General features: G+C 41.3%; 2 protein-coding genes across 2 annotated transcripts; one reads left to right on the plus strand and one right to left on the minus strand.

Moving 5' to 3' along the window:
* The first annotated feature begins 15,993 nt into the window (after nucleotides 1-15,993).
* LOC110893133 (pinin-like) lies at nucleotides 15,994-17,367 on the plus strand. The gene is made up of 3 exons (XM_022140252.1): nucleotides 15,994-16,339; nucleotides 16,412-16,752; nucleotides 16,822-17,367. Exons 1-3 carry the CDS (start codon nucleotides 15,994-15,996, stop codon nucleotides 17,365-17,367), a joined length of 1,233 nt encoding a protein of 410 aa, XP_021995944.1.
* A 28,380-nt stretch (nucleotides 17,368-45,747) lies between these two features.
* LOC110893132 lies at nucleotides 45,748-46,221 on the minus strand. The gene has a single exon (XM_022140251.1). It carries the CDS (start codon nucleotides 46,219-46,221, stop codon nucleotides 45,748-45,750), a length of 474 nt encoding a protein of 157 aa, XP_021995943.1.
* Between the last annotated feature and the right edge of the window lie 25,868 nt (nucleotides 46,222-72,089).

Here is a 72,089-nt window from a genome sequence, read left to right on the forward strand (position 1 = left end):
AGTCTCAGTCTAAGCAACGAAGGACTGAAAACTACAGGAGCCCCAGTCAGCAGTCTTCTGGAAATCAAGGGCAGGGTGGATACAAGGGGAATCACCCCAAATGTAATCGTTGTAACGTGGACCACAGCGGGCCGTGTGGTAAAGGCAACAGTCATCGGTGCAAAAAGGCTGGTCACATTGCAAAGGATTGCAGGACTCAGCATCCAGCGAATCAGAACCGGCAGCAACAGCAAGCCACACCAAATCAACGCCAGCAGCAGCAATAACAAGGTAACAACAAAGGGTGCTTTCAATGCGGTGCTGAGGGCCATTTCAAGAAGGACTGCCCTCAGCTAAATCCGAATCAGAACAACAATCAGGGGAATGGAAACTGCAACGGGGGAAACAACAATGGAAATGGGGCAAGAGGTCGTGCGTTCGTGATCGGTCAGGGTGATGCAAGGAACGATCCCAACGTTGTGATGGGTAAGTTTCTTCTGGATGATTTCTTTGTTACTGTTTTATTTGATTCGGGTGCTGATACTAGCTACGTATCCTTAAAAGTTAGTCAGATGCTTAAGCGTACTCCAACACTTTTGAACACCAAACACACGGTAGAAATAGAAAATGGTAAAAGTCTGGAAGACACACACATAGTTAAGGACTGTAACCTCGTCCTAGCTGGTCAGGCCTTCTCTATCTATCTTATTCCTATCGTTCTGGGTAGTTTTGACATCATTATTGGGATGGATTGGTTATCCCGTCAGCAAGTGAAAATTATTTGCAAGGAGAAAATCATCCGTATCCCTCATTCTGGTAAAGAACCCCTCGTGATTTGTGGCGACAAGAGTGGTGCTGTTGTAGGCATCATCTCTTTCTTAAGGCCCAGAAGTGTTTGCGAAAGGGGCACACCGCTATTCTAGCCCTCGTTTCTGATTCATCCGCGGAAGAAAAGAAGATCGAAGACATTCCTATTGTACGCGACTTTCCTGAGGTATTTCCTAAGGAGTTACCTAGTCTTCCGCCTCAACGACAAGTTGAGTTTCAAATCGAGCTAGCCCCTGGAGCAGCACCCATAGCTCGAGCACCTTATTGTCTAGCTCCATCAGAACTTGAAGAACTGTCCACGCAACTACAAGAACTCTTGGAAAAGGGTTTCATACGTCCTAGCTCTTCGCCTTGGGGAGCTCCAGTGTTGTTCGTGAAGAAGAAAGACGGTACCTTCGGAATGTGTATTGACTACCGCGAACTCAACAAGGTAACTGTGAAGAATCGTTATCCTCTTCCACGCATTGACGACTTGTTCGATCAGTTGCAAGGGTCGAGTTATTACTCTAAGATTGATTTGAGATCGGGATACCATCAGCTGAGAGTCCGAGAGGAAGACGTCTCCAAAACAGCATTCAGAACTCGTTACGGCCACTACGAGTTTCTGGTTATGCTTTTCGGATTAACAAATGCACCTGCTGTCTTCATGGACCTCATGAACCGAGTGTGCAAGCCTTACCTGGATAAGTTTGTCATAGTGTTCATCGACGAGATCCTGATCTATTCTAAGAGTCAGGAGGAAGACGAGCAACATCTGAGGCTTATTCTGGAACTTCTTCGAAAAGAGCAGTTGTATGCCAAGTTTTCGAAATGTGACTTCTGGCTTCGCGAAGTCCACTTTCTAGGCCATGTGGTAAACACAAATATATCAATAGTATGTACATTCTACGCTAAAACGAAACTAAAACTATCTATAAACGACTAAAAACGAACGCGAATAAAGATGTATTTTACAATACATCAAATATCCCCACACTTATCATTTTTTCCTCCTCGAAAAAGAATTATGCAAAACGGAATCATAGACGGGATAATCATTCGGGAACAAAAGCTTAAATTACTTATTAAAAACCGAAACTTGTGTTAGCCGCGATTGCAAGTATACGTGTCCTCTTAAACTCAAACCCGGTTCCAAGCCCTTATCATGCAATTTAAGTTCAAGTGCAGTCAATCTACCTAGGGTCTCACGCTAAGAATCGCAAGTCCACCTAATCCCCCCTCAAGCTTATAGGACAAAAGAAACAACCACTGGGTTATTTCCTAACCGTTTTATACCAAGATCAAGAGAGTTTAAAATCAAATCTTTTCTCATTTTTTTCCTTTTTTTCAATTTTTTCTTTCTTTTGAGCTTAGACGTTGCTTTACCTAACCCAGAGGCATTCCGGCTGTATAGTCGTTATCCCCAATCAAGATTACAATAGGCGTCGGTAATTTTTTTGCAATTTTGATTTCACACATCCTAGAGGTATTCCGGCTGTAGAGTCGCTATCCCCAACCAAGATTACATATTCAACGAGATATGATAAGAAACTCTAACGATCTTAACTTATAACGGCATCCCTTACACTATTATTAGCGGTTTCAATTTCCCCACTTTCCCTAGATGAGAACCCACTAGTAGACCGACAATTAGGTATATTTAAGATCAAAGGAACCTAGAACCGAATCGAGCCTACCCGCACATCCCAAACTAGACACAAGCTCATTTATATTATCTCATATGATTATTATTTGAACCCGAACTAAAACCCGACTTTTCTATCATTTTCCGCTTTTTAGTTTGCAAACTTCTTATTTCAAAAGACATTTTCTAAATTTTTCAATTTTTGTTATGAAAATTTTTAATTTTTTTTTGTATTTTTCGACTTTTTATGACTAAAATAAGCAAACTAACGACGAAGACCCAAGTGTACCATCCCCACACTTAAATTTTGCATTGTCCCTAATGCAAGGATGAAAACACGACTCCTAACACCTAAAAACCAAAGAAATAACGACGAAAAATAAAAATATACAAAGTATACAAGTGGAACGACTTAGCTGAATATATGTGAGACTGTTAATGTGCCAGTCGATACCACATATGCCCTCCAATCCAAACGCGCTCAGCAAACTGTTCCTAAACTCGGACACGCGAACGGAAGCGGCAACAAACATCGACCTAACAATCAATCATAACATACCAAACAAAACAAACCAAACATAATATATATATCATCTTAGTAAGCGTTAGTTCAAAAACAACCATCCAGCAGCGTATATCAACCAACCCAAAAGCCCAACCAACCTGTTTAAGTATCATAAGTACAGACCAAAATATGAGGATGAAAACAACATAAAAGAAAAATAAAAGCAAAAGATATGGTCCATTAGTACCGCGGCATCCTCGATCTCCTCAAACTACTCATCATCCGAACCCTGCTCCATGTCAGTAGGCTCCTCGTGGTTGCCAAGATGGCGGCGGCTGCAACTATAGACTCGCCATAATCACTCTCATGCTGTCTCGCATCTGCTCAAACTGCTAAGCCACAAAACCATGCAGACTATCCACCCGATCATACACTGTCTCCACTGTCGAAGGATCTGGGCGAGGCTGAGCTAGTGGATAATGCCTACCAGGTAACTCGGCCTTATGTAGTGGCCTCTGATAATGGGTCGGGATACCTGCCTGTAATACTGCAGCCGCCTCAGTATCGGGTGGCGGCTTCGCTTGTGGGCCCTGCTTAATCGGCTCCCACTCAACCGGCTCTGTCATTGTAACTATGCCGGACCCCTGTAACTCCTTCAACCTAATCCAGGTCGAGATCGGCCCCCAAACTCTCAGCTATCCTCGTCATATATGGGCCACAGTAAATACCAGCCCCAACACCTCCTCTCCATGACCTCTTGATAGACCATGCCAACACACTTGCCAAATTCGCTGGCCTATTCTCAATCATGCACATCATACAAAACAACTCAACATGATTCACCTTGTTCTCGATAGTACCCCCGACCCACCAATGTAGACGAAAGGCTTTTATGCAGAAACCTGTGGACTGGGTCAACAATATCAGAAGATACTAATGCTGCAGAGAATGCCACGTGAGAAATCGTGCTCAGAATCTCGCCAACTCATTCTTCAACAAACTATGATCATGCTGTTTCGCGAACATCCCACGTAAACTCCTCACGAACTCATCCGTCTCAACCTCCTCCTGCATATAGAACTGTGTCATGATCGCAAACTGTGGAATAGTCATCTCATGCACCTGCCTACCCAAGCTAAACGAAACTGCATTCGGCTGCGCATAATGGCCTTGCTTATATTGAAACATCGCATGAAACTCCAAAGTAAGCTCCTTATATTGTAATGCATCACAATCGAGTGCTAATCGGAACTTAGAACCCAAATACTGCTCAATTCTCTCCTTTTGACCCAGCCTACCTAACAACTCCCAACCAATTCGCTTGAACGGTAGCAAATTCACTTTAATCAACTCGTCCAACTTTGCATACTCGCCTGTGTCAACATCATATTGCAAAAGCGGACTATCCTTAAGACGTGTACTCCTCCCGTGAGGAATAACCTCAGCCGTAAGATATTTTATTTTCCTTTTTCCTAAGTCTGATGGTGGTGGCTGTTCACCGGTACCTCTCGGCCTCGCTTGTGGCCCTCTTTTCCTCCCCCCCCCCCCCCCCCGCAGCCGCGGATGATCCTTCAGCTGAAATCCTACAAAACAGTTTCAATAAAGCGCAAACACAGGTGAAACATTAGTAATCACAACTATTTTTTTTTGTTTTTTTGGGTTTTTTAACTTTTTTTTATTTTTTTGAATTTTTTAACAATTTTCTGTTTTTAATTTTTTATTTATTATTTATTTTATGATTTTTATGTTTTTTTAATAAAAATATATAATACATATGTTGATGCACAATGTCTAAAGCCTGCGTCTTTGTAATACTAGTTTAATGTATAGGGTCCAGATAGGTCATTTTGTGATAGTATAGGGGGTTAAAGTGTAAATTTATGACTTTAATGTTGTAGGTCCGCTTTTGTGGCATGTGTCCACAAAAGCGAACCAGCTTAGTAGTCTGGACCGCTCTTGTAACGTCTTCGGGAACTCAACGTCGAACTGCTGTCCGTACGACAAGCGTTATCAAGTGAAGAAAAAGTATTTTAAGTGTGAATCTTCTGTTTCTACTCCTTTCTGTTGCGTTTTTCTTTGTATCATGCTGAAAATGTGTTTCCGCCACATTTTCAGTAAGCACTAGCTCTGTGTGACTCACTCGAGAGGTCAAAACTGATCCTACAATTGGTATCAGAGCCAGTTGCGAGTTAGTTTGCTAGATACGAAGCGTTTTTCACGGATTTTTGTAGATTTGGACTGTTTGAACGGTGGAAATGGACTGAAACTTGGACAACAGGTGTAAAACATACTAATAACAAACCCTTGAAAGATTCGGATCAAAATACGGCCTAAAAGTGACCCAAAAACCCTCGTGAAGTTGGATCGCGCTTACGTCATGCTTGTGGTTCGCTTTTCTGGACCGCTCCAACGTACATTTTAAGCTGTTTCTGGTCCGCTCATTTGTCATCTGTGGTTCGCTCGATAGTCAACTTTCTGGTCCGCTCCAGTGTCATTTGCGGTTCGCTCGATAGTCAGCTGTCTGGTCCGCTTTTAGTGCAACATTCTGGTTCGCTCGAAGTGCTAATCTCTGGTTCGCCCTTAGGGAAATTTCTGGTTCGCTCTTAGTTACAGTTGTGGTTCGCTCATTCAGACTGTTTGAAAAATTTTTCCGTTACGACTGAAAATGGAAAGCCAAGATTTTTACAACATGTTTGCGGGTAGTGGAGGAGTTACTCAGAGTCCTGCTAGCATCATTCAGAATGTGAATCTGGAAAACGAGCTTGGAACGATGCAGAAACCTCCTAAGTTGATGAGTTTGGATGAATATTCAGGATGGTCCGGGAGATTCAAAAACTGGGTGCAGGCAAACCATCTAGAGTTTTGGATAAAAATCGAAAGAAAGTATGTTCCTCCGGTAGACGGGTTGAATATGTTGAAGACCATTACAAGTCTTACAGAGGCAGAACAGGTTGAGTTCAAAGCAGAAAAGAAGATGGTTAGCATTCTGCAGCAAGCGATAAAAGAGGATATTTTAGTTCTGCTACAGCATGATGATAGTGCACAGTCGATATGGCAAGCTTTGGAACAGAAATTCAAAGGCAGTCCGTCGATGATCAAGAGTAAGAAAGCACTGATAAAGAAAGAATTTGATATATTCACGGGAATTAAAGGTGAATCGACAAAGCAGCTTATCGAGAGGTATTGTCACTTGGTGGTAGAGATGAGAAGGCTGAATATCGAAAAGACGAATGAGGAGTGGATAGACAAATTGTGTGATGCACTTCCCTATGAGGAATGGGGAACGTACCTGATGATGTTGAAAAATAGTTCAGATTTCGTGAACTATAGTTTGAGCGTGTTTATAGAGAAAATTGAAGCTCATGAGTTGGAGTTGGTAAAAATCAAGAAGATGAATTCAGCGAATATGCCACAGGATGTGTCTTTGTACTACAAGAACAGTCCGGCAGCTTCTAATGTTCAGAGTCCGAAGATTCAAACCGGGTTTAGTGCAGACAACACTTCATCTGCTGCTCCAAATGCCTATCAGTCGAGTCAGTCGACTCCATTTGCCAACTACGAGCCAAATGTTAAAGTCTCAGAGTAGAAATCTCCTCAAAGTTCTATAGGGTCAAATCAACAGACATTTGTGTCCGGTGTGCAGTGTAATATTGCAGTTAACATCAAGAATGGGAATGAAATCACCGAGAATGCAGCCAAGCAGCACATCGCGTTACTTGCACCAGTTTTGGAAGCTTATGAAGGTTTGGTCGCAGGTAGGATCGGTAATCCCGATATGACTAAAGAGGATTACGATCAGATCGATCCGGAAGAACTGGAACTGATAGATATAAAGTGGTGCATGGCGAGTCTGGTTAGAAGAGCACAACGCTTTATGGAAATCACGGGGAGAAGTAGTCTGTCAGGTCCTGATCAGAAATTAGGGTTTGATAAGTCAAAGGTGACTTGTTTTAAGTGCAAAGAACGAGGTCATTTCAAGCGCGAGTGTCCGAATCGTGAAGTGCAGAATCATCAGAACCTGTTCACCAATGATTATTACAGACAGGCTGCATATCACCGCCCAAATCAACAATCTGCTGTTCAGAGACCTCAGATTGAAAACAAACCAGAGAAGGCACTTATCGTAAACCAAGATGATGAAAAAGTTGCGTCTGGGTTTAGTTGGGACAAGTATGTTCCAGGAAAGGATGATCGAGCAATGATGGCTGAGGTAGTTGAAATTACCGAGATAGTTGCAGAGTCGAAGGTTAGCGATGAAGTGGTTACTGAGAATGTCAGTGAAGTAGTTTCTGAGAGTGTAGTTGAGTCTGATTCTGAGGTGGTTCAGGAAGTAGTTACCAAAATGGTTGATTCTATTACTGAAATTGTGATCGAAGAGGTTATGGAAGTTGCTGATCAGGTGGTTCCAGAGGTTGTCAAAGAGGTTTCTACAGATAGTTCTGCAAAAGCTGAGGAATCTGTGACTGAAGTTCTCAACTTTCAATCACGGCAGGAGGAATTTGTTTATACAATGAAATCTATTTTGCCTCCTAACGTCTTTGATTCTTTTGCAGATTATTTTGAAGAGCCAAGAACTAGAACGTGTCCGAGATTTGAAGCTGAGAAAGAAGCAGTTGAGGAGATGATCGACGTTTCCAAAGTGATGACTGAAGAAGCTCTAAAGGAGATTGCAGATAAAGCATTGATGAGCAAGTTGAAAGAGGTAGACACAGATTTCCAGGAGTCAGTTGATAAGATGTCAGGTCTAGGAGAGGAAACTGGAGTCATAGAGGTCAACGTGGTCAAGTCGTCTGAGTCGGAGTCAGATCTTGTTGGTAAAATTGTTTGTGAGGATGAGATTATAGTTGAAAAAGTTTCAATCCCCGATACACCGTGTCTAAGTTGTTCACAACCATGCACGGGGTGTCTTGAAAAAGACACCAAGTATCAGGAATTAAAACAACATGCAGATTTGGTGAAGTTTGACTTAGAGCAAGTAAAAGAGGCTTATGACACATTGTCTAGGTCAATAAAAATGATCCAAAAAGAGAGTCTTGAAAATGATAAAGCAACAAAGTTGGCACAATCAACTTTATTTGATAAACAAAGAGAAGTCAACTTTCATTTAGATACGATCGCATCTTTGAGAAAAGAGCTTGAGTTGACTAAAATTGAAAATGATAGAATTGATCAGAAATTGATGAGTTATGTGGCATCATCGTATGTGTTAGAACAAATAGTGCCACAACAGCCACATGCTTCACCTGTCTACAACAGTGTTCCATCCCTAATGTGGAATCATTATACATAGAAATATCCAGATGGGGTGGAAGCTGCATCAAAAACATCAAAATAAAAACACTTGAGAATGATTTACCTGATAACATTGATATCACTTTCACTGCGTCTGACACTGACAACGAATCCCAGGTAATCAAAAATGTTATTGATCAGGTGTTGGACGATGATAGTGAGAAATCTGAGAAGGCAAAATCAGTGGAGTCCGATAGTGATTCTGAGGAGGACGGAAACTTTTTAGATCGTTATTTGACAAAAACGGATAAAAGTGCGGATGATGATTCAATTATGGTGGCTTACACTATGGTTGGATCTGACAAACTTTACTCCAACACTGAGTTTCCGCTTCAGAATGTTAAACTTGAGAATGTTCAGAAAGTGTTTAAGCTGATTGAGCTGAGCGTAAATGAGTTAAAGAAAAATGATTTCTTTTCAAAACTGAATAAGTCAGTTGGTTCGTCACGTCCTACTAGTCCAGAAAAGGTAGAGGGGGTGGGTAAAAACCAAAACAAGAAAAATCAGTTAAAGAATAAAGGTATTGGTTTTGAGAAGAAAATGACTAAGCAGGTGGTCAAGCCAACAGATAGGATTGATGATGTGTTTGTCGCTGGTCCTAGCACTGAAATTGAAAAAAATTATATCTTTAGTCAAAAGGCCGTGGACGACTTCAATGCAGCGCAAAAGCCAAAAGTGGAAACTATCACAACCACTTTTGTAGACTATGATAAACATGTGTGTTATCGCTGCAATGAAGTTGGCCACATGGCGAAGCAGTGTAAGAAAGTGATTGAAAAACCGGTTGTGAAAAAAGATGTTAAAAATCAAGTGGTTGAGAAGCCAAAGGTTGAAAAACCTAAGGTTCAAAACAAAAATGTTTCAAAACAAATCATTCAAAAACCTCGACCAAAATCACCGGTTGTTGCAAAAGATAAACAAGTGTTGGTTTCGCCAATTCGAATTCTTAAACGGGGTGAAAATTTGAAGTCGAAGGATAAGCCAAAATCGACTTTCGAGATTGGCGAGTCTTCTAAGTCTCCTAAGACTTCGAAATTTTACCCTAAAGTTAAAACTTTTGAAAATCAGTCATGGGTCACGAAATCTAAACCATCTGGTGAGATCAAAAAGATGGAAAGTGTGTTGAAAAATGAGTCACAGTTTGTAAAAGATGATGTTGCTGTGTTTGAGTCTGAAATTGATCAGTTTTTGTCGGAATTTCCCAAACTTCATAACAAAGTGAAACAAGATAAAAAGGAAATTGAGTCAAATGTCACATTTAACTTTCCAAAAAAAAGTGAGAAATGTAATGTAGTTTTTGGTACAGTGTCAGAAGCTAAAAAGTCATGGGCATCATTGTTTAACTGATGTGTTTGTGTGCTGTTTGCAGGAGCTGCCCAAGTCTGTGCTATCCAGGTGGATAATGGACAGCGGAGCGTCGAGGCATATGACGGGATCCTTAGCTCTATTATATGATGTCAAATCAATTAATGGAAGCTACGTTGGATTTGCTGGTAACCAAGGTGGAAGGATTGTTGGTCAGGGAAAGCTCACAAACGGCATCATATCTTTTGACAAAGTGAATTATATTGTTGAATTGACAAACAATTTGTTAAGTATTTCACAAATTTTCGACAAAGATTTTAGCGTACATTTTACAAAAACAGAATGTTTGGTTTTAAAGCCAGGGTTTAAAGTCCCTGATGAGTTAGTGCTGTTGCGTGCTCCTAGGGTTAATGATCTTTACATTTTAGACATGAGCACTACAACACCAACAACTCCTCAAAAACAATGTTTTGTAACAAAGTCCAAAGCAACTGAGAAAGAGTCAATTATGTGGCACAGAAAAATGGGTCATATACACGTTCGTAAAATGAATTTTCTTGTGCACAACGATTTAGTAGAAGGTGTGAATGTTAAGAATTTTCATTTACCTGACGATTGTGTTGCTTGTAAGAAAGGTAAACAGGTACGGAAGTCTCATCCGCTAAAGATGATCAACACTATCCGGTTACCTCTCGAGAGATTGCATATGGATCTCTTTGGGCCGGTTAACGTCAAAAGCATCAGTGGAGATTCTTACTGTTTGGTGGTTACGGATGATTACACAAGGTTTTCATGGGTTGTTTGTTTGGAAAAGAAGGATGAAACATTCGATGCTTTGATGGTTTTATTAAAAAATATGGAAACAGTGTACAAGCTGCCGATCAGAAGAATTCGGAGTGACAACGGAACGGAGTTCAAGAATAACAAAATGTACGAGTTCTGTAACGAGAAGGGGATACTACATGAATTCAGTGCGCCGTACACACCGCAGCAAAACGGTGTGGCTGAACGAAAGAATAGAACCCTGATCGAGACCGCACGTACTATGTTGGCAGATTCAAAGCTTCTGATTTTCTTCTGGAGTGAAGCAGTGTCAGCAGCTTGCTATACACTGAATAGAGTTCTGACAGTGAAGAAATATAAAAAGACTTGTTTCGAGCTGCTGCATCGCTATAAGCCAAATCTTGAGTTCTTGGAACCTTTTGGCTCTCCGTGTACTTTCATAGATGCTGATGGTAAATTCAGAGAAAAAGCGAATGAAGGATTTTTCGTAGGTTACGCCAGCCCGTTAAAAAGGGTATTTGTACCGTGTCTGGGGAAAGTGATTCAGGTCCATCATGTGGATTGTCAGAAGCGCACGCCGTCGCAACAACTTCCCGGACAAAGATTCCTATTTGACTACGACAAACTCTGGGAATCGTTTCATCTGCCGTCCGAGCCGAGTGAGGAGGAACTTGCTCTCATGTACTTGTATCAGCAAAGTCAGTTGCAAGAGCCGGAATCTAGACCGCTAGATGTTCCTACGCCCATCGTGGGTACTCACGATGATGAAGCTGGACCGAGTGGAACAGTTCATATACCGCCGGAGGTAACAGAGGAACCAGCTCCATCATTTGACGTTTCTGACGACTCAGAGGAGGAACCCGCTCCTACCTTTGACGAAGAACCAAATGAGACATCAGAGGAGGCTGTTGATCAAATCGTTGATCTTGACATATCAAATCTGGAATCGGAAGTTGTGGTGCCTGATATTGTGATGCCACGGACACTGTCTTACCATCCTTCAGAACAAATTATCGGCGATTTACAGAGTGGTGTCAAAACAAGACATCAGATAGACCAAGCTTTTACATGTTTTTATTCAGATATTGCTGATATGAAGAAAGAAGTCTCATTCAAATGTTTTATTTCGCAGATAGAGCCCAGGACTTACAAAGAAGCGTTGACCGAAGACAGCTGGGTCAATGCAATGCAGGAAGAGCTGCAACAATTTGAGAAACTGGGTGTCTGGAGACTGGTCGATCTGCCAAAGAATCAGAAGTTGATAAAGACAAAATGGGTGTTTAAATGTAAACGTGACGATAGAGGAGTCGTGGTGAGGAACAAAGCACGTCTAGTGGTTCAAGGCTTCAGCCAACAGGAGGGTATAGACTATGAAGAGGTTTACGCGCCGGTCGCAAGGCTTGAAGCTATTCGTATCTTTCTTGCCTTTGCATCCTGGAAAGATTTCAAAGTCTATCAACTCGATGTTAAATCCGCATTTCTGTATGGCAAGATTCGAGAAGAAGTTTACGTGGGGCAACCACCGGGGTTTGCAGATCCACTAAACAAAGATAAGGTGTACTTACTGGATAAAGCATTATACGGTCTACACCAGGCCCCGAGAGCCTGGTACGAGACTCTCTCGACCTACTTGCTGGACAACGGGTTCACAAGAGGAACAGTAGACAGCACCTTGTTCACTAAAGAAGAAGCAGGCCACTTGCTGATCGTGCAGATCTACGTTGATGATATCATTTTTGGTTCCACCAACGACGATTTGTGTAAAGAGTTTGAGAGAGTAATGAAGAAGAAATTCGAAATGAGTTCAATGGGGGAGATGAAGTTCTTCCTCGGGCTGCAGGTAGAACAAATGCCCGACGGAATCTTCATTCACCAATCAAAGTATGTAAAGGACGTGCTCGATAAGTTTGATATGACAGATTGCAGTCCTGCATCAACCCCCCTCGCACAGAACCATGGTATTTGTCCGGATGAACAGGGAGTGAAGATGGATGAAACGTTATACCGATCGATCATTGGGTCTTTAATGTATCTCACAGCTTCCCGTCCCGACATCATGTACCCGACATGTCTGTGTGCACGATATCAGTCGAATCCGAAGTAATCGCACCTGACGATCGTCAAACGCATCTTACGGAATTTGAAGGGTTGCCCAAGCATCGGCTTGTGGTACCCTCGTTCGGGTGATTTTACCTTATCCGGTTTCGCTGATTCAGATTTTGGTAGCTGTAAGCAGAACGCAAAGTCCACCACTGCTGGGTACCAGTTCTTCAGAACTCGGCTCGTTACCTGGCAGTGCAAGAAGCAAACTGCAGTCGCGCTCTCCACGTGTGAGGCTGAGTACGTCTCAGCCTCTAGCTGTTGCTCGCAGATCCTCTGGATCCAACAGCAGATGCGCGACTTCGGTCTGCAATTCTTGGATATACCGATATTTGTGGACAATGAAGCGGCCATAAATGTTACTAAAAATCCGGTTCACCATTCGAAAACAAAACACATTGAAATCCGTCACCATTTTATTCAAGATTGTCACGAAAAGAAATTAATACGGATTGAACATGTGGGCACCGATGATCAGAAAGCTGATTTTTACACAAAACCGTTTGATAAAAAGAGATTTTATTATCTTTTAAGGTTAAATGGGATGAAAAATCTGCAATCTGGGAGGGTTATCGAGTGTGAAGCCGAATTGGGCGGCGATCTGACTTGAACCGTATCAAGTTGTCAATTTTTGTTTGTACAGTTGTATTTCCTGCTTTTCATTAAAAACAAAAACACAAAAATATGTATTAGTTTTAGGGGGAGATATTCGCAGAAAAATACAAAAACATGATAAAATCATAAAAATCCAAAAACATTAAAAAATGCAAAAAGAGCTGTGTAGTATAGGGGAAATAATAGTACATCAGCTAGATGGGCACAGTACGCTAGAGATATGTAAAGTATTAAATGCATTTAAGCAGTCTCGCTAAAGATGTGCCGGTAGGTTCTTACAAAATTAGTAGATCAGTTTGGGATATAAACTAAATTTAACTTGCGTTTTCGTGGGGAACACCTCCAGGATATATAGGTAACCCCTGAAATCCTGTTTGAAAGGTCCCGTATTCTGAGATACTAGGTCTTTATGCTCGGTGATATCTGTGGTATTATCCCAGGACTTCTGCTATATGGAAATACTGACCTAGTCCCCGGATAATACTTTACGCAAAAAGCTTTGAAACATAAGCTTCACCCTCAGCATGCTGATGAAACAATAAAATTGATAGTCGCTGCTGTTGAAATGCAAAAGATCCTCTAAAGGGGACCCACCGAAAAGTCGAGCCGTCATCTCTCTGCTGAACGGAAGTTCTGACCTGAGCTCTCACGGTTTCGCATCTACCCCCAACAGATATCAGCCGTGGTATATTCACCTGTAAGACTGAATACTGGGATCCGGATACGGGAGTATATACTGAGGTGGGAACACACGTTAATGTTTAAGTCTCTAAAACATTAATCACATATCCTGAACAGATTGAAAGTTTTGCGAGAATTTAAAATGGATCAATATACCGACAATCAACGCGAATTGTTTAAATGGTTAAAATGAAATGAGCTTAACGGTGCTTGTGTTCTGTCGGCAGCTGATATGATCCCCTAACCGCTCGAAAAAACATTGTGTGTATATATTTCAGTTTGTACAGCTTTAAACCCAAAAAGATTTTCTTTTCTCATTTTAGTTTTGACAACTGATACTGGGGATTGGAAGTTCAAAGCCCGTGTGCAGATCATGTTAGTACCTGATGAGGGTTGGGTAAGCTGTGATTGCGAACAAAGATCTGGTATGATGTTTGAAAGATAAAATGTGCAAATGTTTGAAACGTCAAAAAGTTCATTAGTTTGAACTGATTTTAAAACAAAATGACAGAGTACTTCATAAAACTGATCAACCAGGGCCATTAACTTGGACTTGGTAGGTCAAACAGCTGTCCAGGGTCATTAACTTGGACTTGGTTAACTGGGTGACAGCGTGTGAAATCGAAAAAGTTGGAAAAATGATTAAAAAATGAATTTTTGAAAAATATAAAATAGGTTCGCTCTTTTGTCATCATCGGTTCGCTTATTTGTCAAAGTAACACGTTGGTCCGCTCATGAGGACATATCGAATAAGCGGTCCAGACCTTATATAAATAGAACAGGGGTCCGCTTTTTCTGTCATTTCCAAACCGCTTATTCGTCATTTTCTCTGAGGCGATTTCGAGTGATCCTCCGTGTTCTTCGTGATTTACTGCTGTTTGAGCCCTGTTTTTACTTGATCTTGTTAGGTTTCTACTGTTTACATCATGGGAAAGGTAAGTTCTCTCTCAATCTTAGATCTTTCATGTTAAAAATATGTCTGTCGGTATGATTGCATAAACGAATCGCTTTTTGAGCTTTTAACTGTTATGTTTGATTGAATAGAATAATGTAGTTGTGTCGTCTGATGATTCCGAGTATAGTATTGCATGTTAATTGTTGAGATTTGAGCGATTGATGAGTGTTGTCGGCAATGCATAGTTTCAATCTCAGATCTAGGGTGATTTAGGCATGGTTTGTAGAAATCAAAGACACCCTTAGTCTCGGAATTCTGTGTAGATTGTGTTTCTGTAATCAATTTTAGGTTTTTAGCAGTTTTTACAAGTGTTGTAGTAGGACCGCTTTTGTGGACATTCACCATTAGGACCGCTCTTATGTACACCTTGTAGAACCGCTTTTATAGTCATGTAGTTCAGGACCGCTCATAAGACATCTGTAGGACCGCTTATAAGAACCATTTTAGGACCGCTCTTATGCCATCTTTCAGGACCGCTCATGTGTACCATATCAGGTCCGCTTTTAAGGCAGTAATCTGTTGATTCGCTTATGTGGCTAGGGATGGTTCGCTTTTTGTGCATTCTTTTAAGTAGGTTCGCTTTTTAGTCACTATAGTGGTTTGCCTATAGGGTTGTGAAATTTTTGGTTCGCTTTTAATGCAGGTTCGCTTTTTAATCAGTGATAAAAATGTGAAATTTTTCTAAGTCTTGATTTCTGTTGTTGTTATGCAGGCATCACCAAACGTGTTATTTGATCCAGTACACAACAGTTGTATTGATTTAGATGTGGAGAAGTGTCCTTTATTGTCAGAATTCAGCAGCATTTTGGATTATATGAATCGTATTCCAGTGAAGAAAGCAATGATTGACCAAAGACCGTTGTATAGATCACATATTAGTCGATTCTGGATAAACGCAAAGTATGATGAGGAAAGCAAGGTGATATCATCAGTGGTGGAAGTGGATGGAAAGTTGGAGACTATTCTGGTGACTGAAGCGTTAGTTCGCGAAGTGATGAACTTTCCTGATGAGGCCAATTACCCCACAAGATTTCCGGAACGAATGGTGAAGGGTTGTATGCTACGTTTGGGATACAGAAATACTTTGAACACCGGAAATTACTTGAAGTCAAAGTTTCAAAAATCTTTCAAGTTCTTGATCCATTGTATTCTGATTTCATTAAGCCACACAAAGGGCAGTTTCGATCAGATGAGAGATTACCAAATGAACATGTTAACAGCGTTGGTGTTGAATAAGAAATACAATTTTTCGCACATAGTTTTCATTATATGGTGGAGAATCTCACGTCGGATGTTAGAACCTGGAGATATCCGCGTTTTGTACAAATGATGATTGATCGTGCATACCCTGGAATTGATAGAAACATTAAGGGTGATCTTCTTGTTCAAGCTCACATGTCTAACAACACTTTGAAGAATCTGGTCAAGTATCATCCTAATCATCCAGAGCCTGATCTAGTGATTGAAAACTTTGGATTGCTTAGAGATGCAAACTATGTGGATCCTGATCCGGAAAATCATCAGAATTGGAGAAATCAAGAGGAAATGAAAGAGGCGTTGTATGCTGTAGAATTGAAAATACTTCAGAGTTTCAAACCAACCAAGAACAAGTGGTATGTAAAGGAGTCGGGGCGTAGACGTAGATTTGCAACTCCTGTAGCTGAAGGTGAAGGTTCTTCGTCAAAACCGAAGAAGATACAAAAGAAGAAAAAGCAAACAATGTTAATTGATGAATCTGATGAAGAAATTCCTGAGATGAATGTTGAAAATGAACAAGAGACGACTGGTGCTGAAAACATTGTAATTGAGACATATTTGTTTACAACAGAAGCGTATTTTGTTGATAATGTTGTGGAAACAGGTACTTCTGATGTTCAAAAAGAAAAAGAGAAGGAGTTAGATGATGTTGAAGGTGACGATGTTGAAAAAGACACTACTAGTTCTTCTAGTTCGTCTGATTATGAAGTGATTGATGCAAAAGAACGTGAGAGACGAATGAGAGAAGAAGTAGAACAAGAGAGGTTGATTAGAAAGAGGAAGAGGGAAGAGAAAGAAGATGCACCTTATGAACCCTCTCCGGAGCATGTTTCAGTGTCATAATCTTCTCCAAAGGGTAAAAAGAAAGCTGCTAGTCGAAAAAGAACTACACCATAGATCAAAGTGTCGAAGCGCCCTCAGAAGATCAGGCAAACACACTCTACACCTCCACGTCAACCAACACCTCCACAATCTCCAATACGTCAATCTCCTCCTAGACAACCAACACCACAACAATCACCCAGACAACCTACTCCACAACGACAACCATCTCCTCTGTTTCAATCAACACCACCTCCACATCAACCATATTATTCTTTGCAAGATCTCTTTGGCACACCTCCACTCACCCAAGCACAACCTGGTTCTTCAAGTAGAGGCCTTCCGATACCGCAAGATAATCTGCTAGACGTTGATTTCGATTTTGCAAACAATTCTCAAGTATTGAAATTGGAAAAGAGAATTGATGATGTGATGGCAGAAAATAAAAAGTTGGCGGATGAATGCAAAAAGATTGCTGATAGAGAAAAGACTCTTGCTGGTAAGGTGCAGAGGTTGGAGGGTGAAAACAAAGTGTTGACACTGAAAATTGAAGTTGATCAGACAGAAATCGACGTTCTGAAAGTTCGAGTGTCTGAATTAGAAGAAGAGAAGAATCGTTGAGAGAGTGAAAATGAGTACTATAAGTTGAAGAATAAAGAGCTTATGGCTGCTAAAGCGTTGCATGAACACAAGTTCTACATGCTGAATAGAGTTGTGGAAAGCATGTTAGAAACATCAGTGGAACAAAAATATGAAGAGTTGAAGTTAGAAGACCTTCGTGCAGAACGTAAAGCAGAATTAGAAAGGCAGATGAAAGATAAGGGTAAAGGGGTGGAACGAAGTTCTGTAATGTCTATTGTACCTTCAATGGTAATAGATAATCCTAAGCCTATATCTGCAGTTCCTGGTATAGTCGAAGAAGAATCACCAACGCCTAAGTTAATTGGTGGCGAAGATGAAGAGGATGATGAAGATGATGATGAGGATGAGTTTGTTTATTCTGCGAGCAGTCAAAGTTCTAAAGGTGATGATGATGATGACGCTGCAGGAGGTTCAGGTGTTAGAGTAACTGAAGCTTCAAATGAAAAAGTCGTTGAAGATCTGCTAAACGACACAGTCAATGAAGAAAGTGGTGAAGCTGAGAGAAAGGGGGAGTCGAGTAAGACTCAGATTGTAGAACATCATGAACCTTTGTTCTTACGTTTAGATGTGTATAGGGAAATGTTAAAATATGTAAATCCCGAGATTCCAATTGATCTTGAAGCTGATTTGGAATCGTTTGATATCAATAAACAGCAAGATTATAAGTATGATTATGTTGAGGATGCTGATATCTACGATAGAGTTGAGGTTGAAGAGTGTTCGGATAATGAAGAGGTTTCTGTAGATACTTCTAAACTTCCAACGCTAACGGAGTTCTTTGCTGCTGAAAATAGAGATGAATTACGTCAGAAAGTGACTGAACTAGTGAATGATAATGTGTTTGAATGTTTGAGGAAAGAAGCTGAGCAGAAAGATCAATCTAATGCTGATAAAGAAGATCAATCGAAAGCTGAAGAAATTGATCGTTCTAAATGGTTTAAAGATTCTCATGAAAGAAAATTCAAGAGGCCGCTGAAGTTCTTCCAACGTGATAGAAATGTTTCGCTTGGAGATATTATTAGTTGGGGTTTTCTTCCACAGGTCAACGCTTATGCTATTAGAAGAGAATATGGCGTCCAGTATTTTGCACGTTTATATGATATAATGTCATTACCGTGGTGGGACGTTGATAAATTAGCAAAAGCGAGGGTCTTGGAGTACAAGGTGAGACAGAATGATACCGCGATGTCGGGCTACATCAAGTATGAACAATTGAAGTCGTTTTGAAAGTGGAAGCCTCATCGTCCAAGACGTGTTCAGAGAATTGATCCGGAAACTGGAGCTGTAGAAGTCATTTTGAATGTGAAACCTCCACGTACAATGAAGACAAGTCCGATGCCAGAAATGGAACAGGATTTTTATAAAGGCTTTATTGACTGGGTTTACAGCTGCAGAACGACTGAAGCAATAATCACATACAGAGCTGGTGGAGAGCTGAGGGATATTCATGTTTACGACCCGATGTGGTTAGTTAATTGTTCAGCGAAAGACATTGAATGTCTGTTCATTCACAAGATTCGCTACTCTCCAGCAGATAAAGAGCAAGCTCTTCAGTTCCAACGTGTTGTATCACTGTGTATTCAGAAAGGAATCAACTCTGAAAATAAGTGGAAATCCTCGTGGTGGTCTTTAGAAGAGAAGATGAGGAAGAAATCAAAGCGTGAACGTGAACGTGAGAATCAAAAGATGGAAGAAAATAGAGGAAAGTTTATGAAGGAACAAGAAAAGGAGGAAAAAGCGAGGAAGATCAAGAATGAGAAGATCAGAGTTGCTCTGAGCAGAAAGCCAAAACCAAAGGAAGAGAAATTCAAAGCTATCTGAAGACCTACATTCAAGACAAAGACTGCGGCTTCATCCAAGGGGGAGTTTGTTGATGCACAATGTCTAAAGCCTGCGTCTTTGTAATACTAGTTTAATGTATAGGGTCCAGATAGGTCATTTTGTGATAGTATAGGGGGTTAAAGTGTAAATTTATGACTTTAATGTTGTAGGTCCGCTTTTGTGGCATGTGTCCACAAAAGCGAACCAGCTTAGTAGTCTGGACCGCTCTTGTGGACATGTCACATGAGCGGACCAGGATCCCTATATATACCCCCTTAGTAGTCTTCATTTGTAACGTCTTCGGGAACTCAACGTCGAACTGCTGTCCGTACGACAAGCGTTATCAAGTGAAGAAAAAGTATTTTAAGTGTGAATCTTTTGTTTCTACTCCTTTCTGTTGCGTTTTTCTTTGTATCATGCTGAAAATGTGTTTCCGCCACATTTTCAGTAAGCATTAGCTCTGATTGACTCACTCGAGAGGTCAAAACTGATCCTACAACATACGAAAACAACGACCGTATAGCATTTCGTTCGCGGCCGTAGTTTAAAAACCAAGTGACTTTAAGCGATGTTTTGCCAATCAACGTTAAGCATAAACCGAACCTCGCCCGAATGGAGATTGAGTACGGGCGAGTGGTTAGTAATTGCAAATATGCAAGACGAAGCATAAAGACACTAAGTAAGACTCGAAAATGACTCAAACACAAAAGACGCTAAACTAGACACTATTCTGGACTCGACCTACATTAGACGTAAAATAAAAAAAATTACAAACTCTACCCCCTCCCGGCACTTTACTTGCCCTCAAGTAAACCCAAGTGCCGAGAATAAACCAAATGCAAAGCACAAGTGTGGAAGCAATGGAAAACGTGTCGAAAAGTGAGTAAAAATTATATTTTTATAGCAAAAGTGATTGACCCTTTATCCCCACACTAGACTTATACCACGCCAAACCAAACCAGCCGCAAAGTTCAAATAAATCACACCTTAACCAACCCGTGCAACCTGTTTTAAGCCAAAGCAAACCACCTATTGTAGTTCCAGTTGACTAATAAAGCGCTTTAGATGGCAAAGTTGTGGTTCAGCTTCGTTTCTATAAGCATATTATTGCAATTTAACGGCAATTCAGTTTTTTAAAACTCCGATTTTTAAGACATTAACCACCCGTCCCCACGCTTAACTTCTGTCCAGATCAACGAAAAGTAACCAACCCATACCATCCGCATAAAATAAACCCGTTTTCATACCATCCCAGCCGAAAATATCAATCAACATAACCCAACCCGAGCCATCCGCAACCTCTACTCAGCCTAAAAGAACCTACGATAGACCTGACCCTAAACCTAACCTAACTTGACACTAAACACAGGACCTGAAATAACTGAAAGACACATAACTGGACTTAATATGAGACTAAAGTTTAAGAGTTTTGCGAAGTCATACCTGATGATCGAGATAAAGAAGAAGACTAAGATGAAAATGGCACACACTTAAAAACATTCTTACAAAACTTGGTGAGTTATGGTGATTAACTGATGATACGGTCGAGTTGTGGGTGAAAAATGGAAGTATATGATGATGATTCAAAGTGTGGTGGATAAAATCGATGGCACACACTTGAAATTGGTGAAGTAATGGTGGTGGGGTGAGGTCGTCGTTAAGTATGGAAAAGGGAATTAGGTTTACTTTGTGTTGATTTGGGGAAATAAAGCTAGAATCGCCGTTAAAATTGGGGGTGGCGGCCCGCGATGAAAATAGAAGAGGATACCGTGGGGCGTGGCGCCTTAAAAATTTTTGTATGGCGGTTTGTGTTTGGCGGCACGTGATAGATGTGTAGGGGGGGCTCCGCGGGTCGCCAAAACACATTTTAAACAGAAAGTTTCTTTATTTTTACAAGTTTATGCCTTAGAAAAAATTCTTAATCTCTCCCAATTCAAGCCAAACGAATTCATAACCCCGTTTAACCATAAAAACTTACCTGAAACTCCATTTTCTCGTCGATTCCTGCTCATAGAAGGTGATGAATTCTTGCAAAACACTAAACGAGACAAAAACACAAAACAAAAACTATGAAAAACAACTATTAGTGACCCGAAAACTATGAAACAACTAACGACACCAAATATACAAACTCTACACTTGAGTTTTCACTCAAGAATCTATGCGGTGGTATTCGGAAAATCTGTTAGTACAAGATGTCTAAAGCCTATGTCTTAAGTCTAGGGTCTAAATATGTCAAGTATGTATAGTGTAGGGGCTGAAATGTAAATTTTATGTCTTAATGTAGTTATTCCGCTTGAAATGACACTTTGTCATTTCAAGCGAAATCAGATGGAAGTGATTCCGCTTGAAATGTCAAGGTGTCATTTCAAGCTCAAGCGAAATCTCAGTAGTATATATATGTGTGTTTGTGTTTCTCATTTTGGCACAGAATCACGAAATTGTAACCGAACTGCTGCCGGATTTCCAAGTGAATTTTAATGAGAAACAAGTGTTAAAAGTGATATTCTGTCTATTTCTATTCAATTCTCTCTGATTCAACATTGTTTGTTTGTTTCTACCACTCAAACAATGGTATATTGACTTTGATTGACTCTCTAGATCGTCAAATCGGTCCTACAATTGGTATTAGAGCCAGTTATGAGCCAATATACCTGAATCAGAGCATTTTTCCTACATTTTTTTAATTTCTGGACGTTTGGACGGACAAAATGGAATGAGTTTTTGATATATTGTGTAAAAGTGAGTTTTAACAAACCCTTGAAAGTATCAGCTTAAAATTCGGCCTGAAAGTGGTAAAAAATGGACTGAAACCAGATTCTACTTGAACGAGCAGGTTGTGATTCCGCTTGAAATCTCAAGCGAAATTAGGTTTTCTGTCTGAAATTTGTGATTCTGCTTGGAAAGTTGAAGCGAAATAGGAGATTCCGCTTGAATCTGTTGATTCCGCTTGAGGAGTTATCTGATTCCGCTTGTGTTGATTCCACTTGAGTGAATCATCTTGATTCCGCTTGAGATTTCCTATTCCACTTGAAACATAGTTTTGTATATAAAATTCTGATTGCGCTCGAAAAAACCTTATTCAGCTTGAAAATCATGGTTTGAGTGTGAAAGTCCATTTCATTCGTGACATTTCGTTTGAAGTTCAGTTTGTGTAGAAAGTGTTTTCAAGTAAAGTGACCAGTTTTTCAAAAGTTGAAAAGTTTTCGGAAATTTGATCTCTAAAAATGGACAACCAAGATTTTTATAACATGTTTTCCGGCAGTGGTATAACAGCAGGACAGAGCCCATCAAGTATTGTTCAGAACGTCAATATGGAAAACGAATTGGGAATGATGCAAAAACCTCCCAAGCTGATGAATCTAGATGAATATGCAGGATGGTCAGGGAGACTTAAGAATTGGGTTCAGGCTAATCATTTAGAATGCTGGATGAAGATTGAGAAGAAGTACGTTCCACCGGTAGATGGTTTGGGTTTGGAGAAGGGTATTGGAAGTCTAACAGAGACAGAACAAAATGACTTCAAAGCCGAGAAAAAGATGATTAGTATCCTCCAGCAGGCTATCAAAGAGGATATTTTGGTGTTATTGCAACATGAGGACAATGCACAATCTATGTGGCAGTCGTTAAAATTGAAATTTCAAGGTAGTGTGTCCATGATCAAGAGCAAGAAGGCTTTGATCAAGAAAGAATTTGATATTTTCACGGGCATGAAGGTGAAACTACAAAGCAACTGATCGAAAGATATTGCCATTTAGTAGTTGAGATGAAAAGATTGGAAATCACAAAGACCAATGAAGAATAGATTGATAAGTTGTCTGATGCATTGCCATATGACGAGTGGGGCACTTACCTGATGATGTTAAAGAACAATTCAGATTTTGTCAATCTGAATCTCAGCTCGTTCATAAAAAAATTGAAGCTCATGAGTTAGAGTTGCTGAAGATCAAAAAGATGAACTCAGCGAATGTTCAAGGCAGTACTCCAGCAACTACAAATCTAAGTCCGAAGATACAAACTGGTTTCAGTGCTGACACAACTTCAAGTGCTTCATCAAATACTCCACAAACAAACAAGCCTTCGCCATTTGCCAGCTACGAGCCAAACTTCAAAGCTCCAGAACAGACATCACCTCAAAGCTCGACCAGCTCAAACAATCAGGCGTATGTTTCTGGGATCCAATGCAACATTGCAGTCACCTTCAAGAATGGGAATGAGTTTACTGAGTCAGCTGCAAAACAACATATTGCATTGTTGGCTTCCGTGTTAGAGTCTTACGAGAGTTTGGTAGCGGGTAAGATCGGGAATCCGGACATGACCAAAGAGGATTACGATCAGATTGATCCGGAGGAGCTTGAGTTGATAGACATTAAGTGGGGTATGACTAGTCTTGTGAAGAGAGCACAGCGCTTTATTGAAATTACTGGTAGAAATAGTCTTTCTGGACCTGATCAGAAGCTAGGTTTTGACAAGTCTAAAGTAACCTGCTTCAAGTGCAAAGAAAGAGGCCATTTCAAAAGAGAGTGCCCGAACAGAGAAGTGAATAATCATCAAAATCTGTTCACGAATGATTATTACAGGCAGGCAATCTATCACCGGCCGAATCAACAACCTGTAGTCCAAAGACCACAAATCGAGAACAAACCAGAGAAAGCTCTCATTGTGAACCAGGATGACGAGAAAGTTGCTGAGGGATTCAGCTGGGATAAATACATCCCTGGAAGTGATGGACAGGCTATGATGGCTGAGATAGTAGAAGAGCCAGAGATTGTTGTTGAGCCGGAAGTGGTTGTTGAAGATGCTTCTGTGAATAGCATGGCTAATATTGAGGAGTTAGCTGCAGAAGTTTATTACTACCAGTCTGAGCAGGAGGTATTAGCCAGTTCTTTGAAATCTATCATGCCTCCTAAAGTGTTTGAATCTTTTGCAGGTTTCTTTGAAGAACCGACAACTGGATTATGTCCACGATATGAGGAGAAGAAAGAGTCTGTCGAAGAAATGATCGATGCGACCAAAGAAATGACCGAAGACACTTTGAAAGAAATTGCTGACAGGGCTCTCATGGCGAAACTGAAAGAGGTAGACACAGAACTTGTGAAACCCGAGTCTGTTGATACCGAGTCATTTCAAAAGGAGTCGGATCAGGAGTCAGGAATTGAGGAGGTCAAATCTGAGAAAGTGTCTGAGTCAGAGTCGAAAGATGTCAGTAAACAGGAAGTGAAAACTGCTCATGAAGCAGAGATTGTTGAGAAAGTGAATTCAATGACTGAAACCCCATGCCAAAAGTGTTTAAAACCATGCATGGAGTGTCTTGAAAAAGACGCTAAGTTTCAGGAATTGAAACAACACGCTGACATGTTAAAATTTGATCTAGGTCAAGTCAAAGAGGGATATGATACACTGGCCATATCTATTAAAATGATTCAAAAAGAAAGTGTCGAAATGATAAAGCCACGAAACTAGTAAAAGCAACACTTTTTGATAAACAAGTGGAAGTTAATTTTCATCTTGACACAATCGCATCATTAAAGAAAGAGTTAGAATTAACTAAAATTGAAAATGAGCGAATCGATAGGAAATTGATGAGCTATGTTGCATCGTCCTATGTCCTTAAGCAGATTGTTCCACAACAGCCGAATGCAACACCGGTCTTTAACAGCGTTCCACCCCCAATGTGGAATCATTATACTCAAAAGTATCCAGATGGGGTGGAAGCTGCATTGAACCTCAAGCTAAGGACAATTGAGGATGAGTTGCTAGATAGCATTGATGTTACATTCTCTCCGTCCAACACAGACAACAAGTCACAGCTCATCAAGACTGTTGTCGACCAAGTGTTAGATGAAGGGAGTGATAACTCTGAGGCTGAAATCATGAAATCTCATTCTGAGAAGTCTGTATGCGATTCTGAAAACGATGGTAACTTTTTAGACCGTTTCATACCGAAATCAGACAAAGGTGCGAATGATGATCCGATCATGGTGGTTTACACTATGATTGGAACTGACAAGCTTTACTCTGATTTTGAGTATTCGATTCAGAATGCAAAGATTGAAAACGTTGAAAAGGTTTTCAAATTGGTTGAAATTGATATTGCTGGAGTAAACAACAAAGAATTCTTTTCGAAAACGAAAAAGTCATTTGTTACGTCACGTTCTAACAACTCGGGTAAGAAAGAGTGGGAAGGGAATGGTAACAGCAAGAAAATTGGAAACAACTTTAAAAACAAAGGAATTGGTTTTTAGAAAAAGATGGATAAGAAGGTTCTTAAGCCAAAAGATAAAATGAATGATGTCTTTGTTGTTGGACCAAGTGTTGACGATGAGAAGGAATACATCTTTAGTCAGAAAGCCATTGACGATTTCAATGCGGTGAAGAAACTGAAAGATGAGTCATTCAAAACAACTTTTGTCGAGTATGACAAAAGAGTTTGCTATCGCTGCAATGAGATCGAACACATGGCAAACCAATGCAAGAAAGTTTTTGAGAAACCTGTCTTTGTAAAACCTGTTGTTCAAAAACCTCGACCTAAGTCACCAACTGACAAAAAGGGTAAAAACCAATGGTTTCACCAATTCGCATCTTGAAGAGGGGTGAATCTTTGGAATCGGAAGATAAGCTGAAATCGACCTTTGAGGTTGGCGAATCTTCAAAGACTCACAAGACTTCAAAGATTTATCCAAAAACAAAAGTTTTTGAAAATCAATCATGGGTTGTGAAATCAAAACTATCGGTCGAGGAGAAAAAGATGGAAAACATTTTGAAATGAAACAAAAGGTTTGAAAGATGATGTAGTAGAGTTTGAGTCTGAGCTTGATAAGTTTCTTGCAGAGTTTCCACCAATCAAAAAAGAAGTAAAACCAGAAGTAAAAACTGATGTTCCAAATGTCACCTTTAACTTTCCAAAGATTGATGTGCCATGTGATTTAGTGTTTGGAAGTGTTTCAACAGTTAAAAAGTCATGGGCATCATTGTTTGAATGATTTGCTATAATGTTTGCAGGGGCTGCACAGTTCAATTATTTCAAAATGTATAATGGACAGCGGGGCCTCAAGACATATGACGGGAATGTTGGCGCTACTTTACGACGTTAGATCAATCAACGGAGGTTACGTGGGATTTGCCGAAAACCAGGGTGGCAGGATTGTGGGCCAAGGAACCCTGATGAATGGATTAATTTCGTTTGAGAAAGTGAATTACATCATAGAGTTGGAAAACAACTTGCTTAGTATTTCTCAAATCTGTGATAAATTGTTTACTGTACATTTCACGAAAAACGAATATCTTGTGTTAAAACCTGGGTTTAAAATCCCTGAGGATATGGTGATGTTGCGCGCTCCACGAGAAAATCACTTGTATATTCTTGATATGAGTGTCGCAACAACAACAAATCATCAAAAACAATGTTTTGTGTCGAAAACGAAAGCAACAGAAAATGAGTCAATTATGTGGCATCGTAAGATGGGCCACATTCATGTTAGAAAAATGAATTTTCTGGTGCATAACGATTTAGTCGAAGGTGTGAATTTAAAGAATTTTCATTTGAATAATGATTGTGTAGCTTGTAAGAAAGGAAAGCAGACCCGGAAGTCACACCCACAGAAGTTGCTGAATTCGATCAGAGTACCGCTTGAGAGACTCCACATGGATCTCTTCGGGCCGGTCAATGTGAACAGCATCAGTGGTGATTTGTATTGCTTGGTAGTCACTGATGACTTTACAAGATTTTCGTGGGTAGTGTGCTTGGAAAGAAAAGATCAGACGTTTGAGTCGCTGATGGTTCTGTTCAAAAAGATGGAGACGCTGTATAAGTTGCCTATCCTAAGAATAAGAAGTGATAATGGAACGGAATTCAAAAATAACAAAATGCTTGAGTTCTGTAATGAAAAGGGGATTCTTCATGAATTCAGCACGCCATACACTCCACAACAAAACGGCGTAGCTGAAAGAAAGAATCGCACCCTAATAGAATCTGCTCGAACGATGTTAGCCGGTTCCAAGTTACCGATTTTCTTCTGGAGTGAAGCAATGGCTGCAGCGTGTTACACTTTGAACCGTGTCCTAACCGTCAAGAAGTACAAGAAAACAAGTTTTGAGTTGCTACACCGTTACAAGACAAATCTAGAGTTTCTGGAGCCGTTTGGGTCTCCATGTACTTTTATAGATGAAAATGGTAAATTCGGTGCTAAGTCTAATGATGGTTTCTTTGTAGGTTATGCGAGCCCATTGAAGAGGGTGTTTGTGCCTTGCCTGGGAAAAGTAATACAAGTTCAGCATGTGGATTGTCAGAAGCACACTGCTTCACCACAACTTCCCGGACAAAGATTCTTGTTCGACTATGAAAAACTCTGGGAGTCGTTCCAACTTCCGATCGAGCCAAGTATTGAAGAACTTGTTCTGCTATACCAACAGCAACAATCTAGTTCACAAGATCAAGTGCCAAGACCTTTGGTAGTTTCACAACCTGAGGTGGATACAAGTAATCCTACAGGTAGCACAAACGATCACGAAGCCGGTCCAAGTGGAACAGCTCACGAACCACCAGATGAACCAGCTCCAACATTTGACAACTCTGACGACTCAGAAGAGGAATCCGGTCCTACTTTTGATGAGGAACCAAATGTTACTACGACGGAAGCTGAGGATCACATCGGTGATCTAGACATAAAAAGCTTGCAATCGGAAGTTGACGTGCCTGACACCGTTATGCCTCGAACCTTGTCTTATCATCCTTCAGAGCAGATTATCGGTGACCTACAAAGTGGTGTTAAAACAAGAGATCAAATCAACAGAGCACTTACATGTTTTTACTCATCTGCTGCACATTTACAGGAAGAATTCTCACTGAAATGTTTTATCTCGCAGATTGAACCCAGAACATATAAAGAAGCTTTGACTGAAGGTAGCTGGGTGAATGCGATGCAGGAGGAGCTGCAACAATTTGAGAAGTTGGGATTGTGGAGGCTAGTAGACCTCCCTGAAAATAAAAAGTTGACTAAAACGAAGTGTGTGTTCAAGTGTAAAAGAGACGATAGAGGAGTCGTGGTTCAGAATGAAGCACGGTTAGTGGTACAATGATTCAGTCAGCAAGAAGGCATCGACTATGATGAGGTTTACGCGCCTGTTGCTAGACTTGAGGCTATTCGGATCTTCCTGGCGTTTGCGTCATGGAAAGACTTCAAAGTGTACCAGCTTGATGTAAAATCTGCATTCTTGTACGAAAAGATAAAAGAAGAAGTGTATGTGGGACAACCACCAGGTTTCACTAATCCACTGCACAAGAACAAAGTCTATCTGCTGGACAAAGCGCTATACGGACTTCACCAGGCCCCGAGAGCCTGGTACGAGACGTTTTCCCAATATCTGATGGCCAACGGGTTCACCAGAGGGACAGTCTGTCACACCCCCAAAATCCACCCGCGGAGTATCACCGCTTGGAGGCGTGACATGACCAGGATCAAGCCACCAATCATATTGAACGTATAAGTAAATCATAAAAGTTATTCATCAATACAAAAGGTGCTTTCAAAACCAAACATAATCAAGTGTAGCGGAAGCAATAATGTAAATCCCAGCGTAAGTATTAAGTTGAAATGTCATAAAAGTGTTTAATATAACATCCACGATCCGTGCCCACAACGACCGCGCCTCCCGTGCAAGCTCCATGAATACCTATGGCCCTGCAAGGCATGTAACAGAAAGTCAACAACTAGTTGAGCGAGTTCACAGTAAGTAAGTTCGTTGCATAACTATGCGTTATTAACTAAGCTATTTGTACGTTCAATTAGTAGGGGATTCCCATGCTGTGTGTTCAGTTAGTGGGGGCTTCCCATGTTGTATGTACTAGACTAAACCATGAGTGTTTTTCTTAACCCGAGAACAGGAGTACGTACGGAGTTTACGTAGGCTTTATGTATGTGCCCTTCTTTACCCGAGGACAGTGGTACACGTGGGGTTTACGTAGGTTTTACGTAAGTGTCCCTCCTAACCCGGAAGACAGCAGCATGTGTGAGTTTACGTAGGTTTTACGTAAGTGTCCCTCAAAACCTGAGGACAGTGGTAAGTACTTGTTTACGTAGGTTTTACGTAAGTGCCTTGCTTAACCCGAGGACGATGGTAGATAGTCTAGTAGCCGTGTAAGTACGAGTGATTGTTCAATCCCATTCCTTGGTAAAAGTGTGAACTCACCTTAGTTTGCTCGGCAGATACACAGAAAAGTTAATCAAGCTATTTGGTGGTCAACCACGTCCTACCATGGTTACCATACAAGTCAGGTTTGTATTCAAGTAGTGCACATATGTTTTCTACACATATTCCATCTAGTTGCATACAAGTATTAATCATGGCATGCACGTATAATCATGGCAATTCAACCACAGCACAAGTTCAACAGTATCATCACGTAAACAAACAAAAGCCCAACAGTGTGGCCCAATTACTTGGGCCCGTAACAGTGTGCAAGTCCAGTAGTGTGCACGTATATATGGCCTCGAGTCGAGACAGGCGATCTCGAGTCGAGACAGTGGTCTCGAGTTATAGCCTCAGCGTTCTTGAGTCGCAACTAAAGGTGGTCTCGAGTCATGCATGTACTAGTCGAGACTAGACGGTCTCGAGTCGCAACAGGACTCGCAACCATGGTCTCGAGTCATGCTGTTTGTGCTGTTGATGCGTGGTCTCGAGTCGAGACTGTGGGTTCTCGACTCGCAACCATTGTCGAGATCAGAAGGTGTAACAAACTTCCATATTTGCAGCTCATAATTTCCGTAACAGTTGCTAACAGTTTTGGCAGTTTCAAACCGGATTAAACAACATTCAATTCAGACTCAAACATATTCGTCCAACCCTAATCATCATCTAATCAAGAACAATTAATCAAGATCATACAAACATACAACCGGATCATCCGACTAACAAACTCAAAGACTAACACGTAAAAGTCTGAATCATAACATCAATTATTCGGATCAATCATGACAACAATACTACTAAACACTCATGCATATCTAAAACCCTAGTTTCAATCGGGTTTAACATTTCTAACAGTTTGCAAGTTCTCATTTTACCAAGCAGGATATAAACTAATATTATAACCATATGCATGTTCCTGTTTTTCATAACTTCATCAATCACCCTACTAGCATGGAATCCTAAATGTCATGTAATAACATACATCAATGATCAAACAACCAAACCATAACAAGACACTAACCGAAAGTAAGTGTCGGGGTGAGTTGGAGTGATGAACTGCGATCCGAAGAAGATCCGAAGTAGGTTCTTGCCGTCGGTTCCGAGAGGGAGAGTAGAGAGGTTAGGGTTTTGTGTGTGTTTTCTTGAAATATGAGAAACTAATCCCTAAGGTGGGATATTTTTTCATGCAAAATGGAAGTGGGCCGAACCCTTTACACGGGTTGTCTCTTTGATTCGAAAACATGAAGTATGGGCCGAGAGGAGTGTGAAATAAAAGCCCAAAGGCTTGTGTGTTTACATTATCTATATACATACATTTCACACAATCACATAATACCACCATAATAATATTTCATTTAGAATCACATATCACAAAATCACATACCGCTCAAACAAGTTACATCGGAGCACACGAAAGGTTCTAAATTACGAGTTGTCACATTATCCCCAAGTTGAAAGAAATTTCGTCCTGAAATTTGGTACGTACTCACTGAGGAAGCTAGTTAAGTTGCATGGTTTTCCTGGTTGTCCTGGGGTGTCACATCCTCCCCCCGTTGGTTTGGAATTTCGTCCCGAAATTCCGCAGTAGCTTCAGCCTCAGTAGTGGTTGTACTGTTTCCGAACAATTGGGGATACTTTTGTTTCATCTGATCTTCGTGTTCCCAGGTGAACTCTGGGCCACGACGGGAGTTCCAACGAACTCGAATAAGAGGTATCCTAGTGTGCTTGAGGACCTTGACATCCCGGTCCGTGATTTCGACTGGTTCCTCGACGAATCGCAACTGTTCGTCGATAGTGAGCTCCTTCAGAGGAACTATGAGGGTCTCATCTGACAGACACTTCTTCAGATTCGATACGTGGAAAACGTTGTGAACTGCACCGAGTTCTGCTGGTAGGTCTAGTTTGTAGGCTACTTTGCCTATTCTTTCTATGATTTCGAACGGTCCTACATACCGCAGATTGAGCTTGCCTCGTTTGCCAAAACGAACTACACCCTTCCAGGGTGAGACTTTGAGTAGCACTCGATCGCCAACTTGGAACTCGAGTGGTTTCCTACGCTTATCAGCGTAACTTTTCTGACAGTCACGAGCCACCGCCATGCATTGCCGCATCTGTGCAATCCGTTCAGTAGCATCAACTACCATTTCTGGACCTGCGATTTGACTAACCCCCCACCTCTGCCCAACAGAGAGGTGACCAGCATTTACGTCAGTACAATGCCTCGAATGGAGCGTCTTGAATGCTGGTGTGGTAACTGTTGTTATACGAGAATTCCACTAAAGGGAGATGTTTTTCCCAGCTGTTGCCGAAGTCGATAACACATGCCCGAAGCATGTCTTCTAGAGTCTGGATCGTGCGCTCCGACTGCCCATCCGTCTGAGGGTGATAGGCTGTGCTCATGTCTAATCGTGAGCCAAAAGATTTGTGCATCGCTTGCCACAGTTCTGAAGTGAATCGTGCATCACGATCCGAAATGATAGAGGTGGGCACCCCGTGCCTCGAGACCACTTCCTTCAAGTAGATGTCTGCTAAAGTGGAGAACTTGCCTATTTCTTTTATTGCCAAGAAGTGTGCAGACTTGGTGAGTCGATCCAAGATCACCCAAATAGTATCGTTCCCACGCTGGGATCTAGGCAGGCCAGTAACAAAATCCATGGAAATTTCCTCCCATTTCCACTGTGGTATCTTGGGTTGCTGAAGTAGGCCTGATGGTTTCTGGTATTCCGACTTGATTCTCGCACAAGTCAAGCATTTGCTAACGTAAGTTGCAATGTGGGTATTCATACTAGACCACCAATACATGGTTCTGAGATCGTGGTACATTTTATCCGAACCTGGATATACCGAGTAGCGAGGCTTATGTGCTTCATCCATCACCAGCTCGCGTAAGTTGCCATATAGTGGGACCTAAATGCGTCCTGTTACGTAGTAGGCGCCGTCTTCCTTCTGTTCTAACCGTTGCCTTGAGCCACGTAAAGTTTCAGCCCTGACGTTTTCTGGTTCCAATGCTTCTACCTGAGCATCTCGTATCTGTGCAGGAAGACCAGACTGAATAGTAAGCTGTAGTGCTCGCACGCGTCTAGGTAGAGTGTCTTTTCGACTGAGAGCGTCAGCCACAACGTTGGCTTCGCCTGGATGGTACTTGATGGCGCATTCGTAATCGTTAAGTATTTCAACCCATCGACGTTGACGCATGTTCAATTCCTTCTGCTTGAAGATATGCTCAAGACTCCTGTGCTCGATGTAAATAGTGCACTTGCTACTGTACAGGTAGTGTCGCCATATCTTAAGTGCAAAAACAACAGCTCTCAGCTCTAAATCGTGCGTAGTATAGTTTCGTTCATGAACCTTGAGTTGACGTGACTCATAGGCAATAACTTAATCCCGTTACATCCATACACAGCCAAGCCCCTGTATCGATGCGTCACAATAGACCACAAAATCGTTCGTGCCCTCTGGCAATGAGAGAATAGGTGCGCTGCATAGTCTATCCTTTAAGTGCTGAAAAGTTGTTTCCTGAGTATTACCCCAATGGTAAGTGACACCCTTCTGTGTCAGTAGTGTAAGTGGCTGAGCAATCTTTGAGAAATCCTTAATGAATCGTCTGTAATAACCCGCCAAACCCAAGAATTGGCGTATTTCCCTTGGTGTACGCGGTGCAGGCCAATTCCTGATCGAATCTACCTTGGATGGATCAACATGGATCCCATCCTTGTTTACCACGTGGCCTAGAAAGTGGACTTCACGAGGCCAGAAGTCGCATTTCGAAAGCTTGGCATACAACTGTTCTGTTTGAAGAAGCTTCAAAATAAGTGGTAGGTGTTGCTCGTGTTCCTCCCGACTCTTGGAATAGATCAGGGTGTCGTCGATGAATACAATCACAAACTTATCTAGGTAGGGTTTGCACACACTGTTCATAAGATCCATGAAGACTGCCGGTGTGTTTGTCAACCCGAATGGCATGACAAGAAACTCGTAGTGGCCGTAGCGAGTTCTAAATGTTGTCTTGGAGACGTCCTCATCCCGGACTCTCAGCTGATGGTAACCTAACCTCAGGTCTATCTTGGAGTAGTAGCTCGACCCTTGCAACTAGTCGAATAAGTCATCAATTCATGGAAGAGGATAGCGGTTCTTCACTGTCACCTTGTTCAATTCACGGTAGTCAATGCACATCCTGAAGGTACCGTCCTTCTTTTTCACGAATAATACTGGAGCTAGTTCAATCTGGAATTCGACCTGGCGATGAGGCGGTAGCCCAGGTAAATCCTCAGGAAGCACCTGAGGAAAATCGCGTACAACCGGGATATCCTCTAATCTCTTCTCTTTCGATGATGCGTCAGTAACAAGTGCCAAAATGGCAGTGTGGCCCTTTCACAAACACTTCTGGGCCTTCAAGAATGAGATGATGCCAACCATGGCACCACTCTTGTCGCCTTGTACTTCGAGAGGTTCTTTATCAGAACGGGGAACACGAACAACCTTCTCCTTGCACAAGATCTCTGCTTGCTGATGGGACAATCAATCCATACCAATGACGATGTCGGAACTACCCAAGGCTATGGAATTAGATCGATAGGGAAAGTCTGACCAGCGAGGATAAGATTACAACCCTGAACTATGTGTGTGGCCTCTAGACTTTTACCGTTAGCTAACTCTACGACATGTTTAGTGTTCAAAAGTGTGGGTGTACGTTTGAGCATTTGACTAACTTTCAAAGACATATAACTGGTATCCGCACCCGAATCTAATAATACAGTAACATAAAAGTCGTCGAGAGGAAACTTACCCATTATTACGTTAGGATAGTTCCTTGCGTCACCCTGACCAATCACGTACACGCGGCCCCGACGTCATTGTTTCCATTGTTTCCCCCAACGCTATCCCCATTGTCGTTCCTGTTTCCATGGTCGTGGTTCTGAGTCTGGTCCTGGTTTATTTGTGGAAAATGTCTCTTGTAGTGATCTTTAGCATCACATTGAAAACATCCACTAAAACTCTGTTATTGCTGCTGATTCTGTGGAGCTTGAGGCGGCTGTTGTTGTTCTTGGGTTACAGGACGTGAGCTTCGACAATCCTTAGCTTCATGACCTATCTTGAGACACCTCTGACAACGACCCTTGTTGCACTGACCGCTGTGGTGCCTATTGCATCTGTTGGACTTTGGATGATTTCCTTGATATCCACTCTGCCTGTGACTACCAGAAGACTGTTGACCGGGGCTCTGGTAGTCATCTGTCTTTCGCTGCTGAGCCAGAGACTGAACCGGAGTTAGTCCCTTGCTCAGGTTTCCATCCCACTTGCGTTTGTTGTCACTAGAAGCACATGTTGTAGCAGCTTTAACACGTTTCGGTAGTTTGTTTTGTTCTACAGCCTGGTCTGTGAGACGATGAGCAAGCCGAGTGACTTGCTGGATAGTTCCAAGATTAACTGCGGTCACATGGCTCTGAATTTCTGGCACCAGACCCTTGAGGTACAGCTCCTCGTATAAACCTCAATTTCAGACCCCGCCATCTGCAAGTTGAGGAACTCCACCTCTAGTTTGTGGATGTCTTCCCGACTGCAAAACTCTTCCTTAATTAGGTCCTTGAACTCGTTCCAGGGGGTGGCATTAGCAGCTGCCAGCCCTAACATTTGAACCTATGCTTCCCACCAGGTTAATGCAGCACCTTCGAGTGTTCCAGTAGCAAACTTTACTCTACGAGACTTAGGGCAATCACGCACCTCAAAGTCAGTTTCGAGCCTCTCGAACCAACGGAGGAGGCCTACAACTCTCTCAGTACCACTGAAGGTACTAGTTCGGCAATCCTTGAAATTTTTGAAGGTGCAAACAGGTGGCTGAGCGTGCTGACCTCCCGCTTGTGCGGCTGCAAGTGCCGCAGCAACTTGTTCGTTAATAAGAGCCGTCAACTGGGCTTGTGTCATGTTAATGCGTCCAGCCATGGTCTTCATAGCAAAGGTGACATACGTAAGGGAGGTTCGCAAACAGTGCGATAACAGAAGGGAGTAAGCACACATGTGTTTTCAAGCAATAGTGGTTATGTATTTCTAAGCATACCATGAGCAAAGTTCTATGTAATCTAGCAAGTAGGCAATGTAAACATGAATAGTAGTACCTAGTGTGTTGAGTCTTGCACGTGGAGCGAGGCGTCGTTGTGGATCATTGAGCACTGTACAGGTTATAGTCTGGTTTTAATAAAAACATTTTCCCCTATTAAAACCAAGTTCGCTATAACCAATGGCTCTGAGACCAATCTGTCACACCCCCAAAATCCACCCGCGGAGTATCACCGCTTGGAGGCGTGACATGACCAGGATCAAGCCACCAATCATATTAAACATATAAGTAAATCATAAAAGTTATTCATCAATACGAAAGGTGCTTTCAAAACCAAACATAATCAACTGTAGCAGAAGCAATAATGTAAATCCCAGCGTAAGTATTAAGTTGAAATGTCATAAAAGTGTTTAACATAACATCCACGATCCGTGCCCACAACGACCGTGCCTCCCGTGCAAGCTCCATGAATACCTATGGCCCTGCAAGGCATGTAACAGAAAGTCAACAACTAGTTGAGCGAGTTCACAGTAAGTAAGTTCGTTGCATAACTATGCGTTATTAACTAAGCTATTTGTACGTTCAATTAGTGGGGGATTCCCATGTGTGTGTTCAGTTAGTGGGGGCTTCCCATTTTGTATGTACTAGACTAAACCATGAGTGTTCTTCTTAACCCAAGAACAGGAGTACGTACGGAGTTTACGTAGGCTTTACGTAAGAGCCCTTCTTTACCCGAGGACAGTGGTACGCGTGGGGTTTATGTAGGTTTTACGTAAGTGTCCTTCCTAACCCGGAAGACAACAGCATGTGTGAGTTTACGTAGGTTTTACGTCAGTGTCCCTCGAAACCTGAGGACAGTGGTAAGTACTTGTTTACGTAGGTTTTATGTAAGTGCCATGCTTAACCCGAGGACGATGGTAGATAGCCTAGTAGCCGTGTAAGTAGGACTAATTGTTCAATCCCATTCCTTCAATCCCATTCCCTACCCACCGGGAATCCCATGCCTTGGTAAAAGTGTGAACTCACCTTAGTTTGCTCGGCAGATACACAGAAAAGTCAATCAAGCTATTTGGTGGTCAACCACGTCCTACCATGGTTACCATACAAGTAAGGCTTGTGTTCAAGTAGTGCACATATGTTTTCTACACATATTCCATCTAGTTGCATACAAGTATTAATCATGGCATGCACGTATAATCATGGCAGTTCAACCACAGCACAAGTTCAACAGTATCATCACGTAAACAAACAAAAGCCCAACAGTGCGGCCCAATTACTTGGGCCCGTAACAGTGTGCAAGTCCAGTAGTGTGCACGTATATATGGTCTCGAGTCGAGACTGGCGATCTCGAGTCGAGACAGTGGTCTCGAGTTATAGCCTCAACGTTCTCGAGTCGCAACTAAAGGTGGTCTCGAGTCGCAACTAAAGGTGGTCTCGAGTCATGCATGTACTAGTCGAGACTAGACGGTCTCGAGTCGCAACAGGACTCGCAACCATGGTCTCGAGTCATGCTGTTTGTGCTGTTGATGCATGGTCTCGAGTCATGCATGTACTTGTCGAGACTAGACGGTCTCGAGTCGCAACAGGACTCGCAACCATGGTCTCGAGTCATGCTGTTTGTGCTGTTGATGCATGGTCTCGAGTCGAGACTGTGGGTTCTCGACTCGCAACCATTGTCGAGATCAGAAGGTGTAACAAACTTCCATATTTGCAGCTCATAATTTCCGTAACAGTTGCTAACAGTTTTGGCAGTTTCAAACCGGATTAAACAACATTCAATTCAGAATCAAACATATTCGTCCAACCCTAATCATCATCTAATCAAGAACAATTAATCAAGATCATACGAACATACAACCGGATCATCCGACTAACAAACTCAAAGACTAACACGTAAAAGTCTGAATCATAACATCAGTTATTCGGATCAATCATGACAACAATACTACTAAACACTCATGCATATCTAAAACCCTAGTTTCAATCGGGTTTAACATTTCTAATAGTTTGCAAGTTCTCATTTTACCAAGCAGGATACAAACTAATATTATAACCATATGCATGTTCCTGTTTTTCATAACTTCATCAATCACCCTACTAGCATGGAATCCTAAATGTCATGTAATAGCATACATCAATGATCAAACAACCAAACCTTAACAAGACACTAACCGAAAGTAAGTGTCGGGGTGAGATAGAGTGATGAACTGCGATCCGAAGAAGATCCGAAGTAGGTTCTTGCCGTCGGTTCCGAGAGGGAGAGGGAGAGTAGAGAGGTTAGGGTTTTGTGTGTGTTTTCTTGAAATATGAGAAACTAATCCCTAAGGTGGGATATGTTTTCGTGCAAAATGGAAGTGGGCCGAACCCTTTACACGGATTGCCTCTTTGATTCGAAAACATGAAGTGTGGGCCGAGAGGAGTGTGAAATAAAAGCCCAAAGGCTTGTGTGTTTACATTATCTATATACATACATTTCACACAATCACATAATACCACCATAATAATATTTCATTTAGAATCACGTATCACAAAATCACATACCGCTCAAACAAGTTACATCGAAGCACACGAAAGGTTCTAAATTACGAGTTGTCACACAGTCGAAAGCACATTGTTCACAAAGGAAGTTGCAGGACATCTCCTAATCGTGCAGATCTACGTAGATGACATCATTTTTGGTTCGACAAACGACTAGTTGTGCAAAGAGTTCGAGAAGGTTATGAAGAAGAAGTTCGAAATGAGTTCGATGCGGGAGATGAAGTTCTTCCTCGGGCTGCAGGTGGAGCAGATGCCCGATGGAATCTTCATTCACCAAACTAAATATGTGAATGACGAGCTAGAAAAGTTTGATATGGCTCAGTGCAGTCAAGCAGCAACCCCCCTAGCACAGAATCATGGGATTTGTCCTGACGTGAGTGGAGTAAAGGTGGAGGAGACATTGTACCGGTCAATCATCGGATCCTTAATGTATCTCACTCCTTCCCGACCGGACATCATGTACCCAACATGTCTTTGCGCCAGATATCAGTCAAGCCCGAAGCAGTCACACCTGACAATTGTCAAAAGAATATTACGGTATTTGAAAGGCTGCCTAAGCATCGGCTTGTGGTATCCTCGATCGGGTGACTTCTCTCTAACAGGTTTTGCTGATTCTGACTTTGGAAGCTGCAAGCAGAATGCTAAGTCCACCACTGCTGGGTGTCAGTTCTTCGGAACTCGACTTGTTACCTGGCAGTGCAAGAAACAAACCTCTGTGGCGCTTTCTACTTATGAGGCTGAATACGTTTCAGCCTCCAGCTGTTGTTCTCAGATCCTTTGGATCCAACAGCAAATGCGCGACTTTGGTTTGCAATTCTTGGATACACCGATATTCGTGGACAATGAAGCAGCTATAAATATAACTAAAAATCCGGTTCACCATTCTAAAACGAAACATATAGAGATCCGTCATCACTTCATCCGTGATTGTCACGGGAAGAAGTTAATTTGGATTGAACATATACACACTGATGATCAGAAGGCTGATTTCTACACGAAACCATTTGATAAAAAGAGATTTTATTATCTTTTAAAATTGAATGGGATGAAAAATCTGCGTTCTGGGAGGTTTGAAGAATGTGAAGCCGAGGAGGGCGGCGATCTGATGTGAACTACGTCGTGTTGTCAATTTTCTGTACAGTTTGTTTTTTCTGCTTTTCGATAAAAACAAAAACACAAAAATATGTTTTTATTTTTAGGGGGAGAAAGTTTGCAGAAAAATACAAAAAAAAAAAACATGATAAAATTTCAAAAGCCAAAAACAATAGAAAATTAAAAAAAAAAAATCCAAAAACATTAGAAAAACTGAAAAAGAGTTTGTGTATAATAGGGGAAATGATAGTGCATCAGCTAGACAGACACAGTACGCTAAAGAAATGTAATGTTTAATATGCGTTAAGCAGTCTTGCTGATGATGTGCCGATAGGTTTTTACAAAATTAGTAGATTTGTTTGGGATACAAACATAAAAATTACTTGCTTTTACGTGGGGAACATCTCCAGGATATATAGGTAACCCCCGAAATCTTGTTTGAAAGGTCACTCTTTCTGAGATACTAGGTCTTTATACTTAGTGATATCTGGGGTATTATCTCGGGACTTCTGCTGAATGGAAATTCTGACCTAGTTCCCGTATAATACTTTACGCAAAGCTTTACTCGTAAAGCCTCTCCTCAGCATAAAAAATGATAACACATTGCAAAATGTTAATCATGTGTTGTTGTAAAAAAGATTCCCTAAAGGGAACACACCAAAAGTCGAGTCATCATCTCTCTGCTGAACGGAAGTTCTGACCTGAGCTCTCACGGCCTCACATTCACCCCAATACGGATATCATCTACATATACTCTCCTGTAAGACTGAATATTGGGATCTGGATACGGGAGTATATACTGAGGTGGGACACATGTAAAAGTTTAAGATCTTAAAACACTAAATCCGTATCCCGAACAGATTGAAAGTTGTGTGAAAATTTAAGTGGATTAGTATATCGACAATCTAAGCGAACTATTTAAAGCTGAGTATGAAATATAAGCTTAATGGTACTTGTATCTTATCGGAAACTGATATGATCCCCTAACACGCTCACAAAAATATTGTGTGTATAGATTTCTGCTTATCACATTCTAAAATCCAAAAAGATTTTATTTTTCATCTTATTTTCGACAATGGACGTTGGGGATTAGATGATCAAAGTCTTGTGCAGAACATATCTGATTCATGAGGTTTGGGTAAGCAGGAGATTCTGAAAAGTGACTGGTACATGTTTGAAAGTTTGAAAAGTTCAAAAGTTCATTAATTTGAACTAATTTCAGTTTCAGAAAGTCAGCATACTTCATAAACTGGTCAACCAAGGTCATTAATTTGGACTTGGTAGGCTGAACAGTTGACCAAGGTCATTAACTTGGACTTGGTTAACTGGGTGTGTCGGTAAAAAATCAGAAAAAGTCAAAAAGTTAAAATTTTGAAAAGGTTGAATCTGATTCCGCTTGAAATCAATGTTTTCACCATTTGTTGCTAATTCCGCTTGAAAAGGCATTATGGTGATTCCGCTTGAAAGCTTCCATGACCATTTCAAGCGAAATCAGATGGCCTATAAATAGCCATCTGATTCCGCTTCAAACCATTATTCTGTTTCCGCTTCAAGTGTTTCTGCTCTAGGCGATTCAAGCGAAACCTCAAACTTGTCGTTTTTTAGCCGATACTCTGCCGATTTGTTGTTTGAGTTCGTGTTTTAGTTGGCAAATTCAACTATAAACATGGGAAAGGTAGGATTAAGACCCAATTTGAACCAGATCTTGTGTATTTTTTGTGTGTCGGTCATGAACTGAATGCGAAACATAGATTTAGGGTTTAAAAGTTGATAAAAATGAATGAAAAACATGTGTGTGTTGTCGGAATTATTTGTAGATCATGTTTAGGGATTTGATTGTATCAGATCTAGGGTTTGTGCATATTAGACGATGAACAAGTTTGAACAGACTTAGATTTAATGGATTCTGTGGGTTAAAATGAAATTAAAATACAAGCCCATGGTCAGAATTCACTGATAAACAATCCAACATGTCCAATTTCATCATCAGTAGTGTTTTGAATGTTTAATCATAATTCCGCTTGAGTTCTGTAATTCCGCTTGAAACAGATGTTTCATGATTTCGCTTTAAAGTGGCCTTATATGATTCCGCTTCAATGAGCATGTTGTTTCACTTCAAATTGTTTCATGTGATTCCGCTTGGAATGTTATTGCATTTCATGTGATTTCGCATGAAAGTTTTTAGTGATGAAATTTGACAAAATGTTTGATTAATTTGTTGTGTGTTGTGTTGCAGGCTTCGAATGTGATCTTTGATCCATTGCACAACAGTTGTTGTGATTTTGACGAGGAAAAGAATACAAAGTTGTCTGAGTTCAGTAGCATTCTTGAGTTTATGAGGAGAGTGCCAATTCAGAAAGCGTTGACGGATCAACATTTGGTGTATAAATCACATGTGAAACGTTTTTGGAAGCACGCAACTTATGACGAAGCAAACAAAGTGATCAATTCAGTTGTTAAGCAGTATGATGAGAAGAAATCGATTGTTATTTCAGAGGCGCTTATCCGTGAAGTAGTGAATTTCCCTGATGATGCAAACTAACCAACAAAATTCCCTGAAAGGATGGTCAAAGGGTGTATGCTACGAATGGGTTATGATGGTGCATTGAACAACGCAAATTATTTAAAGTCAAAGTTTCGAAAGCCATACAAGTTCATTGTTCATTCAGTACTGCAGGCTCCAAGCCATTGCAAAGGAGGATATGATGCCATGAGGGATTATCAGATGAATATGGTTATAGCTCTGGTTTTGAACAAGAAGTACAATTTTTCTCACATCGTGTTTCATTACATGGCCGAGAACATTACATCAAAGAGCAGGACTTGGATTTATCCAAGATTTGTTCAAATGCTGATAGATCATGCTTATCTTAACATTGAAAGAGATGTAAACAATGATTTGTTGGTATTATCTCACATGAGTAACAATTCGTTGAAACACCTAGCCATATATCACCCAAATCATCCTGAGCCGAAGAAGATAGCTGATTTTTTCGGATTCATTAAGGATAAAGACTATGTTGATCCAGATCCAGTGAATCACCAAAACTGGAGGAATGAAGAGGAGATGAAAGAAGCTGGTTATGCTGATGAATTAAAAGCTCTTGAAGAATTCAAAAGTACTCGTAATGATTGGTTTGTGAAAGAACAGAGGAAGAGAGGCAAGAAAGCTACTCCCAAAGCACAAAAGGGAGAGGGTTCGTCTTCACAGCCCAAGAAATGTCAAAAGAAAGTTGCTAAGACTTTACTTATTGATGAACCTAATGTGGAAGAACTAGTACCAGAAGCAGAGGTTGAAGCAAAACCTGATGTTGAAGCTGAAGCTGAAACTGAAGCTGAAGCTAATATTGAAGTTGATGTTCGTCTTTCGCCTAATTCTCAGGGTTTGCTGAAGAAACTTAAGGCGTTTAATGCTAAGAAAGATAAAGCAGCTGTTGATGCTCAGAAAGAAAAAGCTGTTGATGATGAAGAAGGTGATAATGTGAACAAAAGTATAACTAGTTCTTCTAGTTCTTCTGAAGATGAGATTGATGAGACAGAACGTTTGGAAAGAATTCAAGAAGAGACTGCTAAAGAGAAGCAGTTGAGAAAGAGAAAAAGACAGGAGAAGGATGATGTTGCATATGTTCCATCTCCTGAACGTGAATCTGGATCTCAAACGCCTCCTTCAGGTGGAAGAAAGAAAGCGGGTGCTAGAAAGAGGATTGTTTCTCCAAAGATAAAAAAAGGTTACTCCAAAGATTAAAAAGCCAACGAAGATCGTGTTGAAGAAGAAACCTTCCCAAGAACCAAGTAAACCACCATCACCACCACCTGAACCTATACCACATCAATCACTTATACATTCACCACTTCACCAATCACCCCTAAACAACCTACACCACCAAGACAACCCTCACCATTACATCTCTCACCACCTCATTCACCACAACAAATTCATACTATTACACCACCACAACAACAACATACTTTACTTACATCACAACCAATATTCCAAACACCACCATCTTCACAACCTATTATTCAAACAACACCGGGTTCTTCGGGGTACAAAGGTTTTCCAACCGTTCCTCCAAACTTGAGTATGAGTCTTGATGAGATTGGAGATTTTGATTTTACGAGTAATGTTCAAGTGAAGAATGTAGAGAGTAAGGTTGATGTTGTTGCAGCTGAAAGCAAAAGAGTGGTTGATCGTGAGAAGATTCTTGAAATGCGTGTAAAGAAGTTAGAGTCTGAAAACAAGTCATTGCTGAAGAAAATAGATGCAGATCAGACAGAGATTGATATTTTGAAGGTGAGAGTGGCAGAATTGGAAGAAGAAAAGACACGCAGAGATGAGCAAAACAAGTACTTTGAGCTGAAGAACAAAGAACTTGAAGCTACCAAGGCGTTGAAAGAACATGAATTTTATATGATGAACAAAGTGATAGAGAGTATGTTCGGAAAGTCAATAGAGCAAAGGCTTGAGGAAATTCAAGTAGAGGAACTAAGGGCTAAACGTCAAGCAGAGATAGATGCTCAGTTGAGAGATAAGGGCAACGGTGCTGAAGGCAGTGTTGCAGTATCTGAAAGATCGATTGTTCCATCGGTAGTTGTTGAAAATCCTATTCCTATATCTTCTGTGTTAGCTATCTTTGAAGAAGATGTATCACTTGAAGATATTGCTGGGAATGACGATGAAGAAGATGATGAGGAGGATAATGATGAAGAGGATGACATTGAAGAGGGTGATGACGAAGAGGATGATGATGATGATGAAAAAGTGTTTTCTGCGAGTAGTCATAGTTCTGATAATGACAATGATGATGATGACGATCAAGGAGGTACAGGTGTTACTACTATTGAAGCTTCAAATGAAACGAATGTTGATGATTACATGAATGATGATGTGAATGAAGTTTCAGAGGGAGCTGATGGAGAGGGGGAGCATGTAGATGATCAGAATGTTGATCAAGTTGAAAAGTTAATTCTTCGAATAGAGCCTCATGTTGAAGAAGGTGAATTCAGGCATACTTACACGTTGAATGAAATGCTGAAGATGTCCAATGTAAATGAAGACGAATTCACATTTGATTTTGAAGAAGAACTGAATGCATTCGATATCAACCATCAACCAGAGTATGAATACAAGTATGGTGAGGATGCAGATGTTTATGATAGGGTTGAGGTTGAAGATTGCTCTGATGAAGAGGGTGTTTCTGATGGAGTTCTTTAGTGAAGAAAACAGGGATGAACTGAGGAGGAAAGTCGCTGAGATACTGAAAGATAAGAATTTCGATGGTACTCCGAAAGATCTTCAGAAAGAAGAATGAAAGAAATGGTTTAAGAAAAGCAACGAAAGAAAATTCTAGCGTCCATTGAAGTTTTATCAAAGAGATAGAAGTATTTCACTAGGGGATATCATTAGCTGGGGTTTTCTGCCTCAAGTTAATGCTTATGCTATCTGAAGAGAGTGTGGAGTACAGTACTTTGAACGCTTGCATGATATTATCTCCCTACCGTGGTGGGATGTAGAAGAGTTATCGAAAGTAAGAACCTTAGGGTATCCTGTGAGAAAGAATGATGTAGCTATGTGGGGTTACATAAAGTTCGATTCATTGAAGAATTTCAGACACTGAAAGCCTCATTACCCAAAGAGAGTTCAAATGGTAGATCCAGTGACAGGAATTGAAGAGACGATCTTGAATGTGAAAAAGCCGAAAGCGATGAAAAACGTACCAGTGCCAAAAATGGAACAAGAATTTTATAAAGGTTTTATGGGCTGGGTGTATAGTTGTATATCGACAGAGGCGGTGATAACTTACAGAGCTGGGAAGTAGATCAGAGAGATATTTGTCTACGACCCGATGTGGTTGGTAAATTGTTCAGCAAAAGATATAGAGTGTTTATTTGTGAACAAGATCCGCTTCCAATCTGAAGATAGAGAACACGCGATGTAGTTCCTGAAAGTCGTAACTATTTGCTTTCAGAAAGGCATAAATTCTTAAAGTAAATGGAATTCAAAATGGTGGTCGCTTGAAGAAAAAGAAAAGAAGAAAGCTGAAAAGGAAAGAACGAAGTTGGAAGAGAACAATGGAAAATGGATGAAGATGCAAGTTGAAGAAGCTAAGAAAGCAAAGAAAGAAAATGAAAGGCTGAGGAACTTGCTGAGGAAAAAGCCAAAGCCAAGAGAAGAAAGTTTTAAGTCGATATGAAGAGCTGAAGACCTGAAGACCAAGACTGAAGACTCCGGCTGTATACAAGGGGGAGTTTGTTAGTACAAGATGTCTAAAGCCTATGTCTTAAGTCTAGGGTCTAAATATGTCAAGTATGTATAGTGTAGGGGCTGAAATGTAAATTTTATGTCTTAATGTAGTGATTGCGCTTGAAATGACACTTTGTCATTTCAAGCAAAATCAGATGGAAGTGATTCCGCTTGAAATGTCAAGGTGTCATTTCAAGCGAAATCTCAGTAGTATATATATGTGTTTGTGTTTCTCATTTTGGCACGGAATCATGAAGTTGTAACCGAACTGCTGCCGGATTTCCAAGTGAATTTTAATGAGAAACAAGTGTTAAAAGTGATATTATGTCTATTTCTACTCAATTCTCTCTGATTCAACATTGTTTGTTTGTTTCCGCCACTCAAACAATGGTATATTGACTTTGATTGACTCTCTAGATCGTCAAATCGGTCCTACAAAATCTTCGAGAGGAGTTTCCTCCTTCTCGATGTTGTCAATCGGCCCTCCTAAATAATGCTTTAAATGGTGGCCATTCACTTTCCACGACACATCACTAGCTTCATTGTATAACTCAATCTCACCATGCGGAAACAATTCTTTCACAACATACGGTCCTGTCCACTTCGACTTCAACTTTCCGGGAAACAATTTAAACTGCGAATTGTAGAGAAGCACTTTATCACCAACTTTGAATTCCTTCAACCCTTTAACCTTCTGATCATGCAATGCCTTCGTTTTCTCCTTGATACTCCAAGAACGCTCATACGCCGCATCTTTAAGGGCTTCTAATTCATGGATTTGGAAATATCTTCTCCTAGCTGCGGGAGTAAGATTTAAATTAACGGTTTTAAGAGCCCAATACGCTCGGTGCTCTAATCCTACCGGGAGATGGCAAGCCTTTCCATATACGATCATAAACGGTGTAGTCCCTAAAGGTGTTTTGTAGGCGGTACGGAATGCCTACAAAGCATCGTCAAGTTTGTCCGACTAATCTTTACGACTTTTCCCTTCCGTTTTCTCAAGAATTTTCTTCACTCCCCTATTCTCATTTTCTACTTGACCGTTTGTTTGTGGATGATACACGGTAGACAAACGGTGAGTGACCCCATATCTCTCTAATGCTTTCTCCATCACGGAATTACAAAAGTATGCTCCTCCAACACTAATAAGGGCTTTAGGAGTACCAAATCGCGTGAACAACTTTTTTAAGAATCTCACCACCACTCGAGCGTCGTTAGTAGGTAAAGCTTGAGCTTCCACCCACTTTGAAACGTAGTCGATCGCCACAAGGATGTACCTATTCCCACTCGAAGGAGGGAAAGGTCCCATGAAGTCAATGCCCTATATGTCACAGCCCCAAAATCCACCCGGGGAGTATCACCGCTTGGAGGCGTAACTGACCAGGATCAAGCCACCAATCATATTGAACATTATAAGTATTAAGTAAAAGTCATTCATCAATACGAAAGGTGTTCAAAAACCCAAAACATAATCAAGTGTGTAGCGGAAGCATAAATGTAAAAACCAACTTAAGTAATAAGTTTGAAATGTCATAAATGTTTAACAAAGCATCCACGATCCATGTCCACAACGACCGCGCCTCCCAGTACAAGCTCCATGTGTACCTATTGACCTGCCAGGCACGTAACAACGAGTCAACAACAAAGTTGAGCGAGTTCACAGTTGATTGTTTCGTTATAGCATTCATTTCGTAAACCGCATGTTTGTTTAGTAAACCATGTATCGTATATACTTGTATCGCGGCCCTCCAGGCATGCTTACGAAGATTACTGGGAGTTTCCCATGTATTCTAGACTAGTTATATTTGTGTTGCGGCCCTCCAGGCATGTGTGCGAAGTTTAGTATTTGTATCGCGGCCATTACAGGCATGTGTGCGAAGATTAGTCGGGACTTCCCATGTATTACTAGTCTAGCAGTATCTATAAGTGACCTTCCCCTAACGAGGTCAGTGGTACATAATTCCAGTAACAATGTAAGTACAAGTGATCATTCAATCCCATTCCCAACCCCCGGGAATCCCATGCCTTGGTAAGAGTGTGAACTCACCTTGGTTTGCTTGGTATGCTAAGGTATGTGCTCACAAACAATCAGTCAAGTCCTAAAGTATGCACGTGTACATAATCAGTTTATGTTCACTAAGTTCACGTATAAGCAAAATCATAGTGGTTATTAAATTAATGATCACCAAGTAGCACAAAGCACGCCTTCAAGCTCATACAAGTTATGCGTATCACTTAACGGCAATTAATTAATCCAGTTAACCCTTAACAGAAAGAAATCAAGTTACTGTGCAGATTACCCATTCGGCGAAACACCCCCTGTTTCGCCGTGCACCCTCTCCGACGAAACACTTCTGTTTCGTCAAGGTTGTTTCGTCGTAATTGGTCTCAGCGAAACACTTTTGATTCGTCATGAATGATTACGGTGAAACACCTCTTGTTTCGTCGTATATAACCTCGCCCCCCCCCCCCCCCCCCGTTTCGCCGTGAGTTCCGTTTCGTGAACAAAGTCAGTTACGTCGATTAAACAGTCAATCACAGAAAACCCTAACAACCGTCAACATCATACAGAGATTATACAGTCATCATCATACAACAAACATCATAGAGAAATCATACAGTATTCATTCAATCGCAACAGGACCACACATGTTAATCTTAAACAGTCTATTCATGTGATAATCAAGTTCAAAGATTTACAATATTAATCAGCCTTTGACATTGAACAATACCCCAAACAAATTAACAGCAGGAATCCTATGTGCTACAGATTCAACCTTTATATCATTATCATCCGAACCGTGTTTAACAGTTTCATTATGGTTCATAATGATCATCATCACAATCAACCGGGAATTCAAACGTAAGGTCAAGAATCATGTTTTCGATTAATAACTAACAAAGATAACAATCTAATGATCATGCAAGGGTTAAACGCTAACCGTAAAAGATGGAACAATACTCGATTGATCTAGGGGGCTTCAAGGATTCAAGGTTACCGTCGCACAGAGAGTTCTAGGGTTTTATGATTGCCAAACGTGTGACGAATGAACAGAATACTGGATAAATATTTCGTGTAACGAGTTGGGCCCTTACTGGGCTTCGGCGAAACTGGGCTCGGAGAAACACTTCCGTTTCGTCAAGATTGGAATGACGAAACAGACTCCTGTTTCGTCGGGTTTGGTCATGGCGAAGCACTTTTTTCGTCGGTTCCTTTCATGTGCTAAACAGTTTAAGTTTTCTAAACAAGTCTCATGTTATATCAACAAACATAAATGCATGTAATAATCACAATACGTTTTATCGTATCAAATGTGTATAGTTACAAAGCAAACAAGTCGTATAAGTAAACAATTAAACAGTTAAAGCGCAATAAATGCGAAAGTGGAATCTCGGAAACTCGCGTTGTCACATTATCCCCAACTTGAAAGAAATTTCGTCCCGAAATTTAGCACGCGGTTACTGAGGAAGCTAGTTGTGTTGCATAGTTTATTGGTTATCCTAGTGTGTCACATCATCCCCCCGTTGATTTGGAATTTCGTCCCGAAATTCTGTAGTAGCTTCAGCCTCAGTAGTAGTTGCATTGTTCTGGAATTACTGGGGATATTTGAGTTCCATTTGGTCTTCTCGTTCCCAAGTATACTCTGGGCCACGACGGGAGTTCCAACGAACTCGAACAAGAGGTATTATGGTGTTCTTGAGGACCTTAACATCCCGGTCCGTGATTTCGACTGGTTCTTCGACGAAATGTAACTGTTCGTCGATGGTGAGTTCTTTCAAAGGAACTATGAGGGTCTCATCTGACAGACACTTCTTCAGATTCGACACGTGGAAAACGTTGTGAACTTCACCGAGTTCTGCTGGTAAGTTCGGTTTGTAGGCCACTTTGCCTATTCTTTCTATGATTTCGAATGGTCCGATGTAACGTGGATTGAGTTTGCCTCGTTTGCCAAAACGAACTACGCCCTTCCAGGGCGAGACTTTGAGTAGCACTCGATCCCCAAACTGGAACTCGAGCGGTTTCCTGCGCTTATCAGCGTAACTTTTCTGACGGTCACGAGCTGCCGACATGCGTTGTCGTATCTGTGCAATCCTTTCAGTAGCATCAACTACAAGTTCTGGACCTGTGATTTGACTTTCGCCCACCTCTGCCCAACAGAGAGGTGATCGGCATTTACGCCCGTATACTGCCTCAAATGGAGCGGCTTGAATGCTGGTGTGGTAAGTGTTATTGTACGAAAACTCCACTAAAGGGAGGTGTTTTTCCCAGCTGTTGCCGAAATCGATAACACATGCCCGAAGCAAGTCTTCTAGAGTCTGGATAGTGCGCTCAGACTGCCCATCTGTCTGAGGGTGATAAGTTGTGCTCACGTCTAACCGAGAGCCAAACGACTTGTGCATTGCTTGCCACAGTTCCGACGTAAAACGTGCATCACGATCAGAGATAATAGAGATCGGCACCCCGTGCCTTGAGACAACTTCCTTGAGATATACGTCTGCTAGAGTGGAGAACTTATCCATTTCCTTAATAGCCAGGAAGTGTGCAGACTTCGTGAGTCGATCCACGATCACCCAAATAGTATCGTTTCCACGCCGGGATCTAGGTAGGCCAGTAACAAAATCCATGGATACTTCCTCCCATTCCCATTGTGGTATCTTGGGTTGCTGAAGTAGGCCCGATGGTTTCTGATATTCTGTCTTGACTCTCGTACAAGTCAAACATTTGCCGACGTAAGTTTCTATGTGGGCCTTCATGCTAGGCCACCAATACGTAGTTCTGAGATCGTGGTACATCTTATCTGAACCAGGATGTACTGAGTAGCGAGACTTATGTGCTTCATCCATTACAAGCTCGTGTAAGTTGCCAAAAAGTGGGACCCAGATGCGTCCTTCTACATAGTAGGCGCCATCTTCCCTTTGTTCTAACCGTTGCCTTGAGCCGCGTAGGGCTTCAGCCCTGACGTTTTCTGGTTTCAATGCTTCTACCTGAGCATCTCATATCTGTGCCGGAAGACTAGACTGAATAGTAAGTTGTAGTGCTCGTACGCGTCTAGGTGTAGTATCTTTTCGACTTAGGGCGTCAGCCACAACATTGGCCTTGCCTGGGTGATACTTGATGGCACATTCATAATCGTTCAAAAGTTCGACCCATCGTCGTTGACGCATGTTCAATTCCTTCTGCTTGAAGATATGCTCGAGACTCCTGTGATCGGTGTAGATGGTGCACTTGGTACCGTACAGGTAATGTCGCCATATCTTAAGCGCGAAAACGACAGCTCCCAGCTCTAAGTCGTGTGTAGTATAATTCCGTTCGTGAACCTTAAGTTGGCGCGAAGCGTAGGCAATGACTTTATCCCGTTACATCAATACACAACCAAGACCCTGAATTGATGCATCGCAGTAAACCACAAAGTCGTCTGTGCCCTCTGGCAATGAAAGAATAGGTGCGTTGCAGAGTCTATCCTTTAAGTGCTGAAAGGCTGTTTCCTGTGTATTACCCCAACTATAAGTAACACCTTTCTGTGTCAGTAGTGTAAGCGGCTGTGCAATCTTTGAGAAATCTTTAATAAACCTCATGTAGTAACCCGCCAAACCCAAGAATTGGCGTATTTCCGTTGGTGTACGCGGTGCAGGCTAGTTCCTAATCGAGTCTGCCTTGGAGGAATCCACATGAATCCCGTCCTTGTTTACCACGTGGCCTAGAAAGTGGACTTCACGAAGCCAGAAGTCGCATTTCGAAAACTTGGCGTATAACTGTTCTGTTCGAAGGAGCTTTAAAATAAGTCGTAAATGCTGCTCGTGTTCCTCCTGACTCTTAGAGTAGATCAGGATGTCGTCGATGAAGACTATGACAAACTTGTCTTGGTAGGGTTTGCACACTCTGTTCATAAGATCCATAAAGACTGCAGGCGCGTTTGTTAATCCGAATGGCATAACTAGAAACTCGTAGTGGCCGTAGCGAGTTCTGAATGCTGTTTTGGAGACGTCCTCATCCCGGACTCTCAGTTGATGGTAGCCTGACCTTAGATCTATCTTTGAGTAGTAGCTCGACCCTTGTAGCTGATCGAATAAATCATCAATACGAGGAAGAGGATAGCGATTCTTCACAGTCACCTTGTTTAGTTCACGGTAATCTATACACATCCTGAAGGTACCGTCTTTCTTTTTCACGAATAATACTGGAGCTCCCCAAGGCGAAGAGCTAGGATGAATAAAACCCTTATCCAAAAGTTCTTGCAGATGCTTAGACAGTTCTTCTAGTTCAGTTGGAGCTAAACGATACGGTGCGCAAGCTATTGGTGCTGCTCCAGGAGCTAGTTCAATCTGGAATTCAACCTGGCGATGAGGTGGTAGCCCAGGTAAATCTTCAGGAAACACTTGAGGAAAATCGCGTACAACTGGGATATCCTCTAATCTCTTCTCTTTCATTGATGCGTCAGAAACAAGCGCCAAAATGGCAGCGTGGCCCTTTTGTAAACACTTCTGGGCCTTCAGGAAGGAGATGATGCCAACCACGGCACCACTCTTGTCGCCTTGTACTTCGAGAGGTTCTTTACCAGAACGAGGAATACGAACAATCTTCTCCTTGCACAGGATCTCTGCTTGTTGTTGAGATAAGCAATCCATACCAATGACGATGTCGAAACTACCCAGAGCTATGGGAATAAGATCTATAGAGAAAGTCTGACCAGCGAGGATAAGATTACAACCCTGAACTATGTGTGTGGCCTCTAGACTTTTACCGTTCGCTAACTCTACGACATGCTTAGTATTCAAAAGGGTTGGGGCGCGTTTAAGCATTCGACTAACTTTCAGAGACATATAACTGGTGTCCGCACCCGAATCAAATAATACAGTAACATAAAAGTCATCGAGAAGAAATTTACCCATTACCACGTTAGGATCATTCCTTGCATCACCCTGACCCAGCACAAATGCACGACCCCTAGCGCCGTTGTTTCCATCATTGTTTCCCCCGTTGTTGTTCCCATTGCCCTGATTATTGTTGTTGTTCTGGTTCTGGATTAACTGAGGGCAGTCTCGCTTGAAGTGGCCTTCAGCACCACATTGATAGCATCCTCTGTTGCCTCTCTGCTGTTGCTGCTGCTGGTTTCATGGAGCAGGTGGTGGTTGTTGTTGCTGGTTCTGATTCGCAGGTCGTGAGCTCCTACAATCTTTAGCCTCATGACCCATCTTCAGATACCGATGACAATGACCCTTATTGCACTGGCCATTGTGGTGCTTGTTGCAAGTATTGCACTTTGGAAGGTTTCCTCGATATCCACCCTGTCTTTGACCACCAGAAAATTGCTGACCAGGGCTCTGATAGTTATCAGTCTTCCGCTGCTGTACCTGAGACTGAGCTGTAGCCGAACCCTTGCTGGAATCCCCATCCCATTTCCGCTTGTTGTCACTGGAAGTAGCGGAAGTAGTAGCATTGGTAGCACTGATACGTTTGGGCAGCCTGTTCTGTTCCACTGCCTGATCTGTGAGGCGATGAGCAAGACGTGTAATATCCTGGATATTATCAAGGTTGGCCGATGTCACATGACTTTGAATTTCTGGTGCTAGCCCTTTGAGATATAACTCAATACGCTTGATAGGAGGGTCCACCATAGTTGGACGCAAGATGGCTAGTTCGTTTGACCTTTTCGTATAAGCCTCAATCTCTGACCCCGTCATTTTCAGATGGAAGAACTCCACTTCTAACTTGTGGACGTCGTCTCGTGTGCAGTATTCTCGCTTGATCAGTTCCTTGAAATCGTTCCAAGGGGTGGCGTTAGCAGCTGCCAACCCTAACATCTGAACTTTTGCGTTCCACCAAGTCAGCGCAATGCCTTCTAGAGTACCAGTGGCGTACTTCACCCTGCGAGCCTTAGGGCATTCACACATTTCATAGACGGACTCGAGCTTTTCAAACCAATGGAGGAGTCCAACTGCTCCTTCAGTACCACTGAATGTGTTAGGACGACAGTCCATGAAATTCTTGAAAGTGCAAACAGGTTGCTGAGCGTGTTGACCTATTGTGTATAAGAACAGGACAAGGTTAAACACAAGAGTTGGTTTAGGAGTGTAGGATCTAAGGATCCTAGAGTGAGTTACAACTACAGGGTATACCTCCTGCTTGTGCAGCTGCAAGTGCTGCGGCAACTTGTTCGTTAATAAGAGCCGTCAATTGGGCTTGTGTCATGTTAATGCGTCCAGCCATGATCTTCATATCAAAGGCAACATAAGTGACAGAGGTTCGCGAAAAGTGCGATGACAGAAGAGAGTAAGCACACAAGGGTTCTCAAGCAATAATTGTTATGTTTATCTATGCATACCATGAGCAAAGTTCTATGTAATCTAGCAAGTAGGCAATGTAAACATGAATAGTAGTACCTATAGTGTTGAGTCTTGCACGTGGAGCGAAGCGTCGTTGTGGATCGTTGAGCACTGTACAGGTTATAGTCTGGTTTTATCAAAAACTTTTTCCCCTTATTAAAACCAAGTTCACTATAACCAATGGCTCTGATACCAATCTGTCACACCCCCAAAATCCACCCGCGGAGTATCACCGCTTGGAGGCGTAACTGACCAGGATCAAGCCACCAATCATATTGAACATTATAAGTATTAAGTAAAACTCATTCATCAATACGAAAGGTGTTCAAAAACCCAAAACATAATCAAGTGTGTAGCGGAAGCATAAATGTAAAAACCAACATAAGTAATAAGTTTGAAATGTCATAAACGTTTAACAAAGCATCCACGATCCAAGTCCACAACGACCGCGCCTCCCAGTGCAAGCTCCATGTGTACCTATTGACCTGCAAGGCACGTAACAACGAGTCAACAACAAAGTTGAGCGAGTTCACAGTTGATTGTTTCGTTATAGCATTCATTTCGTAAACCGCATGTTTGTTTAGTAAACCATGTATCGTATATACTTGTATGGCGGCCCTCCAGGCATGTTTGCGAAGATTAGTGGGAGTTTCCCATGTATTCTAGACTAGTTATATTTGTATCGCGGCCCTCCAGGCACGTCGATTAAACAGTCAATTACAGAAAACCCTAACAGCCGTCAACATCATACAGAGATTATACAGTCATCATCATACAGCAAACATCATATAGAAATCATACAGTATTCATTCAATCGCAACAGGACCACACATGCTAAAATTAAACAGTCTATTCATGTGATAATCAAGTTCAAAGATTTACAATATTAATCAGCCTTTAACATTGAATAATACCCCAAACAAATTAACAGCAGGAATCCTATGTGCTACAGATTCAACCTTTATATCATTATCATCCGAACCGTGTTTACCAGTTCCATTATCTAGGGGGCTTCAAGGATTCAAGGTTGCCGTCGGACAGAGAGTTCTAGGGTTTTCTGATTGCCAAACGTGTGACGAATGAACATAATACTGGATAAATATTTCGTGTAACGAGTTGGGCCCTTACTGGGCTTCGGCGAAACTGGGCTCGGCGAAACACTTCTGTTTCGTCGAGATTGGAATGATGAAACAGACTCCTGTTTCGTCGGGTTTGGTCATAGCGAAGCACTTGTTTCGTCAGGTCCTTTCATGTGCTAAACAATTTAAGTTTTCTAAACAAGTCTCATGTTATATCAACAAATATAAATGCATGTAATAATCACAATACGTTTTATCGTATCAAACGTGTATAGTTACAAAGCAAACAAGTCGTATAAGTAAACAATTAAACAGTTAACGCGCAATAAATGCGAAAGTGGAATCTCGGAAACTCGAGTTGTCACATTATCCCCAACTTGAAAGAAATTTCGTCCCGAAATTTAGCACGCGGTTACTGAGGAAGCTAGTTGTGTTGTGTAGTTTACTGGTTATCCTGGGGTGTCACACCATACGTCAAAGATTTCGAGTAGTTCAATGGGATTTTGGGGCATTTCATTCTTGGATGAGATGTTACCAGTACGTTGGCAAGCATCGCAAGTCCTAACAAATTCTTGAGCATCCTCGAACACCGTAGGCCAAAAGAAACCGCAATCAAAGACTTTTTGTGCGGTAGTGTGCGCACCATGATGACCTCCCGTCAACCCCTCATGCACATGCCTAAGTATATCTAAACCCTCCTCCTTGCTAACACACCTCCTAAGTACACGGTCACCTCCTATCCTAAAAAGGTAAGGATCATCCCATATGTACTTTCTAGCATCCCTAATTAACTTCCTCTTTTGTTGGGCATTCATATCTTGCACCACATCTCCAATCGCAAGATAATTTGCTAGATCACTAAACCACGATAATCCCTCATTCTCCGCCGTAACAAAATCTATAGACTCATGAGGGAATCGGTCTCCTATCGCTTCCTCACGAATCTCTTCTCTATTTGGATCCTCTAAACGTGAAAGGTAATCCGCCGCTATGTTCTCTGCTCCTTTTTATCCCTAATTTCTATGTTAAACTCGGAAAGGAGTAGAATCCAACGGATGAGACGGGGCTTAGCATCTTTCTTTTGGAAAAGATAGCGCAAAGCCGCATGGTCGGTGAACACTATGGTCTTGGAAAGCACAAGGTATGATCGCAACTTAGCAAAAGCAAAGACCACAGATAAGAGTTCCTTTTCGGTAGTAGTATAATTCTCTTGGGCATCATTGAGGGTTTTACTCGCGTAGTAGATCGGGTGAAAGTGGTTCTCCCGTCTTTGACCCAAGACCGCCCCGACCGCGTAGTCACTTGCGTCGCACATGAGCTCAAATGGTAAGCTCCAATCGGGGGATACATGAATGGGTGCACTCACGAGTTTCTCTTTAAGGAAGTCGAACGCTTTAAGACACTCCTCATCAAAGCCCGCATGGGGCGAGTAATTTTGGAAAAATCCCTAATAAACGCCTATAAAAGCCCGCATGACCTAGGAAACTACAGATGGATTTGACACAAGTCGGTGGAGGATGCCTACGAATGGTATCTATTTTGGCTCTATCTACCTCTATTCCGGCGCTAGAAATCTTGTGCCCTATGACTACCCCCTCCATAACCATGAAGTGACACTTTTCCCAATTAAGCATCAACTTCGTCTCAACGCACCTCTTCATCATCTTCGCTAAATTACCTAAGCAATGATCAAATGAATCACCATAAACCGAGAAGTCATCCATAAAGACTTCCATAGAACTCTCTACCATATCTTGAAAAATCGCTATCATGCAACGTTGGAATGTAGCCGGAGCGTTACATAGCCCAAAAGGCATGCGTCGGTACGCATATGTGTCATATGGACATGTAAACGTCGTCTTTTCTTGGTCTTCCGGTGCGATAGGGATTTGGAAGTAGCCGGAAAAACCATCAAGGAAACAATAGAATTGTTGCCCCGCAAGACGCTCAAGCATTTGATCGATAAAAGGAAGTGGGAAGTGGTCTTTTCAGGTGACGTCATTGAGCTTGCGTGTAACACCCCGTGTTTTCCAAAAGTCAAAGTCAAAGTCAAGGGTTGACTGTTATTGGAATTAAAGATCAATAAAGATTAATTTCATTTTAGTTTCATTTTGATTTTCATATTATTTGGAGTAAGTGTTGTATAACCAAACTAATCGACCGATAATCGAACTGTGAATCAACGACCGACTATGAATGATAGGAAGTAACAACGCAATAAAGCTAATCAATCAGTAATCAAGCTAATCAAATCAATCATCGAACTCAAGTGTGGGGATTTTAGTACTTTTTATACGTGTGTGTGTGCCTTATGTGTTACTTGTGCATGTTTACTTTTGTGTTAAAGTGTGTGGTGAATCAATCAAATCAATCAAGACTCAAAGGTGAATCAAACTCAATCGAAATCGAATCCAAATCGTGGTGTAAGGATGCTTGTATGTTAGATATAGTAGTTGGGACTAAAAGTAATTTGATTAGGAATTCTATCATTCTCAAATCATCGTTCATCGAACTCGAAATATCAGAAATCGTCGCGAAACACTCAAAACCAGGCAAGCCGATCGAACAGGGCAACCTGATCGAACAGGCTAGCCGATCGAACAGGGCAACCTGATCGAACAGGCTAGCCGATCGAACAGGCTGTTCGATCGGGCAGCTGCTCGATCAGGGATGCTGTTCGATCAGCTGACCCTTTCCTCTTTTGGAAGCCTATAAATAGGGCTGTCCTTGTCAAACTTTCCACTTTTGGAAAAGCTCTGACCGACCAGCCTCTTCTTCTCACTAAATCTCAGATTTCTCTCAAACCGGTAAGTATTTCGCTCTAATCCTTGTACGTTTTTGTTCATTAATCGATTCTCCATCTTTCTATCTTTCAAAACTTGGATTTCATCCATGAAATCACCAAGATCTAGGTGTTCTTGGGTGATGTCATCATGTGTTCTTCAAGAACACTAAGTTTTGGCATCATTCCACCATGAATAACTTAGATCTAACCGATTTCCACATAAATAACCTAAAATCTTCCAAAGATCTTAACATTTCACGGTGGGAAAGGATTGGAAGATGGGTTTTCATCTATCTTTCAACTCTTTTACACTCAAAAAGGTGAAAACGAGACTTGAACCGACTTACAAATCAATCTAAACAAAACACATGGTTCAATATTCGGGTTCTACCGAGAGATATACCGATTTCGGGTTAAACGTTAAACTTAAGTTCCAAACCGCCTCTGGCCGAGCTTGGGTGATTCCTGCTCGAGTCAGTAGACTAAGTAGGGACTTCAGCTTTGTGGTTCAACTCGTAGTCAAAATATCTCTAAAACATCAACAATTAACGGGAATAACCAAGTGTTAAGTGATAGGTTAACCGAATCGAGAAGCTGGCCGAACGGCTAGGCTGTTCGATCGAACAGCCCAACCGAACGACTATGCCAGCCGATCGGCTAGGCTAACCGATCGACTAGCACTTAGACCCACCAACTCACAAAGTGTAGTATTGACGAGGTACTGTTCGATCGACTACACCACTCGATTGTAATCATTACTGCTCGAATCATGAGATACTATACTTCAAAACACTTAGACTTTTCGAAACATTGGAATGTCATCCGATCGAGCATACCAACCGATCGAATGACATATTTGAGAACAATGAAGTGCTAACCGATCGGTTGGGCTAACCGATCGAACAGCTGTTCGATCGGCCAACCTGAAAGGTAGTACAAACCATCATACACAAACACCTCCTTCACATCAAAGGAAGAAACAATCCACTTGAAGGAACCAGCCGATCGAGCCAGCCGGCCGATCGAATGGATGTTCGAACGGACTTTCAAACCAATCGAACAGCCCACTCGATCGAACTGCTGTCCGATCGAATGGCCTACTCGATCCAAGTACATTGTTTACTTTTTCCGCGTTACTCATCGTTGTGTTATCGAACTATTCAGGCTAACCTATTCTCAGTGTTCCTCTCACTCCACGATCAACCACTGTGAGTATACTCGATCCCTTTTTGCTTTCAGCACTTTTGGGTGTTACATACGTAATCTATCAAATTCACAAACAACACAAACTATTTGAACGCTAACCTACTTGCATGTATTACTTGTCTAAATGATTGCTGTTTATTATGTTTACACGTGGAGTGCTATCTACCTGCTTTAGCAACATAGTACTATAGTTTGGACTCAGCACCCGTTCACACGGGGGTTGCTAAGGACAATTACTTGCATGGATTACGGTGGTAATCATGTATTGCGAACTGTCTCGGACAGTCAACTTGAAGTCACTGGTATCGATGGTCCCATGTTGATAATTTACATGCATCGTTTGCCCTTGTGTACGTGCTTGGTTATGCGTAAACTATTCAAACTCTATATGCTATATCAAACTTGTGTACTCACCTTTACATTATATGTATTGACTTTTATTTTAACGTATGTGACAGGTGTTTAAGCTACTAGCGTGCTAGGGAAGCGAGGCAATAATAAGCTTCTAGGAGCCAGTGACCTTAGGACAGTGTCCATATACCTGCTCCAGGGCCATAATTATCTGTAGATCTTGTACTGGCACCTGTAGTCAGTAAGATCTATAGTTAGCCGTCTAGAAGTCTTAAAACAATATTTACTTTCGGTCTGTAATAATTAAGAATTTGAGTTGTCGGAACAGTTCCCATATTGTTTAGTTGATTTCTATGATAACTTGTTATTATTTGGGACACGGTATGGGACGTGTTATATAACTGAATTGTATGATAGTTGTTGTGGAAACTTCTGGACAATCAGTTTCGCTCAGTGCCGCGCCCCGATGATTCCGCCATCGGTTGGGGTGTGACATTGCGGTAGTCAATGCACACACGCCAACCCGTAACCGTACGAGAAGGGATGAGCTCATTTTTCTCGTTCATGACAACAGTCATCCCCCCTTCTTGGGGACAACTTGAGTAGGGCTCACCCATGAAGAGTCGGATATGGGATAAATCAAACAGGCTTCCATAAGCTTTAACACTTCTTTGTTAACAACCTCTTTCATGTTAGGGTTTAAACGCCTTTGAGGTTGCACCACCGGTTTAAATTCATCCTCCATAAGTATACGGTGGGTACAAAAAGTGGGGCTAATACCCTTGATGTCGGATAGTTTCCAAGCAATCGCCTCTTTGTGCTCTTTAAGCACCTCAACTAACTTTCCCTTCTCCTCCCCATCAATCTAGAAGAGATAATGACGGGCATGCTAGAATTCTCCCCAAAGAAAACATACTCTAAGTGGAATGGGAGAACCTTAAGCTCTAGGGGTGGATCCTCTACGGGTTTACTCTCACTCTCCTCCCTAACCTCACATAACTCTACGGTTTCGGGAACCCAAGACGCATCTACTTCCTCACCCTCATCAACAAACTCCTCTTAAACTACTCCCTCACCAACTAGATCGGCCCCACTAATGAAGTCTAGACACCTATCAACACATGAGATGAATGAATCTAGGAAGTAAACGGAGTGACACGGTCCGCTAGAATTATCACTACTACTAGGATGTTGCATGGCTCGATCTATCTCAAAGGTAACTATGTCATCACCCGCTCTAAGTGAAATCTTATCGTCAAAGACGTCGATGACGGCCTTTGCGGTCCGAAGGAAAGGACGACCAAGAATGATCGGGACTCTCTCATCGGCCTCCATGTCTAAGACCACAAAATCTATGGGAAACACAAATTTATCTACCTTCACAAAATTTTTCTACTACCCCACGAGGATACTTAACCGATCGGTCGGCTAAGGACAATGACATACGCGTGGGTGTGAGCTCTCCTAACCCTAACCTCTCATAAAGAGAAAAGGCATCAAATTGATGCTAGCACTTAAGTTCGCTAAGGCATGAGCGGGAGTAACGACACCCCCGAAGAAGCAAGGAATAGTGAATGTACCAGGGTCGGTTAATTTCTCCGGTAGCTTATTCAAGACTACCGGGGAATAAGCTCTGGTCAACGGGATGTTTGAAAGCTCTCCTAACCTATCCTTACGCTTTAGAAGGTCCTTAAGGAATTTGGCATATTTAGGCATGGACTGTAAGGCTTCGATAAAAGGAAGGTTGATTTTTAACTGTTTAAACATTTCTAAGAATTGCCCATATTCCTTAGCATATTTTTGATGCTTAAGGCGGGCGGGGTAGGGAACGCGAGAATATTCCACTAATGGTGAAGGTCTAACCCCTACGGGACGTTTTTCGATACTCTTTTCTACTTGGAGCTCCTCGGTGTGTGCGGTACTTGCTGGGTCTAGCTTATGTTGCACCTTACCGAGAGCTTCTATCTCAATCTCTTCATCTGCCTCTTCCTCATCTTCTACCTCTACACTTTCTCTCACTACTGCCCCTAGACTCTTGCCACTACGGGTAGTAATAGCCTTAGCTGAATGGTTTGCGGGGTTCGGGTAGGTGTTTCCAGAAAACTGACCAGGTGGGTTTTCTTGTAATTATTTAGCTAAACCACCTACTGTTCTTTGAAGGTCTAAAAGGGCGGATTGTTGATTTTTGAGTTGAAGCTCTTGATTTTTATTAACTTGTTCTTGATTTTTAGCAAAATTACCGAATTTAGTTAATGTTTTCTGTGTGGCCTGATCTCTCACCATCAATTGAGCAAACATCTCTTCAATCCTACTTAAACTACTATCTGAACCCTTTCCACTAGCCTGACCCTCTTGGTTTGAACCCCCACTAGCAAACTCACCCCCTGAACCTGGACCACTAAATTGACCCCCTTGACCTGAAATACTACTAGTGTATAAACCGGGCCCTCTATTTTGATACTGGCCAGAAGGAAAACCAGGAGGATTATTGGAAGAACGAAAACCACTATTATTGCCACTACGCCAGTTAGAGTTATAATCAGAATTATTATTAAATGGACCCCTATATTGACCGGCTATAAACTCTACATGCTCTAGCGTAAGTGTAGGACAATCTAATATGTCGGGGCCTCCCCTACAAACCTCACACCTATTAACTTTTTTCTTAATTTCATTTAACTCTTGTTTGAGACTCTCTAAAGTAGCAGCTACCGATGAATCCAAGCCAACTTGGTTTACCCCTCGAGTGGCCAAGGAGGTAGTCACAGGTGGAAGTCCTGCGGGTAGCGCTATAGTCCATATCAGAGTGGGCGAAACTCTCAAACAAATCATTACATTCATTAACTGTCTTCTTGCCTATAAGTTTCCCTCCAGTAGAAGTATCAAACCGGGCTTTGATCTCGGGGGTGAGACCATTGTAAAACTTCTCAACAAGTGCCCAATCCGACAACCCATGCTGAGAACAACGAGAAAGCAAAGTTTGAAAACGCTCCCAGGCTAGGTGGTACGGCTCATCAGGCTCCATTCAGAACAAATGGATCTAATCGCGTAGATGAGATGCTTTGGCAGGTGGAAAATATTTAGCTAAGAAAGCATCTCGTAAACCTGCCCAAGTAGTGAATGTTCCCGCTGGCTGCGAATCGAACCAGACGGCTGCGCGGCCAGTGAGAGAAAATGGGAAAACCTGTAGGTACCTGGCATCTAGATTGACATCCTCTATAGAGTAGGTGCCACAAAGACGGGTGATGCGGTTAATGTGGGCGGGAGCATCCTCATCATCACGGCCATGGAATTGGCATGAGTTAGTGATGGCCGTTATGGTGTAGGATGGAATCTTCCAGGACCTATCATTGGTAATGTTGGGTAAGGTGATGGGGGAATTGGCACCGGTGAAGCCGGTGTTGGCTTGTTCATAAACGGTTCTATTGGCCATTTGAGCTACGGTTGTAGGACTAGGTATACGGGAACGGGAGGGTGGTGGGGAATTGTGGGGTGATGACTTCAGGGTGAAGTCAAAGTCTGGTGATTTAGATTGAGATGTAGAGTCAGAAGTGGCGGAAGATGAAGTGGAAGTTTTACTAACCTTTAAACTAGAAGACGAGATGGCAGACAAGTCAATCGGCGGCTTCGATGGTCCGTGAGAATGTATATGGGGCATTCACTTCAAAACCGATAATAAACAAGTAAGACGACTCTAACAAAGACTCTAAAAAATAAAAACATAAGACACTAGGACTATTTAGACTCCTACGACTTGAAAACACACAAATAGCACGTAATGATATAAGATAAATTCCAAACAAAGTAATCAACGCAATTGGCAAGAGTCCCCGGCAACGGCGCCAAAAACTTGATGTGCTAAAAGTAGTTTAATAAAAACGACTCAAATTAACCTAATTCGAGACTCTCAGTTATACTCTAGACTCACTTAAGACACACTAAACTACTAACCGGCAAGTGTATTGATCGACTCTAGTATATCTATGTAAGTCCGGATATCGAACCCACGAGACTCTAATTAATTACGCTAATTACTTAATCTAGACGGACACTGACACGAACTTAACTATTTTTATGTTTTAGGGGGGGGGGTTTCTAAAAATCCTAAGAAGGTAATTAAAACTAAAATTAATTAACTAAGCTAACTAACGAATTGTTGTGAACTTCTCTCAAATGACGAAAGCACTACGTAGACAGGAATCCTGATTGCTTTTAGTTATGATTATATTTGGAAGTTGTCTACTATGGAACTGGGATCTTAATATTCTCACCTCTCGGGAAATCTAAGGACCCCAAACCCTTCTCAAGAGCGCATTATGATCCCCTAAAGGTTGTTAAATTACCGGTTATTAGACTCTTTTACAAGACATCTAATGGATTTATAAAAGTATCCTACAAGGCTCACTCCCTTACGAGATCTAAACATATGATAGATTTGTGTTCTCGATTAGACTTGCTAGACAGCAGCCAAAAGGTTTACTTCCTAAGAAGGACCCACCTTGCGGTTTAATCACTTAGACCTATCAATAATCTCGCACCTTACAGCTATTGATGATTAGTAGAGCACTTGATTTTATAAGATTACTAACTATTACTTCTAAGGTTATTTGCGCAATTTCACCCTAAAGAGTTAAGATTTATTACGTGATATAGAAACTCACCAAAATCTAAAACCCTAGCACGACTCTATTATGTGATAAAGACCGTCACCAAGAATCATATCGTACGAAGCAAAAATTAATATTCAAACAATATCAAGCATGCATTACATCTAACCGATAGAACAAATCGTTTACAATTCATTACTAACCATAGTTTTCATAAATCCATAATATAAATCAAAACGTAAGCAATCATTCATCCATGTCTAGGTAGTTACAAAGATTTAGCCGATGATCATTGTTTCAAACATCATAATAATCATGAACATAACATAATTCATCATGAAACAAATTGGAATTAAACGAAATGAGAAAAAGACGGGAAGATTAAACCCGAATGCTTCACTCCGAATGCTCCTGAACTCGTACCCGATGATTCTCAGCCTTCACAATCTTCAAACAGCCTCTGATCAGCTTCTGAGATATCCAAGTATCGTCCAAAACTTACTGATTTTCGTCCTCCTTCGATAACAGCCAATAAGATAATTATATATTAACAAAACCCTAAAAGAACTTGTTATTCACGTGAGATTCTGCCGCCACAAGACTGTGGCGGCCCACAGAAAGGGACAGGATAAGGCGTCGCGGGTGACGGCGCTCCCTAAAATCTTATTTTCTTTTTTACTTCATGGCGGCGCACGAAAATCCATTTAAATACCGTCGCGGGTAGCGAAAACCATCCAGAACTGCAATTACTTTTTCGTTTCAACTTTCAAGCTTCCGTTTCTTGACCCGACACTTTATCTTGTCATATTTTACTCGTTTCCTGCACTTTCAGATACTAAGACCTGGAAAACACAAATATATCAATAGTATGTACATTCTACGCTAAAACGAAACTAAAACTATCTATACACGACTAAAAACGAACTCGAATAAAGATGTATTTTACAATACATCATCAAGTCTCGAACTTTACAATGATTACAACGAAAGGACGATTACAAGAACAAGACTTCCAAAAATGGAAATACAAACCAGACTTTCTCTTTATGGAAAGTACAAAAAGCAGGGGAAGACTTGAAGAGTTTTGGCAAAAGGTGATTATTCAAAATTGAGACTTGAAAATTTTTGAAACGTAAAAAGTAAGGGATTTCGTAGAACGACAAGATAAATTTGTAAAGGAGTTCGTTTGTCTAATATTGATTTAAGGTAATTGAAAACGTACAGGTGTGTATATGGGTAAAGCGAGTTTAAACAAGTTTGAAAAACTTACATTGGATGTGTATTAAAATGTGTCATATTAGGAAGGAAAATTTTGTACAAGACGGTTTGTATTTTGATGGAAAGTGAGGTAGTTTGCATAGGAAGTTTTAAGGATAGTATAAAATCGTACATTTGCATAATTTGTTTATTGAGAGGAATGAGAAGGTTTGGTAAATAAAGTGATAACAGTCAACTAAGTATGTTTACACAACAATAAAGAATAGAAGACGTTTTTAAATGTGAAGAGATAAGTTAGGGTTGGATGTTTTAAACCAATGTGATTGTGAACGAGGTTCATCCCCCCTTCTTGGGGACAACTTGAGTAGGGCTCACCCATGAAGAGTCGGATATGGGATAAATCAAACAGGCTTCCATAAGCTTTAACACTTCTTTGTTAACAACCTCTTTCATGTTAGGGTTTAAACGCCTTTGAGGTTGCACCACCGGTTTAAATTCATCCTCCATAAGTATACGGTGGGTACAAAAAGTGGGGCTAATACCCTTGATGTCGGATAGTTTCCAAGCAATCGCCTCTTTGTGCTCTTTAAGCACCTCAACTAACTTTCCCTTCTCCTCCCCATCAATCTAGAAGAGATAATGACGGGCATGCTAGAATTCTCCCCAAAGAAAACATACTCTAAGTGGAATGGGAGAACCTTAAGCTCTAGGGGTGGATCCTCTACGGGTTTACTCTCACTCTCCTCCCTAACCTCACATAACTCTACGGTTTCGGGAACCCAAGACGCATCTACTTCCTCACCCTCATCAACAAACTCCTCTTAAACTACTCCCTCACCAACTAGATCGGCCCCACTAATGAAGTCTAGACACCTATCAACACATGAGATGAATGAATCTAGGAAGTAAACGGAGTGACACGGTCCGCTAGAATTATCACTACTACTAGGATGTTGCATGGCTCGATCTATCTCAAAGGTAACTATGTCATCACCCGCTCTAAGTGAAATCTTATCGTCAAAGACGTCGATGACGGCCTTTGCGGTCCGAAGGAAAGGACGACCAAGAATGATCGGGACTCTCTCATCGGCCTCCATGTCTAAGACCACAAAATCTATGGGAAACACAAATTTATCTACCTTCACAAAATTTTTCTACTACCCCACGAGGATACTTAACCGATCGGTCGGCTAAGGACAATGACATACGCGTGGGTGTGAGCTCTCCTAACCCTAACCTCTCATAAAGAGAAAAGGCATCAAATTGATGCTAGCACTTAAGTTCGCTAAGGCATGAGCGGGAGTAACGACACCCCCGAAGAAGCAAGGAATAGTGAATGTACCAGGGTCGGTTAATTTCTCCGGTAGCTTATTCAAGACTACCGGGGAATAAGCTCTGGTCAACGGGATGTTTGAAAGCTCTCCTAACCTATCCTTACGCTTTAGAAGGTCCTTAAGGAATTTGGCATATTTAGGCATGGACTGTAAGGCTTCGATAAAAGGAAGGTTGATTTTTAACTGTTTAAACATTTCTAAGAATTGCCCATATTCCTTAGCATATTTTTGATGCTTAAGGCGGGCGGGGTAGGGAACGCGAGAATATTCCACTAATGGTGAAGGTCTAACCCCTACGGGACGTTTTTCGATACTCTTTTCTACTTGGAGCTCCTCGGTGTGTGCGGTACTTGCTGGGTCTAGCTTATGTTGCACCTTACCGGGAGCTTCTATCTCAATCTCTTCATCTGCCTCTTCCTCATCTTCTACCTCTACACTTTCTCTCACTACTGCCCCTAGACTCTTGCCACTACGGGTAGTAATAGCCTTAGCTGAATGGTTTGCGGGGTTCGGGTAGGTGTTTCCAGAAAACTGACCAGGTGGGTTTTCTTGTAATTATTTAGCTAAACCACCTACTGTTCTTTGAAGGTCTAAAAGGGCGGATTGTTGATTTTTGAGTTGAAGCTCTTGATTTTTATTAACTTGTTCTTGATTTTTAGCAAAATTACCGAATTTAGTTAATGTTTTCTGTGTGGCCTGATCTCTCACCATCAATTGAGCAAACATCTCTTCAATCCTACTTAAACTACTATCTGAACCCTTTCCACTAGCCTGACCCTCTTGGTTTGAACCCCCACTAGCAAACTCACCCCCTGAACCTGGACCACTAAATTGACCCCCTTGACCTGAAATACTACTAGTGTATAAACCGGGCCCTCTATTTTGATACTGGCCAGAAGGAAAACCAGGAGGATTATTGGAAGAACGAAAACCACTATTATTGCCACTACGCCAGTTAGAGTTATAATCAGAATTATTATTAAATGGACCCCTATATTGACCGGCTATAAACTCTACATGCTCTAGCGTAAGTGTAGGACAATCTAATATGTCGGGGCCTCCCCTACAAACCTCACACCTATTAACTTTTTTCTTAATTTCATTTAACTCTTGTTTGAGACTCTCTAAAGTAGCAGCTACCGATGAATCCAAGCCAACTTGGTTTACCCCTCGAGTGGCCAAGGAGGTAGTCACAGGTGGAAGTCCTGTGGGTAGCGCTATAGTCCATATCAGAGTGGGCGAAACTCTCAAACAAATCATTACATTCATTAACTGTCTTCTTGCGTATAAGTTTCCCTCCAGTAGAAGTATCAAACCGGGCTTTGATCTCGGGGGTGAGACCATTGTAAAACTTCTCAACAAGTGCCCAATCCGACAACCCATGCTGAGAACAACGAGAAAGCAAAGTTTGAAAACGCTCCCAGGCTAGGTGGTACGGCTCATCAGGCTCCATTCAGAACAAATGGATCTAATCGCGTAGATGAGATGCTTTGGCAGGTGGAAAATATTTAGCTAAGAAAGCATCTCGTAAACCTGCCCAAGTAGTGAATGTTCCCGCTGGCTGCGAATCGAACCAGACGGCTGCGCGGCCAGTGAGAGAAAATGGGAAAACCTGTAGGTACCTGGCATCTAGATTGACATCCTCTATAGAGTAGGTGCCACAAAGACGGGTGATGCGGTTAATGTGGGCGGGAGCATCCTCATCATCACGGCCATGGAATTGGCATGAGTTAGTGATGGCCGTTATGGTGTAGGATGGAATCTTCCAGGACCTATCATTGGTAATGTTGGGTAAGGTGATGGGGGAATTGGCACCGGTGAAGCCGGTGTTGGCTTGTTCATAAACGGTTCTATTGGCCATTTGAGCTACGGGTGTAGGACTAGGTATACGGGAACGGGAGGGTGGTGGGGAATTGTGGGGTGATGACTTCAGGGTGACGTCAAAGTCTGGTGATTTAGATTGAGATGTAGAGTCAGAAGTGGCGGAAGATGAAGTGGAAGTTTTACTAACCTTTAAACTAGAAGACGAGATGGCAGACAAGTCAATCGGCGGCTTCGATGGTCCGTGAGAATGTATATGGGGCATTCACTTCAAAACCGATAATAAACAAGTAAGACGACTCTAACAAAGACTCTAAAAAATAAAAACATAAGACACTAGGACTATTTAGACTCCTACGACTTGAAAACACACAAATAGCACGTAATGATATAAGATAAATTCCAAACAAAGTAATCAACGCAATTGGCAAGAGTCCCCGGCAACGGCGCCAAAAACTTGATGTGCTAAAAGTAGTTTAATAAAAACGACTCAAATTAACCTAATTCGAGACTCTCAGTTATACTCTAGACTCACTTAAGACACACTAAACTACTAACCGGCAAGTGTATTGATCGACTCTAGTATATCTATGTAAGTCCGGATATCGAACCCACGAGACTCTAATTAATTACGCTAATTACTTAATCTAGACGGACACTGACGCGAACTTAACTATTTTTATGTTTTAGGGGGGGGGTTTCTAAAAATCCTAAGAAGGTAATTAAAACTAAAATTAATTAACTAAGCTAACTAACGAATTGTTGTGAACTTCTCTCAAATGACGAAAGCACTACGTAGACAGGAATCCTGATTGCTTTTAGTTATGATTATATTTGGAAGTTGTCTACTATGGAACTGGGATCTTAATATTCTCACCTCTCGGGAAATCTAAGGACCCCAAACCCTTCTCAAGAGCGCATTATGATCCCCTAAAGGTTGTTAAATTACCGGTTATTAGACTCTTTTACAAGACATCTAATGGATTTATAAAAGTATCCTACAAGGCTCACTCCCTTACGAGATCTAAACATATGATAGATTTGTGTTCTCGATTAGACTTGCTAGACAGCAGCCAAAAGGTTTACTTCCTAAGAAGGACCCACCTTGCGGTTTAATCACTTAGACCTATCAATAATCTCGCACCTTACAGCTATTGATGATTAGTAGAGCACTTGATTTTATAAGATTACTAACTATTACTTCTAAGGTTATTTGCGCAATTTCACCCTAAAGAGTTAAGATTTATTACGTGATATAGAAACTCACCAAAATCTAAAACCCTAGCACGACTCTATTATGTGATAAAGACCGTCACCAAGAATCGTATCGTACGAAGCAAAAATTAATATTCAAACAATATCAAGCATGCATTACATCTAACCGATAGAACAAATCGTTTACAATTCATTACTAACCATAGTTTTCATAAATCCATAATATAAATCAAAACGTAAGCAATCATTCATCCATGTCTAGGTAGTTACAAAGATTTAGCCAATGATCATTGTTTCAAACATCATAATAATCATGAACATAACAGAATTCATCATGAAACAAATTGGAATTAAACGAAATGAGAAAAAGACGGGAAGATTAAACCCGAATGCTTCACTCCGAATGCTCCTGAACTCGTACCCGATGATTCTCAGCCTTCACAATCTTCAAACAGCCTCTGATCAGCTTCTGAGATATCCAAGTATCGTCCAAAACTTACTGATTTTCGTCCTCCTTCGATAACAGCCAATAAGATAATTATATATTAACAAAACCCTAAAAGAACTTGTTATTCACGTGAGATTCTGCCGCCACAAGACTGTGGCGGCCCACAGAAAGGGACAGGATAAGGCGTCGCGGGTGACGGCGCTCCCTAAAATCTTATTTTCTTTTTTACTTCATGGCGGCGCACGAAAATCCATTTAAATACCGTCGCGGGTAGCGAAAACCATCCAGAACTGCAATTACTTTTTCGTTTCAACTTTCAAGCTTCCGTTTCTTGACCCGACACTTTATCTTGTCATATTTTACTCGTTTCCTGCACTTTCAGATACTAAGACCTGGAAAACACAAATATATCAATAGTATGTACATTCTACGCTAAAACGAAACTAAAACTATCTATACACGACTAAAAACGAACTCGAATAAAGATGTATTTTACAATACATCATCAAGTCTCGAACTTTACAATGATTACAACGAAAGGACGATTACAAGAACAAGACTTCCAAAAATGGAAATACAAACCAGACTTTCTCTTTATGGAAAGTACAAAAAGCAGGGGAAGACTTGAAGAGTTTTGGCAAAAGGTGATTATTCAAAATTGAGACTTGAAAATTTTTGAAACGTAAAAAGTAAGGGATTTCGTAGAACGACAAGATAAATTTGTAAAGGAGTTCGTTTGTCTAATATTGATTTAAGGTAATTGAAAACGTACAGGTGTGTATATGGGTAAAGCGAGTTTAAACAAGTTTGAAAAACTTACATTGGATGTGTATTAAAATGTGTCATATTAGGAAGGAAAATTTTGTACAAGACGGTTTGTATTTTGATGGAAAGTGAGGTAGTTTGCATAGGAAGTTTTAAGGATAGTATAAAATCGTACATTTGCATAAGTTGTTTATTGAGAGGAATGAGAAGGTTTGGTAAATAAAGTGATAACAGTCAACTAAGTATGTTTACACAACAATAAAGAATAGAAGACGTTTTTAAATGTGAAGAGATAAGTTAGGGTTGGATGTTTTAAACCAATGTGATTGTGAACGAGGTTCGTATAAGAGGACAAGGAACAATGGAGAATAATGACAGTATTAAAGTGAACGATTTACTCTTAATGAATGCAAGTCTAAGATTGGCGTAAGTATTGGATAGACGAAAGTAGCATGCTAAGAATGAAGTCTCGTCGTGGATAATCGGATATAATGCGTTTGTGAGTTGTTTGAAGTTTGTATTAGGTCCAAAAAGGTCTGCAAAACACCGAATTTCTCATGGCATGTTTTACGAAAGTTTGGTAACATGGTGAAAACACTTATATATAGGAAGTACCAGCGGCGTATCCACCATGTTTTGACCATGTTATGTCCGCCTCGTTATTCGGTGTCATGTTACGTTCCGTGTCTTACCATACACAGTAGTACACTCTATGGTTTTCATACGCCTATCACTATAATCCCGTGTGCACCCGCGATTATTTTGATCGTCGCATGATCCGCATAGCTTATACTAATTGTGTATGAATTAGGGTAAACATAATTTAAAATATAAGAACGTGTACATATAAGAATGTAGTATATAAGCAAGTCCACGCTTAAGTAAGTATGGGACCCACGTAAGCGAATCCCTCGGATTACGCTCACGTACGAGTACGAATGTATGAATCATGAGTATGAATGAAAGTATGAGCATAAGTATAAGTTTAAGTATGAATATGCACGTAAGTATGAGTATAAACATAAAACGTATGAGTAGTATGAGTATAAGTATAAGCATAAAATGTATTGTCATGAGTATGAGTATGAGTATAGGTACGAATAATAAAATTTGTGTATATAGTATGTGTTGGAACATAACAGGTTTAAGCGTATAAAAACGTTCCAAAAGGTTGAGTATGTAAATACGAACGATATAAATGAAATTGTCGCGAGATATCGACTAAAATGTGTACGAGGATATGCATGTATAGTTGTTTAAGCGAAACGTGGAGTTTATCGAATCAAAAATAGATTAAGTTTGATTGGGAAGGTAGAATATCATTTGTATGTGTAAGAGAATATAAAGTACTCATTGGTTATGCATAACATATTTTGTAATGAATGGAAATGCTACTTTTGTTTTTAAAGGAGTTTACGTAAGTTGAAGATTGTCGGTCCCCATAAAGTCCTCTTGCCCACGTGTTCTGAAATGACGTATTGAGCGGTGTAGGAAAAGGTTTTCGAAAATAATGAGTTCGTTTCATTTGCATCAAAACATGAAATTTTGAATTTTGGAGGATCTTGTGAAAACGTTGATCCTTAGAAAAGAAATTTAGCAAAATGTACTT

The sequence above is a fragment of the Helianthus annuus genome, chromosome 12 (genome assembly GCF_002127325.2).
Source record: "Helianthus annuus cultivar XRQ/B chromosome 12, HanXRQr2.0-SUNRISE, whole genome shotgun sequence".
In the NCBI taxonomy this organism is placed as follows: Eukaryota; Viridiplantae; Streptophyta; class Magnoliopsida; order Asterales; family Asteraceae; genus Helianthus; species Helianthus annuus.

Excerpts from the sequence above, each read along its gene's own strand:
- LOC110893132 (XM_022140251.1), bottom strand. The coding sequence starts at position 46,221 with ATGATCGTATATGGAAAGGCTTGCCATCTCCCGGTAGGATTAGAGCAC.
- LOC110893133 (XM_022140252.1), top strand. The coding sequence starts at position 15,994 with ATGATGATTGATCGTGCATACCCTGGAATTGATAGAAACATTAAGGGT. Across the intron at positions 16,340-16,411 it reads TCCTGTAGCTGAAGGTGAAG|AAATTCCTGAGATGAATGTT; the intron begins GTTCTTCGTCAA and ends AATCTGATGAAG. Across the intron at positions 16,753-16,821 it reads ATGAACCCTCTCCGGAGCAT|ATCAAAGTGTCGAAGCGCCC; the intron begins GTTTCAGTGTCA and ends ACTACACCATAG.